The 69,160-nt window shown below is 52.2% G+C and overlaps 8 protein-coding genes across 10 annotated transcripts in view; 4 read left to right on the plus strand and 4 right to left on the minus strand.

The window, feature by feature from the left end:
* Positions 1–353, plus strand: part of LOC128272038 (ribosome-binding protein 1) — a 5,718-nt gene extending 5,365 nt beyond the window's left edge. Inside the window, exon 8 of the mRNA XM_053009750.1 lies at positions 1–353. This exon is cut by the window's left edge and continues 1,582 nt beyond it. The gene's annotated coding sequence lies outside the window, so the exon portion shown is untranslated.
* A 1,019-nt stretch (positions 354–1,372) lies between these two features.
* Positions 1,373–10,429, minus strand: LOC128274591 (ATP-dependent RNA helicase bel). 2 transcript variants are annotated; one of them, XM_053012829.1, is made up of 4 exons: positions 10,269–10,429; positions 8,981–9,509; positions 3,508–5,938; positions 1,373–3,437 (listed from the first exon to the last, which is right to left on the minus strand). In XM_053012829.1, exons 2-4 carry the CDS (start codon positions 9,023–9,025, stop codon positions 3,331–3,333), a joined length of 2,583 nt encoding a protein of 860 aa, XP_052868789.1. In that variant the 5' UTR covers positions 9,026–9,509; positions 10,269–10,429; the 3' UTR covers positions 1,373–3,330. The 2 variants fall into 2 exon arrangements, with proteins under 2 accessions (XP_052868789.1, XP_052868788.1); XM_053012828.1 differs by lacking the exon at positions 10,269–10,429 and adding an exon at positions 9,761–9,901.
* A 369-nt stretch (positions 10,430–10,798) lies between these two features.
* LOC128273175 (ribosome production factor 2 homolog) lies at positions 10,799–12,032 on the plus strand. Its single transcript, XM_053011098.1, has 3 exons — positions 10,799–10,922; positions 10,990–11,205; positions 11,270–12,032. The coding sequence occupies exons 1-3, from the start codon at positions 10,903–10,905 to the stop codon at positions 12,030–12,032; spliced, it is 999 nt and encodes a 332-aa protein (XP_052867058.1). The 5' UTR covers positions 10,799–10,902.
* A 1,332-nt stretch (positions 12,033–13,364) lies between these two features.
* On the minus strand, positions 13,365–13,825 carry LOC128269936 (zinc finger protein 491-like; the record flags this gene model as incomplete). Its single annotated transcript, XM_053007339.1, has 3 exons — positions 13,365–13,378; positions 13,423–13,501; positions 13,778–13,825. Coding segments are annotated over 3 exons (141 nt in total), but the record flags the coding sequence as incomplete, so codon positions are not given.
* A 1,947-nt stretch (positions 13,826–15,772) lies between these two features.
* Positions 15,773–16,703, plus strand: LOC128275142 (NADH-ubiquinone oxidoreductase subunit 8). 2 transcript variants are annotated; one of them, XM_053013545.1, is made up of 2 exons: positions 15,773–15,918; positions 15,991–16,703. In XM_053013545.1, exons 1-2 carry the CDS (start codon positions 15,882–15,884, stop codon positions 16,602–16,604), a joined length of 651 nt encoding a protein of 216 aa, XP_052869505.1. In that variant the 5' UTR covers positions 15,773–15,881; the 3' UTR covers positions 16,605–16,703. The 2 variants fall into 2 exon arrangements, with proteins under 2 accessions (XP_052869505.1, XP_052869506.1); XM_053013546.1 differs by having other exon boundaries at positions 15,867–15,922; positions 15,995–16,703.
* A 36-nt stretch (positions 16,704–16,739) lies between these two features.
* LOC128275143 (actin-related protein 2/3 complex subunit 3) lies at positions 16,740–17,635 on the minus strand. The gene is made up of 2 exons (XM_053013547.1): positions 17,538–17,635; positions 16,740–17,368 (listed from the first exon to the last, which is right to left on the minus strand). The coding sequence occupies exons 1-2, from the start codon at positions 17,541–17,543 to the stop codon at positions 16,838–16,840; spliced, it is 537 nt and encodes a 178-aa protein (XP_052869507.1). The 5' UTR covers positions 17,544–17,635; the 3' UTR covers positions 16,740–16,837.
* A 122-nt stretch (positions 17,636–17,757) lies between these two features.
* LOC128273006 (nucleolar protein 16) lies at positions 17,758–18,689 on the plus strand. The gene is made up of 2 exons (XM_053010908.1): positions 17,758–17,932; positions 18,013–18,689. Exons 1-2 carry the CDS (start codon positions 17,829–17,831, stop codon positions 18,527–18,529), a joined length of 621 nt encoding a protein of 206 aa, XP_052866868.1. The 5' UTR covers positions 17,758–17,828; the 3' UTR covers positions 18,530–18,689.
* Positions 18,690–18,932: 243 nt separating this feature from the next.
* Positions 18,933–41,743, minus strand: LOC128274110 (spectrin beta chain, non-erythrocytic 1). The gene is made up of 12 exons (XM_053012199.1): positions 41,624–41,743; positions 39,832–39,999; positions 34,494–34,610; positions 29,172–34,370; positions 28,958–29,103; positions 28,170–28,284; positions 22,245–28,085; positions 21,921–22,160; positions 21,587–21,827; positions 21,349–21,513; positions 20,591–20,983; positions 18,933–19,800 (listed from the first exon to the last, which is right to left on the minus strand). Exons 1-12 carry the CDS (start codon positions 41,741–41,743, stop codon positions 19,523–19,525), a joined length of 13,023 nt encoding a protein of 4,340 aa, XP_052868159.1. The 3' UTR covers positions 18,933–19,522.
* Positions 41,744–69,160: the final 27,417 nt, after the last annotated feature.

Below are 69,160 nucleotides of genomic sequence, written 5' to 3' on the forward strand. Positions count from 1 at the left end.
CCCCCAAACCAGGGACGGGACGACGGGGCATGATCGCAAGTGGTACGAACCCAGAACCCAGCAATATAAAATACTATTTTATTACTACCGATGAGTTCCACTATTAATTTTTGGGCGGTCTCTGGCTTCTTCTTTAACAAAGCGGGTAAGGTTGTTATCGGCATAGGCCCCACGCCACGCTTAACCACCTTCCTACCTTTGTTTTTCTTTTAATTTATACTAAGGCCAATGTGTAAGTGTACATTGATTGCGCAAATGCAAACGCAAATCTATCCGGTGTAAGGCAAAGAAATGTATGGCAAATCCTTCAAAAGTCTACCTAGCGTCCTCAAGTGTAATAAACTGACCTACAAATTATAACAACAAAGTATAGAATAAATGAAAAACAATATATAAAACCCCGTTAAGGTGTTTTTTTTCACTCCTCTGTGAAGCCGGCGGTTCCCTACGGTAGTGAGAAGTGAACAACACTCAAGGAATAGGCAACAGGAAGTCTAACGTTGTTTGGGTGGAACGCTGTGACAAATCTATCCTTTAGGCACTCACCAGACAGATGAGTGTTCTGTTTCGGTTGCACCAATTATCCTGCGCCGCTTCTTGGGCTGAACCATTAAGGCTACCCCGGAACCGCACCCTAGAAAGGGTATCACCAGCAGGTCACAAAGCTCCAAGCGGCACTCGTTTCGATTGAATCTTTTACTGAACCCTACACGCGAGCGGAAGAGTAGCTTCGCCGCTTAAGCTCCGTTTTCTAAGCATCACGGCATTCGACTGAGCCCTCACTCTTTGGGCTGCAGGAATATATATTTATTTTAATGCAACATAACGCACCACGAGACGCTGAAGGTTGACGTGGTCCCGATCGAACCCCTTTGTTTGATTTGTTTATTCAGCATAATCTGGCAAAAGTAGCGGTTCGATCGAGAGCGAATGTTGTGACGATAAAATGAAATGAATCGTGGAAGAATAGATGGCCACGAGGCTAAAAGGCATATCGGGAAGGAAAGCTACTTTGTGGCTACCAATAAAACCATTATCAAAGTTCGAAACATAAACAAGTCCAACACAAAACCACTTGGTGGGGGCCCAAAAGTAAGGCCTGCGGATCTATAGAAGAACGAGGGAATAACCGTAAAGACGGTGGAACATCGTCAGCGTAGTCAGCAGATTCGTTAAAATCTCATTAACAAAATAAACCCTTCGCCAATGGCCAGTAGTTCGTCCGTAAATTATCCGACGTCAGTCCGAGCGTGTAAGGTTGATGCCGACAGCCTGTAGTTGTGTTCGTGATGGGCTGACGAGGCTGACGACCTCGAGTCGGCTATCCGCTATCTTTAAGAGCAAATCGATTAACACCGAATCAGTTCCGTGTAGCCATACGCAATCTCTTTATTTGTTATCATCATTCCATACCCAACCGCCCCGTACGCCGCTACGAGTTAGATCATCCATCATCATAAGACATGACCATGCGCGCGTCCTCGCTACAGTTTTGCTGGTGTACCGGTGACCTATAGCACACGCCGTGCGGTGATCTTTGCCCTACTCCCATGCGCCGTAGCCCCCACTCTTCGTAGCTCTAACTCGTCCGTGTGGATCGTATTTTAATTTGCGCCGTGCATCATCCGCAATCGGATCCGTACGCTGTTGGATTCCCTTTCGATTCCTTCCGATTTTGTGGGTCACGAGATTTACACACAGCTACTATCTCATTGGTGCATTGGCAGATTGGATCCCCACGACGGGTCACACGACGAAAGGACAACCCTTTGAGAGAGAGATATAGAGGAGAAGGATAGCTTCCCCTGTGTGCTATGGTCATTTTTTATTTCATTTTCCTATGCTGTTGCCATCGGTGTGTGGGAGCGCCTTCGCAGTGGCGCGAGTGTCTGGGTATAGTGGGTTGTGTACGTGGGAAAACACGGTGCACCTTTATCCGCGTGACTTGATCTCTCTCTCTCTCTCTCGGCCACAACGCAAAATAATGCTAAGCCTTCGCGGTTTGAACGAGTTTTATTTACGATTTCTTCTTCGGAACTCAGATTCGATACCACCGACACACACACACACACACACTTCAGTGAACGACGATATTGGCGATTGGAGCAGTGGTGTTCGGAAATCGGCCGATTTCCGGAGCACTTGCGTTTCGCGTGCACGTTGATAGATCACACACGCGTCGGGCGATCTCTGTCGCGTTCCTACATTTTCTTCTCACACACACAGCAATTAAGTCTGATTCTCTCGATTCATTTTCAATCGGCGTTTTGATCGCTTGACGGGCCAAGCCACCAGAGTGTGGCCGATTACCGCGATCGCACATTCGCTATCACTTTGCTTGGCGCCTCTGCTGGCGTATACTATCAACGGACTGTTGTGAAACGGAGAGTCCTGCTTCCGCTCAACAAACACGTTGGTGCGTGTTGGTGGTGCTGCCCCAAACCGTTCCAAGCGGCACATTCAAACCTAGTGGCCGTTCGTCGTCGTTCGTTCTTTCAGTGTTTTTACCTCTGCTCTCTCTCATTCTTTCTCTCTTTTCGTACCCTACGAGTGAGACAGCAATAATATACTACCGGGGGGGGGGAATTAATCCAGTTTCCTTTATCCGTCGTCGTCGTCTTCCATTTTGTTGTGACAGATCCGCGCGCAGCAGTTACTACACTAAGCCCTTACTGTACTGGTTGACGGTCTTGTAAATCATGGAAATGAGGGGGGCGCACGCGCCACATTTCTCCTTTAAATCTATCTGTTTCGCCCCATCCCATCACTGCTCGGTGGCCATCGTCGGGAGATGACATTTGCATATACTGATCTCGTAGCGTAGCGCCGCGTCGTCGGGCTCTCTCTCTCTCTCTCTGTAAATGTATGATGTCACCTAGTTACACGCAAAGATCTAGTAAAAGGTGCTTCACTTCATTGATCTTGGCCCGCCGGGGCGGGTTACGTATCGCGAGCCGAGCGGTTCTGTTTTTCTCTGTTCATTTGAGAAGAGTTTAGATATTATTTTTGTCGCATTACATTCTTCTCCGACTGCTTTTTCTTTTACATCGTCGTCGACATTGGCCACCATCATTCGTCTTTGCCCGGTGTCGTCGTGGCGGATTACCCGGAGGTGCTTGAGTGGCGCGGGAAGGTGTGTCTGTGTGTCTGTGTGGATGTGTGTGTTTTGTACGTGTATTTGCGTGTATGTGGTTGCGCGCGGGTGTGGGAGGCTACAATTATTAGTACTAGAGTTTAGCATTCTGTAGTAGTTGTTACTGTTACTGCACTGTCGGTCGTTGGCTCCGGGGCGCGCACCGCGCCGGAAGCAGTGCTGCTCGCCAGGCGATTTCAGTGGCCGTCACCCCACCAATCGACACTGTTGCTGTCGTTGTTGCTGTAGCTTCCACCGTAGTTGCCGCCGCCCATGCCATTGCGTCCGTAGCCATCATCACGATCTGCGCGGAAAATAGAGGGGAACATAGAAAATAAATGACTTGACGACGGCTGCCGCTGCCGGTGACTTACCGCCATAACCGCCACCACCACCAGCACCACCGTAGCCACGCGATACGGCACCGCCGCCACCGCCACCACCACCGGCCGGACGATGATCGCGCGATCCGGCACTCGGACGCGTGGGGTTCGTCTGACGGTAATCTCGCGAGCCGAACGAGGAGCCACCGCTGCGGGCCGCTCCTCCTCCGTAGCGGCTGCCGCCACCACCGCGGCGACTTCCGCCCCCGTACCCGCGGCCCGAGGTCATGTCCTCCAGGAAGCCGGGAATGTCCTGTCCCGTTTCGGCCAGCAGCCGCACCAAGCCGTTCGCCACGTTGCGGTTTTTCTCGTTGAAGAACGAGGTGGCCGTACCGAGGTTACCCATGCGCCCGGTACGCCCGATGCGGTGCACGTACTCCTCCACCTCGGACGGCAGATCGAAGTTGATGACGTGCTTCACGTTCGGAATGTCCAGACCGCGGGCCGCCACGGCCGTCGCCACCAGAATCGGGCAGCGGCCGCACCGGAACAGCCGCAGGGCCTCCTCGCGCTCGTCCTGCGTGCGATCGCCGTGGATGCTGGTGACCGGATAGTCGTACCCGTACAGGAACTCCTCCAGCGAGTCGGCCGCCTTCTTCGTCTCGACGAAAATCAGCGTCAGGCTGTTCGCCGGGTCGGCCTCGTTCTGCACCGTGATGGTCGACAGCAGGTCGAGCAGGTGCGAGCGCTTGATGTTCTCCTCCACCCAGAAGATCGTCTGCGTGATGTTGACCGAGGTCGAACCGACGCGCCCGACCGCCAGGAAGATGTAGCGGTACAGGAAGTCACTGGCCAGTTCCTGGATCGCCTTCGGGAAGGTGGCCGAAAACATGAGCGTCTGCCGCTCGCCCGTCACCGGCATCTTGCTGTCCTCGACGATGCGCCGGATTTGCGGCTCGAAGCCCATGTCCAGCATCCGGTCGGCCTCGTCCAGCACCAGGAACCGGATGTTGTCCAGACCGACCTTGCCGCGCGTAATCATGTCCTCCAGCCGGCCGGGCGTGGCCACGATCAGGTGGCAGCCGCGGTCCAGCTCACGCATCTGCTCGTGCGTGTTGTTGCCCCCGTACAGGACGGCGGGGCGCATGCGCGAGCGGTAGCAGAACTTCTTCGACTCCTCGAAGATCTGCGTCGCGAGCTCGCGCGTCGGTGCCAGCACCAACCCGAGCGGGTACTGCTTGCGCCGGTTCACCGGCCGGTTCGGGGGCGGCTGCGAGACCCCGTGCTTGTACATCTGGTTCAGGATCGGCAGCAGGAAGGCGGCCGTCTTGCCCGACCCGGTCTGGGCGCACGCCATCAGATCGCGCCCGGCCAGAATGATCGGGATCGCGTACTTCTGCACCGGCGTCGGCTTGTCGTAGCGCGCCAGCTTCACGTTGTTGTCGATGATCTCTGTCAGCTCAATGTCGTCGAACGTGTTGATGTGGCCCGGCACATCGTCACCCGTCGCCTCCACGGGAATATCTTCGTACTTGCTGAAATTGATACCGGTGTTGCCGTGTTTGAACAGCTCCCCCTCCATCCGCTCGTCGCGCTCCGTGAGCTGTGTGTAGTCCACCTGACCGCGGCCCATTCCGCCGCCAGTGCCACCGCCGCCGCCTCCGCGTCCGTCACGTCCACCATCTCGTCGATCGGTCGTCGGCCAGCGTCCTCCACCGCCGCCAGGCGCTCCTCCGCCGCCGCCGCCACCGCCGTTCGATCCTCGGTCGTAGAATCCGCGGCCATTGCTGCCACCGCCGCCGTCCCCACCAGCGATCGGTGGCTGCGGCGATGACTGCTGTTGCTGCTGCTGCTGCTGTCCCGCCGTTTCCGGCTCGGGCCAGCGATCGTTGCCGGTGATCGGTGGGGCAGCACCGTCCATGCCCCGATCACGGCCACCGGCACCAGGTGGCCCTCCACCGGGCGCACCGCCACGACCGCCACCACCACCGTACGCCGGCCAGTTGTCCCCTCCGCGCCGATCACCTCCGTAACCGTCACCATTCTGATAGCCTCCTCCCGAGTAGCCGCCGCCGCCACCATTGTAGCCCCGGTCGCCACCGCCACGCCCATAGTTGCCGAAGTCACCGCCACGACGATCGTTCTGATAGCGACCACCGCCACCGCCGCCGCCGCCGCTGCGCCTATTGTAGTCTCCGCCCCGGTTAAAGTTGTCGCGATCGTTGTAGCGTCCGAAGTCGCCACCGCCGCGATTGCGATTCGAGTCGCCGTAACCGCGTCTGCCACCGCCGCCGCCGCCACCACCACCGCCACCTAGAGCTCCGGAGCCGGCACCGGAATCAGGTAGAAACTCGCCGCCACCATCAGAACATTCTCGCATCTGCGGCGGAATGTAGCGCGCGGCAGCAAACTTTTGGTTGCCAGATTCTTGAATGCCGCCACCACCGCCTAGCTGCTGCTGCTGCAAGTCCAGACCAGCAAACTGCGAACAAGAAGAAGAAGAAGAAGAGATAAAGAATAGAAAACTTCAGTTAATGATGTCATTGATCTAAGCGTGTCGCCCTCCAGTCTGTGTGTGTGTGTTGCGAAAGGCAGCCACCGAAAGTTCAATGATCGATGGGCCTCTATTAGAGCCTCCCTCCTGTGTGTGGGATAGAAAGCACCCCTTCCTTCCGGTCCCTCTCCTGGTCACCCCTGTGGCCCGTGTAATGGTGTTTGTGGAAGTCATTTTCTTCGTTTCCCGCTGATCGTCAGCAGCTCAACCGAGAAGTGGACCGTGCACTATAAACGCTCGGGTCGCCCTTGGCTTAGCATATACTGCCGCCCGCCCGTTGAGGAAAAAGCACGCCACCGCGGCACAAGATGGAGAGGGCAATAAACCATGAGCTTGTGAGTGTGTGCGACGCCGTGCCGCGCCGTTGTTCTCATTTCTGCGTCCCGACCTGAAACGGCGCCGGTGTGTACCGTACCAAACCGAAACCGAGATTCCCGACGGTCGTCGGACGGGCCGGAAAATAAAAAAAAACTGTTGAGGGTCCGAGGGGGGAATGAGCTTTCTTGGCAGCGCGTCGGACGGAATACATTTTTTCGGAGAATCCCACACAACACGCAACAAAGCGACGGGTCACCGTACACACTGCTACACTCACACACACAAGAAGGGTGGTGTGTATCGGGTGGATGACGCGTTTGCGAAAAAACGGAGGTCATTAAACCTTTGGCCAGACCATTCGACGACGACGACGACGACGACGGGGAACGAAAAGAAACACGCGGATAACGTGTTTTATGTTCGCCCGCTCCCCCCGTCTCGGTTGTGTCGAATTCTTGCGGAACTCGACATTAGGAAGTAAATGGCACGGTGAGGGGGAACCGTGGAGACCTGTGCTTTTTATTGATTTAAAAAAAAATGCTAGCCAATTGATCGTGTCTACTCGATAAGTCCTTCATAACCGCGCCATCGCCGTCGCAAATCGCCCAAGGCCAACTAGATTTAACAAGGTTTAAAAATAATGCTCCAACTATTACTCTCCCTCACACATTGTCACGATGGGCACATGGGCAAAAAGAGTGATGTGTTCGCTATTTAGCCGTATAAACACACACAGGTCTAAAGTTTGCAATCACGAACGATGCTCGTGCAGGCGCGATAATGATGACGCGAGCGCGGAACTGTTTCCGCCGTTGTCGCGAAGGGTGATTGGTTACGCGGCACGTGGCCGCATCAAAGAGGGCGACCACTAACTGGCATGTGTGACCTACAGACGAGCTTGAAACTGGCGCGTACAAACGAATATTCTTTCGCTTGCAGCAACTTCAATGGCGAATCGAAAGCTGCTTGCCCTAGCTCCTAGAAAAGATAGGGCAAACATGTGAGAGAGAGAAAAATGCATCATTTTAGTAGCGCGAGAGGACAACCTTTTTTATTACGTGCACTCCACAAAAAATAAAGCACTTGAAGTGTCTAGCTGAGGGGTGGTCCTCCCCTCTAGTCACACGAGCCGCGGTGTGGAATTTCATTCGACCGAGCGACGACATTTGCGCGCATCGCGACGATGCACCGCGATGCAGCGCGCAATTGCAGTTTATTCGACAGGAGCGAGAGAGAGAGAGCGAGAAAGTGAGTTGAAAATAATAATATGCGCATTACCCGCGAGACGGTACTGTGTGTTCCATTCCAGCGAAAAGAAATATTGTCGAGCAGGCGTTTCTTGTGAGACACAACCAACTCGCCACACAGCCCAATGATGATGATAAACAATCGCATCAGAGTCCAAGTAAGCTACGCTTTCCCGATCCAGGTAACGGCGACATTTATTTTTTCTCCGCACATAACTCAACGCCAATTGTGTGCGTCAACAAATATCATGCTTCGCGCTACGTCAGCAGCGCCAAGCAAACAACGCGAAAATAATGACGCCGAATTGTGAAATAGGAAGTTTCTCTGCCTCGCACCGCGCGCGTCGTGCTTGTTCGGTTTTCAGTGTTTTTCAAACACTTTCCTCACCTCTGCTAGAGACACGGTGTAGTGTACAGCCACTTCGGGAGAGAAGCGCACACGAAAAGTGGCAAGTAGTAAGCGGTGTGTGGCGCGGCGGTATTATCTAGGCCAGCGCGATTGTACCGTTACCAACACAAACTCTGTGGCAGGGAGAGAGAGTGGCGGATTATCATCGCCACCGGTAAAAAAGGGGTGGGGACAGGCCGAAGGGGGTTTTTCGGTAGAAGCCCACGCCGCTGGTAAATGAGTAATCTACAGCCGCCGCCGCGCGAGTTTGAAGTTGAAATTTTTTTAGCTGGAACTGCGCGACATGATTCATGGATGACGTTGCGACAAATCAGTCCCAAATCCTAAGGGTTGTGAATGGTCAAGACCGTGTGATCGGTGGACCGTGGAGCCATACCATTTCGCGAAAGGAACATGCTACGCTTGCTGCGATTTACTCTCTCGGCATTACGATGATCCATTTTCTTGCGCCCCTCCTGAAATGCGGTTACATTGCCTCGCACATCCAAGCATTCTGTGCCCGTCCGAATGCCTTTGTGCATTGCGCGGACCGGACAGTTGTGCAACCGCAGCAACTTTTCCTTCGCAAAACCTTTTCCCTACCTGCACCCCGTGTGTATGTGTGTGTGTGTGCATCCCAACGGAGGATTTAAAATGGCGCTGCAAATGGAGCGCTTCAGAGTGGTGGTGTTCGATCCCCGCGCGTGAATGGCGAGCACTAACTAGAGAGAGCGCGCGAACGGACAAAGGTACTTGCAAAAAGACAATGATGGGTCACTAGAGCGGGCGGACGGGCGGTGGAAAATCCCACGGCTGACACGCCACGTAATATCCTTGACACCGAACGGCGCGCTGATGATTCTAGCACAAACCTTGGAGCGCGGCACACAACCAGACCGAGAGTCCCGCTATAAGAAATGCATCACGCACAACAAACTGCAATGGCTACGATTTCAACAATGCACCATCTTACGCTATATACCCACAAGTTGGCCGAGTCGCGACCAGTGTACGTACCTGCTGCTCTAGACCTGTACCATTTTGGTTAATAGCATTACTCATATTACAATGAGCGTGCGTATGATTTTGTTGCGTTTCTTCCACCGTTGGTTTAGGGACGAAAGAAAGACCACCTTCTACAGTGGAGAGCTGGTGCTGCAAATGGTTATGCGTACACCGACGATCGAGAAAGTGGGTATAAAGTTTCTGTTTGTCCCGAAGTGACTGCGTCTTTTTCCAATTTAACTGCACACGGTTGTCTCGAAGCACAATAAGTTCACAGTAATTTTCCACGAAAGCAGGAATTTCACTCTCGCTTCTGTAATATGCCTTTTGTTCGGCCGCGAATTATGTGCGTTTCACACGATGGCTGATCTTCCTCTTGATCAGCGCGCACAGACGCGATGCGATTACAACACAGAGATACACTCACACCGACGGGCACGCACACACTGACAGACGCTGACTGCTGTGCCTGCTGCTGCTGCTGCTGCTGCCTTTTCTCCTTTTTGCCCGTGCTGTCGAAGGATACGCGATGTACTAGTCGCTGCAAAGATGCAAAGGAAAATGATCACCACCATACAGTGTGTGTTATACTCTACGTGTGGGGGGCACGAGCCGGAAAAGCCAGCCAAATATGCATCTGGCACAGGCCTAGAAGCCTACTGCGATGAGGCACAGCTGTTACGCTGCACTATCGCGCACACACGCGCCCAAACGCACGCACGCACAGTCACGGTCGCCGATCTCACTCTTTGTAGGATATTGCCTTACAAAATTGATTGACGTAATACATACACTCGATCAATTTACTTCCTGGTTTCAACTGTACGGAGCAGAGTTTGTACGAAATGACAATGTTTCGTTCACTTGTCAACGGATAATTTGCTGTTTCACGGTCGCGAACGCCTCTTCCAAGACGGGTTTCGCATGCTTTTCGACTGACTTTCAGCAGCTTTCTGCCCCCGTTCGTTCGCGTGAGACACGGTTCTTCCCAGCGCTAGCCAGCTCACACCAGTCGCCAGGGATATACGGATACGGCGCACACACGCACACAACGGCGGCGCAGCATTGGTGTGTGCCGACTAGCGGCGAGAACGCGAAGCGCTTGGTGAGAAACCGATCGTCTGGTAGAGGCAGTAGGGCGAAAAGGACCGTGGGATGTGAGGCGAGCGAGTGAGAGACCGGGCGACCGTGAGTCAGGCGATACGTGTGAGACGAGTGAAAGAGGGGGGGGCGCCGAACGGAACAGCGGCCGTCTAACAAGGAACCACCGCACATGCAATTTTCTTTCGTCAATTTTTACCCTTATCCGCACACCGACAGTCTCTGCAAACACCCCGTCGCCGTAGCGAAAACGTTGACCAGCACGTTGAAAGCACTTCCGCTGAGGCTCAGCACAGTTTAACGCACGATTTTGCTCGAACAAAACGGATACGACGTTACCGTTCTTTTCCACTGTTCGGAGTTTTCTCCAAAAGGAAGAGTGTGAGCGGCTGGCGATGCCGCCGAGCGGCACGCTGTTCGCCGCGTTTCGCCCGTCTGCGGCTCTCAACTAGGCCGCTAGTGTTGGCAGCAGTGTGCAGCTTTTACGCCGGCATGCACAGAATTGTGACAATAAATTAATTTTTCACCTACAAACCGTTCATGTATCTCGACGCCCCGAGCTGTGGGATGTAAAATCGGAGAAGAAATTGTAATTTAAGAAATTTAAAACAATTCCAAGCTCAAAGTTTGGTGCGAAAAAGGCCTTTTGATATTTGGCCTATTCGCCTGCGATTGCGTACGCTGCGGGCGTGCTCCACTGTTGACATACCGGCTACCCGGCCGTTTCGTGAGAAACAACGTGCTTCAAAAGTGTTTTGTAAACTTAAACCAGGTTTTTAAGCGGTGCAATTCTGGCGATATTCGCAAAGCGCCACTGATTAAAGCACGGCAAGATGGCATCGATGCGCATCAAGTAAGTTCGTAGTGTTTGCTCGCGAGCCGAGTGAACTGGTGTAACACGTTGCTTTCGTTGCCCACAGGAAACCCACTACCCGGAAAGGCAAGAAAGCCCTGGAGGACCGCGAGCCGAAAACGATAGAAAATGTGAAGAAAACACTCATAATGGAGGGTCGCAAGTGCTCCAACGACATTCGGCAAGCGTTGAAAGATCTGAATATGCTGAAGAAACCACACTCGCGAATGATGAGACGAAACAATGATGTCTCCCCGTTCGAAGACGCAACGCTATTGGAGCAGTAAGTTGCAGCAGACGGTGGCCCATAGGAAACAACCCTTTAAAACCCCTCATTTTCGTTTCAGTTTGTCCAAAACCAACGACTGTCATTTGTTTTTGTTTGGCTCGTCATCGAAAAAGCGACCAAACAATTTGATTATGGGACGCATTTACGAGGAACAAATTCTCGACATGGTCGAGCTTGGGATCGACAACTATAAAGCTCTCGCCGAGTTTAAAACAGAAAAGATATCCCAGTACACGAAGCCGGTCGTTGTGTTCAATGGTTACAAATGGAAGTTCACGGAGGAGCTGAGACGCATCAAAAGTTTGCTGCTGGACATGTTCCGTTTCGATCAAGTTCCAACGATCCGCCTGCAGGGTATCGAGCATGTGCTGAGCTTCACTCTGACGGACGACCTTACCATTCTAGTGCGGTCGTATCGCATCCTGCTCAAAAAGAGTGGCCAACGTACGCCACGAATTGAACTGCTGGAAATGGGACCATCGCTGGATCTGTCGATACGCCGCACAAAGATCGCGTCGGACGATCTGTACAAAACGGCCATGAAACAGCCGGCCATTCTTAAGGCTGCCAAACGGAAGAATGTTTCGCGCGATGAACTGGGTAACGTGCACGGTAGGGTGCATGTGGGCAAGCAGGACATAAACGCCCTGCAAACGCGCAAGATGAAGGGCCTGCGTAAAACGGCAGAAGAGAAGCGAGCGGAAAAGGCGAGCAAGCGGAAGCGGAGCTCTGATGATGACGGTGCCTCGGCCAATGATGACGGTGGCGCAGATAGTGACAATAACGAGGGGATGGACGTTGAGATTGGAGCAGATGAATAACGTAACGGAAGGGGTTGCAATAAATTTAAAAAAGGTGTCACATTCGTAGCTCTTTGTCGTGAATTTAGTCATTCATTGAATATTAACAGATCCTGATTCAGTGCAACGATGTCTGTATTGAACGCGAAAGAATCTGCATTTCATGCTGGGAAATCTTGAATGGGATGTTTGGTGAGAAAAGACATGTCTTGATGTCATTGTTTTAACAAAAACACACCGACCATGAGTGAGTATAATTGGATGGTTACTATATTGAATTTTACATTCACTTACTTATAATTTAAACATCAAAACCAATCTAATATAAAAGCCTTTATGGGGCCCCAGAAGAGGAAAAAAAAAGTTCAAAAATGTTCATGCCTTATATAGTAAATTTTCCTGAAGATTATGCTATTCTTGTCTCTTTCTATGCATGCAGTGATTCTCGAGACCTTTTTGGGTCTATTTTCTTGTTATTGATCTAGGTTCTATGCTGTGGCCATGTGGACCCACGCTGTGGTTTCTGCTTTGTTTGTTCAGGATTCTTAAGACTCCTCGGTCGATCGCGTTTTATGGCTTGGGCCTAACGTTCTTAGAATTCGTAGCTTATCTTTATTGCTTGTGACGCTAGGTTAAAAATCGTCGCGTTCTCAACAATTGTTTCTTGATTATCCCTGGTTTCAGTTTATTTTAATAACTTTTTTCCATATTTCACGGTTGTTATCTTTCATTACTTAAAGATTTCTTATTTTATAAGATCAAACTCAAATTTGAATGAACAACGAGGATTAATGAGGTTCATCTTTCTTGTGAATTTTGAAGTAACGTATTAGACCTTTCACCCGTGTGAGTATTTTATTCAAAATCCAGTTTCTAAGGAAAATTAATTTTATTGGGCTGATCGTTGGTGGTTGTGAACTTTTGCTAACTGCTATCGCCGAATTCATACATTTTACTATTCAAAGATACAAAATTTGAATTTATTCTAACCCAAACTTTAATGAACAACGAAATAATTAATGAGCTTAACGCTTCTTGTGAATTTTGGAGTGACGTAATAGATATTTTGAACTCCGGTACGCTTTTTCACAGATTTTACACTGATATGGCTTTTCGCCAGTGTGAGTGCGGATGTGAATCGTTAGGCTATATAAGTATGCGAACCTTGATGAACAATGAGGACACTGATGGTGTTGGTCCTTATTGTGAATTTTCGAGTGTACTGATAGTGAGGATGATGAATAGAAGGCTTTGTCACAGACTTTACACTGGAATGGTCTTTCCCCGGTGTGAGTGCGGATGTGATTCTTTAGTTGAGCTAACAGTGCGAACATTGATGAACAATGAGGACACTTATGATGTTTGTCCTTATTGTGAACTTTGGAGTGAGTTATTAGAATGGATGTTGTACTGAAAGCTTTGTCACAGATTTTACACTTGTGTGGTCTTTCGCCGGTGTGACTGCGGATATGAACCTTTAAGGCAGATGACTGTGCGAACATTGCTGAACAATGAGGACACTTATGATGCTGGTCCTTATTGTGAATTTTCGAGTGTATTGCTAGTATGTGTGATGAATGGAAGGCTTTGTCACAGACATTACACTTGAATGGCTTTTCGCCGGTGTGAGTGCGTATGTGAATCTTCAAGTCTGATGATTGGGTAAACTTTGAAGGACAATGAGGACATTGTTGCTGCAGGTCCTTATTATGAATTTTCAAATGTACTGCCAAGTTGTTTGATGAATAGAAGGCTTTGTCACAGACTTTACACTTGAATGGCCTTTCGCCTGTGTGAGTGCGGATATGAATCTTTAGGCTAAATGACTGTGCGAACATTGCTGAACAGTGAGGACACTTATGATGCTGGTCCTTATTGTGAATTTTTGAATGTGCTGTCAGTTTGTATGGTGAAAAGAAGGCTTTGTTACAGACTTTGCACTTGTATGGCTTTTCGCCAGTGTGAGTGTTGATGTGATTCTTTAGAATAGCTAACCGTACGAACGTTGATGAACAATGAGGACACTGATGCTGTTGGTCCTTATTGTGCAATTTCGAATGTTGTGCTAGTGTTTTTGATGAATGGAAGGCTTTGTCACAGACTTTGCACTTGTATGGCCTTTCGCCAGTGTGAGTGCGGATATGAATCTTTAACTTGCTTGAACATGAATATGTTGCCGAACAATGAGGGCAGTGGTGCTTTTGGTCCTTATTGTGCGTTTTCGAACGATTCTGCAGATTGCCTGGTGATCTGATCGCTTTTTCACACACTTTTTCACGTACATAGGGCCTTTCGTCGGTATGAGTGCGGATATGAATCTTTGGGCTAGATGAGGCTTTAGACTGTTGATCCTTATTGTGTATTTTCATATGTTCTGCCAGAATTCTTGATGAATAGAAGCCTTTGACACAGACTTTACACTGGTAAGGTTTTTGCCCAGTGTGACTGCGCATGTGAATCTTTAACTTGTTTAAAGCTGGATATGTTGCGGAACAATGCGGGCAGTGGTGCTTTTGGTTTTTACGATGGCTTTTGCTATGGGCTTTTCGGGTTCCGGGACTTGAGACGTTTTGAATTGATTTTGCTGCTGAATCATCAGCACACGTATGGTTTGGCACGGTCACAAGGTGATCTTTTCGATCTTGACAGATCGATTGTAAAGGATTTGTTTTGAGGTTATCCTGTTCCAGAACATCATTCGTTGTTTGCAGCTGATGCTGCTCGTCGACCTCTTCGTACTCTGATTTGATGGCAATTGGATTTTCCTCTGCCTCAAATAAATCATCAGGTATGTTGCCACAACATTCATATGTCCTGTTCGCTTCATGAACAGTAAAACACTTCTTATTCAAGTGCAAATCTTTCACTTCGGTTTTAATTGACAATTTCATGCCAACCGTTTGTTCTGCAGAGTGTTCAAGACGGTCTTGAGTGATTTGTGATTCTTTCTTCGCTTTGTTCTGCTGTTTGATAAATTTATCGACCAAATCATTGTTTCGATTGCATCGCCAACGAAACAGATACATCTTTTTCAATCGCGATTCGCACATCGTGCACAAATACGATGGAACTCCAGGTAATAATTTCATCTGTAAAAATAAGAGTATCATAGACCAGTTTTTCTTGTGGAACAAGGGAAAATGTCTGTTGTTACAATTTTACTACCTGAAGACCGGTAAAATCGAAGATTTTTTGTACTTTATATTGTCCGGAATCGTCGCGCGTTAGCGCTTTCAAAGCATCATCGGGAGTCAGACACCATCGACATATTTTAGCGCTATTGGAAAAAAATCGCTATTATACCTTTTAATCCTTATTGAACACCAACTTACGCAACGTCATCCTCTTTCTTAATCAACGCCTTGAACTTCTTAGAATTCATTTTATCGTTTATTTCAGCGATTTTGTAAAAGCGTTCACTTTCACGTGTCTCAGGTAAACAAAGGTTGTTTCAATTTCAATGGAATCTGCCTTTTGACAATCGGTCGATTTTTGACAGCTTCTGGCGCTTGTGAGAGAGCCGCGTTACGTTAGCGCGTTACGTTACGCGTTACCGAAACAAGGTTTGTAGTGAAAGCTGTGACCAAACCTCATTTACTTTACTCTGACTCCACCATCTGAATGGGGCAAAACACGTATAAACGATTATAAACTAAATTATAGATTTTATATGCAAAATATAGTGATAAACAAAGACTAATTTGGGCACGCAAGATTGTAAACAATCGAACTGGGCACCCTAACCAGTATATTTACGTAACTTGGCTACGCGAGAAACTGTCAAAAACATCTCGAGCTGCTTTTGCAATCATTTGCGAATAAAACATATTCGCCAAATTGTGCGTTAATTCAGCCCCGATAGCAGACACAATGATGACGACAAAAATCTTCTCGCTGGCCAAGCACAGTAAGTACAGTATGGTTTCCAGCCCTCAGAAGAGACCACTAAGTTTGTGTTTTGTCTTTGCACCAATTCCAGCGAGCCGTGTTCTGCGTCCGGCATCGTCGACCATCGTGACCCGAAGCTATTGCACGCCGAAGCCTGCTGCAATTAAGCCGGAAGAGTACTACTACGTGAACAACAAGGAACTGAGCATGGACATGAACGACATTACGGACCGGGCCGCGCAAACGATCTTTTGGACGGAACTTTTCCGTGGTGCCGCCGTCACACTGGGGCACATTTTCAAGGAACCGGCCACCATCAACTATCCGTTCGAGAAAGGACCACTGAGCCCTCGGTTCCGCGGTGAGCACGCTCTGCGCCGGTACCCGAGCGGCGAGGAGCGCTGCATTGCGTGCAAACTGTGCGAGGCCATTTGTCCCGCGCAGGCCATTACCATCGAGGCGGAGGAGCGGGCCGATGGCAGCCGGCGTACGACGCGATACGATATCGATATGACCAAGTGCATATACTGTGGCTTCTGCCAGGAAGCTTGCCCGGTCGACGCTATCGTCGAGGGTCCGAACTTTGAGTTTTCGACCGAAACCCACGAAGAGCTGCTGTACAACAAGGAGAAGCTGCTGAACAACGGGGACAAGTGGGAATCGGAAATTGCTTCAAACATTAACGCTGACTTCCTGTACCGCTAAGCCGGCTCGAGGTATCCCAGGGTCACGGTGCAGGTGCAGTTAACTCGTTGAAAACGATAATGTATAAAACAGCTAAATAAAAAAGAATAGTTAAAATAACTGCCCCAGCTCACTGGGCGTGTACGATCCTAAATTGGAAACAAGTAGAACTTAGAGGGAATTTATTTTGATTAAAAGAAAAAATTCTTCAAAGATTAGAGGCGCCCACAGAACGCCTGCTTTCGAATGTTATCCTACTGGCCGGGTCCGGATAGTGACTTATCCATGAACTTCTTTTTGGCAAAACAGAGCCACCACTTGTTCGGCTTGCCGTCTTCGCCGGAAAACACTCGCTCGCAAACGCGGATGCCTATCTCTTGGCGCAGTTGCTGCAAATACTGTCTCATCAGGTCGCCCTCGGTGGGCGTGCTGGGCTTGGCGTAGACAGCGTTCAGCGGAAACCCGGCCTCGCCCGGAATGTCGAAACGGGAAATAGCCAGGGTGTACATTTCCTGCAGGCCCTGGTTCTTGTTCGAGCAACGTGTCAGTTTCTTCAGACACTCCGTAATGTAGAGCGTAATGTAAATCAGCACCCGATCCACCTCGGACTTGATCTCGTACGTCCGGAAGAACACGTTCGCCTTGAAGTAGTACAGCGTTTCGTCGATTATGTCCTGTTCCAGATTGGCGTTCACCGGTGCCGGTCCGCGGGACTGGGTGCGAATCGGCAGGATGGCCATGTTGCCCACCGATTGCGAGAAATCCTTGATTTGGGAATGGTACGCCTGAAAATGGTAGGGTAGTAGGCTAGTGATTCACACTCGACAATCTCGATGAGCGATGACTCAAGATGGCTCAGGACCAGATACGCTCAGAGTCGCAAGCGTCCGTGATAACTTTATGACGAAAGCGAGATCTCCAAGGATCACCGAAAACCCGTGATGCGCCACTTACCGGCATTTTTAGGCGAGCAGAGCAGAAAATCTTAAAACCAAGATCCGCCGGAGGATTTTTGGAACGCGAATTGGGAATTGGGTGTGAAAATAAGTGACAACATCTGACACATCGAGTGTCAAATGCAATGTTTTCCCAAGGTATAGCTACCTTGTTGAACGGCGGGCGTTACGATTGGCGTTACGTCAGCGTAGATCAAAATTGGCCGTCAACACGTGCGGATCGAAACACGGTTTTTGTAAACAAATCGTGCAAAGTTTGTTCATTCGATTGGTTTTCTCCCGCTTAACAATGGTGCGCAGACTGAGAAAGACGAAGAAAAACCAAAAATACGACTACAGCCGCAATCGGAAACGACTGAACGCTAAAGATCGTCGCAATGGCAAGGTTAAATGGTAAGCTCTACACGATCAAACAACGAGGGTCCTTTACTGATCATTGATTGACTTATTTTGTCCCCTCGTTCGCTCCGCAGTCCCGAGATCCGCAAGCAGTACGAACCGAACAAAGTGCCGGCCCGGAACATTCGCGAAATGGGACTGGCGTATGACGTGAACCGAGTTTTACCGATCCCGAACGCCAAGCGGATGATGAAGCAGATGGAAGCGGCACTCAGTGAAGAAACCAGCGAAGTGGTACCAACCGAGAACGAGAAGAAAACGAAACGGCCGGCGCGGAAACAACATGTGGCCGACCAGCTGGAGGAAGATGCGAAAGAGTTTTCGGGTATCCGGTTCCGGCTTCCGCGGCCGCAAGTACGTCAGATCACGATGATGGTCGATCGGTATGGGTTCGATTACAACGCGATGGCAAAGGATCGGCGCAACTACGAGCAGGAAACGTGGCGTCAGTTTCGGGCAAAAGTGCGTCGCTTCCTCAAGATACCGGTCCAGTGCACGCCGTATCTAGAGCGGAAGGGTTGGCTCGACTGTGATATGTCCGATGCGACCGATTCACGGTGGAAGGAGTTCTGCACGGACGATGAGGCGTAGGAGCGCACTCTGTTTTGGCGTAGCGCGGAACGCCGGCCGCAGCATTTTTGTACCCTTTGGATTTTGTATATTGAAAGAAGCATTATCACGAGTGACGCAGAAAACTGTTCCATTGTTATATCGGAATTCAGTCAATGTGCACTCAAAAAAGATGAATAAAACCGAGGAAATTAACCATCAATGAGTTGTATTTTTTATTTCAGTTTGCCGTTTAGAAGGCTTTGGAGCTACCTACTGGTGGTTCCTTCGACCCTGTTACTTCGGGGCCGATTTTGGAGTCGCAAAAGCATGGGAAAAAATCGGGAATAGTTGTCGGATTTAATACGGACTGTAAATAGCTGTTTGTCGGGGATTATATTCCTCAATAATTCTTCTTTTCAAAGAAAACACAAAGAAGTACATGTACAAATGGTGGTATTTATTATCTTTCCATTACATTCTCGCCAACGTTCTACTAAACAATACATGCAAAAATAAGGACACTTAACGCTACTCAACTAAACCTAGGATTTCTTGCGTGCCACTAGAAACTATTTCGCCATCCGCGCTCGGGGGCCGGATCGTACCGAAACTACATCGAATATGTAACACTATGTTCTTGCGCGGCCTTCCACTCTGTTGAAGACGGAGAAACACGCTTTACTCTTCTTACACAATATAAAACACGCAAAAGTGAAACCAAAGCAAGGTAAAAAGTAAACGCGACGAGATTATGGAACAAAATCGTAAAAAGCTGCCTAACACGCTGCTGCTCGCATGCCTTCGGAATTTGCCCGTCCCTGCCAAAAAGGTTATCTAACCGGTGCTCGTATCAACAAAATGCGCGTACAAAAAAAACATACTTTATATAAAACGAAAGCAAAATCAGAATAACATACTATACATGTACTTATCGTAGTGTTATTATGTAAAATGTAAATTAAAAAAAAAAACAAGACCGCTCGCAGTTCGCGCACTAAAACCCCCTTTCGACGAACCTTTACTAACGTCTTATTAACTGGAATTTTTCGACTTCTTCTTTGAAAATATTCTAAACACGCCCTTCTTGTCCTTGCCGGCCGCATCCTTTCCGGTGCCGCCCTTGATGAAGCTGGCCTCGCTTTCGCTGGAGCTTTCCGCCGACTGATGGCGGCCACCGCTGCCCGATCCAGCCGTGCTGCCGGATCCGCCGAACTGGGCAAAGTCCTGACCAGCACCACCGATCGTCGAGACCGCACCCGGTGGCGGTAGGGATGTCGGTCGCGAAGCATCGAATCTCGATTGACCCCAGCCTAAAACAGACGATGGATAAGGGGGACGATTGGGGCGGGAGAGAATGAAAATTAATCACGGGAATATTTAGAACAAGAAGATGGAACCACCAAAAAGCACCTCCAATGTGAAGCACCGTGGATTAGAATCTAACAAACCAATGCTTATCCTACGACCACGGCCAATTACGATGAAAGTAAGAGTAACAACTTTACAATTTAAATGTTAACTGCCAATAAACACGTGAGTTCAAAATTACGACACAACTCCACTACTGTTTATACATAGATACAAATTGTTAACATTAAAAGTGAGCGCCAATCATTTGGGGTTAGTTGGTCTAAATGACTGACCATAAGGGGAAAAGGTAGACCCCCATTGCGATAAGTTTCATACCATCCTCCGAAGGACGTTAGACTACGACTACTGAGACCGACACTGCACCCAGTAACCATAGTAACCGCGAGCACCTGAAGCTGCGTCGTCCCAGCCACCACCGAGAGATTAGTAGACATTGCAACTAGACACAACACAGGATGGCAACGCCGGGCAAAGCAAACGAGAGAGGGTAGGGGTGGTTAAAGTGACCACCACAGGGTCGGTAGGAGGTAGGAACACAAAAGGACACACGCTAAAAGACCGCCAAACAGCCACGGAGGCGTTAACAGAAAAGGCGTTTGATGGAAAGAGCGGCTGTACCGGTGCTATAACCGTCCAGGTTGATGCTGTTGCCAAAGGTGTTACTGTTGCTGGCGGCCGGTGGCGCCTGGGCCATCGGGTTGCCATTGTTATGATAGGCGAAGTGCTCACTCTTGGCTCCGCCGTTCGCTCCACTGTTTCCGGTGGGCGCTGCTACCGCCGCCGCCGCCGCCGGTAGCTGATGGTGCCAGGTGGTCCGTGAGGTGGCCCCGTTTCCGGCATCTCGCGAACCCCCGGTGCTGCCCGCTTGCCGATGGTTTGTAGGAGCAGCAGTGGCAACATTGTTCGTTTGCTGCTCTCGCCTTATGAACTGATCGATTTGTTGCTTCTGCTGTTGGTGCTGCTGCGGATGATGGTGATGATGATGATGATGGCTGACGGGATGCTGATAGTGTTGATGTTGCTGTTGTTGCTGCTGCTGCTGCTGGTAGCCAGATGGTGGCTTGAGCGAGGTGAAGGTACTCAGAGGTGGCGACGTTGCTGGAAGCGGTGGTGGAGGATATTCTACGGGATCGTCGGAACACCGTCGGATGGGTGGGAGACACAGAACATACACAAGTTACGTTACCCAACAACATTTAAACCCCTGGCCGCGGTGAGCGTCAAAACATATAAAGGTGGTATTTGCGGGACAACAATAATCGTGTGTGTGTGTGCGACGGAACAATTAGAATAACGAGCATTGGCCGCCTCTTTCCAAAGACTCCCGCGAGAGCCACTTTCTGATGCTACGTTTAGCTAGGAACTCAGAGGAGCAAGCGCGAACACCACAACTGCACGAAGCACGAGCAGTCTGTGGCCACAGGAAGTCTACTACGCTTCGGAAGCTGCTGCGCTGCGCGGAGCCATACCCTCTCACGGCCACTTACCTGATGAGCGAATGTCACTGTGGCGTAGCCACACTTCTTCGCCACTGCCGTTACCATTCTGTGATGCCAGCTGCGACTGCGGCGGATTGGCGGACTTGCCGCTGTTAAACGTAGTGCCCGGCTGCAGCGAATATGGTCGGTTGGTGAAGTTGCCATTGTCGTAGTCTAAAGGGGAGGCAGAAAAAAAACGGCGGGTTAACGGTGCTCTCTTTCTCTCGCAAGCCAATTGCTGACTGACCACTTCCGTTTGGACTACCGGTGGCGCCCGTTTTGGAGCGCATTTGAACGGCGGCACCGTTGTTGTTCAGCACGTTCTCGGTGCTCGACTGGCGCTGCGGCACCGGCGGCGGTACACCGCGCGGTGGGATCGGTGGCTTGTCGGCCAGTCCGTACACTTCCGGCTGCATCGGACCGGGTGATGTTGGTGGCGGCGGCGGTAGCGCTTGGCTGGGTGGATGCTGCGCGGACAGGCGCTGTTGCTGCAACAGATGCCCCGTAGGCCGATTAGTTTAAAAAGCTTCAAACAAACGGCGATCGCGACGATCGCGACTAACGGACAAGATCTGACTCACCTGCACTTCCAGCTCGCGAAGCTCCTTCTGCTTCTGCAGGAAGTTGGTCTGCGGTGTGTGGTAGCTGCTGCCGGTGCTACCGGACCCCGATTTGGCACTGTTGAGCGATGTGCGCGAATCACGCCGCTGACTGTCCGGCGACGACGTTCGCGAACTGATCGACGAAGCGGCATCGCTACGCTCCGGCGTCGGTGATTGGGTCGAGCTGATCGTTTTCATATCCGGTGCACTGTTGTTTTGCTGTGAGAGAGAGAGATCGCGAGGATGAATCTATCGCGGCTCACATGGACGAGTTTTGCCCCCCACCGAGGGCCTTAAACCCACCTTGACCGACTCGTCGTAGCTCATGAGCTGCAGGTTCGGCGGTAGGGCCGCGTGGAAGGCGATTTTGTTCACCCACTCGCTGAGCGATTCCTTCGAGTGGGTCATAAACAGGAACTCGGAGCCATCGAGCAGCACCAGCCGGAAGACGTTCTTCTTCTTCGTGTAGTCCTCGGCCCGTTCGCAGCGGGCGTTCAGTATGTTGACCGGTGCGGTGGCCGCCTTCTGCATCGCAAAGTCTTCCGCGTCCTTGAAGAAGCACAGCAGCTGGCCGCACAGGACGGTGTAGAAGGGTTTCCACGAGCGCACCGGTGCCTTCTTGCCACCGGACTGGAGCTCGTGCTTACGCTCCAGCACACCCTGCACTTCGACCGGCGGCAGCAGCGAACTGTCCGCATCGGAGCCGCCCGTGCCCGCCCGCTGGTTCTTGCGGAAGCTCTGCGCTCGCCGGCGGGTCGTGAACGACGGAGCACGCTTGACGGGTTTCAGACCCATCTTCATGCTTTCCGCGCGCTTGATGTTGCTGTCCGAGCCACGGCGCAACCGTTCCTGGAGCATAGTGGCGAAGGAGTTTGATTTTTGCACCGAACTGTTCTGATCGTTCCCGGTGGCTCCGCCGCCGAGGGCCGTGCTGCTGGCCGAAGCGGCTAGCGGACTGGCGGCGCTGGACGGGTCGTTCCGAGCGACGGCCACTGGCTGGCCAGAGCTGGCCGTGGCCGAACCCGTTGACGTGTTTAGCATTCCCTCGTTGTAGCCATTGATTCCGGTGGCGGCTCCCGGTTCGCGCCGGCGCCGTTCCTCCGTGATGCGCTGCACTTCCTTCTGTTTGAGCGCCTCGTGCCGTTCCCGCTCGATGCGCTCCTTCTCGGCGATGCGGGCCGCATGTTCGGCCTCGAGCTGGCGCTTGAACTTTTGCTCCAGCAGCGTGATTCGCCTCAGGGCCAGTACCTTCTCCTCCTGGGCGGCGACCGTTTTCTCGAAATCCTCGTGCTTCCGCAGCAGATCCTCGACCTGGGCGATGGAATCGCCGAGCTTGGCCTCCTTCAGCTGCACCTGCCGGCCAATGATCCAGCCCTCCATGTCCTCGGCCTCCTTCAGGAAGCGCTGCGTGTCCAGGTTGAGCTCGTACATCTCGGCCCGCTGCCCGATGGTCGTGTCCAGCAGGCGTTTCCGCTGCTCGAGCACCGCGATCCGCTCCTGCACCTCGTTCGCGAGGAAGTGGCCATCGCGGATCAGCTTGCGGCCGGTGCGATCGAACACCTCGAACGCTTCGTTCCGTGCGTCCACCTCCGTGCGGTGCTCCTTGATCTTGCCGATTAGCACCTCGGCGCCCGCAACATCCTTCGCCAGATCGGGGGCCGTGATCTTGGCCAGCATTTCGTTGATCCACGCCATCAAATCGCGGTACTCGTCGAAGTACGCCTGCAGCTGCTCGGCCTGCACCAGCTTCTCCTTACGCTGCACCGTTTTCTCCTTCAGCTCCGACCACACCTCGATCGTTTCGTCCCGCTTCACCTCGATGTGCTCCTTGGCGTCGGGGTACGTGTCGCCGAGCTTCTGCGCCTCGTTCACCACCGACTCGAGCTGCTCCCGGATCGCGACCAGTTCCGCCTCGTACGCTTCGTGCGATCGCACCAGCGACTGGATCGTCTCGAGATCGTGCCCGTAGTCCTCGGACAGCACGGCCGAGATCTTTTCGTTGATCCACGCGATCGTCTCATCGGCGGTCCGGTCGAACACGTGCACCTGCCGTGCACCGGCCAGGGCTTCCTGGCGCGCGACGACCAGGTCCTTCAGTTCGTCCCACAGCTGGCGCGTTTCGTCCCGCTTCGCCTTGATCGTGTCCCGGTTCGGGTTGCCCTCGTTCAGCAGGGCTTCGCCGCGCGCAATGCACGCCATGACGCGCGCCTCGTTCGAGTTGAGGTTCGAAACGAACGATTCGAACTGCACCGCCAGCTGCTCGACGTGCTCCACGTCCGTGCCGTACTCCTCCGAACCGGCCGTCGTCATTTGCACCTCGATCCACTCCTGCAGATCGTCGATCTCGCGCACAAACTCGTACAGCTGCTTCATCTCGGCCAGCTTCTTCTCCCGCTCGGTCGCCAACCGGTTCAGCTCGCTGTATTGGTACAGGATCTTGTCATTCTTCGTCCGGATCTTCTCGCTATCGAAGTGACCGCGTTCCTGCAAGCCCCCGGCAAGCTTCTCGATCTTCTCCACCGTCGGCCGGAATGCACCGAGTTCGCGCTGCAGCCCGTCCAGCTTCTTCTGGAGCGAGCCCACCGAGTCCTCGTCCTTGCCGTAGTCGTGCGACGAAATGATCGGCTTCTTCTCACGCAACCAAAACTCGGCCTCGTTCGCCTCCGCGTAGAACTGCTGGCTTTCGACGGCATCGAGCAGCCGCAGCCGGCGCACGTTGCTGAGGTTGCGCAGGTTAACGAGCTTGCTCTGCAGCAGACCACACTGGCGCTCGATCTGCTCCACCGCGTAGTGGTTGTCGCGAATCATCTGCTGGCCCCGCTGCACCAGCGCCGAGATGGGTGGCTCTCGGATCAACACTTCCGCCTCGAGCGCCTGGTGCTTCTTCTGCAGGCTCTGCACCGCCGTCAGGCTGCTGCCGAGATCCTTGGAGGCCGCCTGTGGCTCCTTCTCGCTCAGCCACAGCAGCTCGTCTTCGGCGTCGCGCAAGAACTGGTGCAGCTGCAGCGAGTCTTCGAGATTGTCGCGCCGGATCGTCATCGGTTCGTGGAGCGAGTGGTAGCGCTTCACCGTCAGCATGGCGTCCTCGTGGAGCTCCTCCTTCAGGAAGTGATCGGACGCCAGCATCTTCGCGTCGGTCGCCTTCACCTGTTCGGCCGTGTCCGCGTGGTGCGCTACGTCCGCCTCGAGCATGTCGTGCTTCTTGAGCAGATTGTTTACCGAGGCCAGGTCGCGCCCATAGTCCTCCGACGAGAGCTGGCTTTCGACCTCGTCCATCCAGCTGTTGAAATCCTCCAGGCTCCGCTGGAACAGCAGCGCCTCGTAGGCCTCCGCCAGCCGTTCCTTCTTCTCGCGCGACGCGTCCCGCAGCTTGTGCCACTCGCTCTCGACGATGTCGAGCTGCTCCTGCACCAGCGCGCTGGCGTAGTGTTCGGCGTTGATTAGCGACTCGCCCCCCTCGATGATGGCGGTCACGCGGCCCGAGTTGGCGCTCAGTTCCGCATCGAACGCGGCGTGCTTCTGGATTTTGCTCTGCAGGTTGCTCGGCTCGCGGTAGTTCTCGTCCAGCGCGATCTGCAGCTTCTGGTTGATCCACTTCTCGACCTCGTACAGGGCGCGCAGGAACTGCTGCAGCTGCAGGCTTTCCTGTAGCTTCTGCTTGCGGGCCGCGGCCGAGGCGAGCAGCTTCTCCTTGCGGTTGATCACCCCGCACAGCCGCTGCTTGATCACGTCCGCCTCGAACGGGCTCTCGGCCAGTATCTCGTCCGCGAACCGCTCCAGCTCGCCGATCCGGTTCGAGTGCAGCAGCTTCTCGAACGCTTCGTGCTTCTTGATCAGCGCCTCGACGGCCGTAAACGATTCGCCCAGATCGTCGTTGTTCAGGAACGCTTCCTTGTTCGTCAGCCACTCGACGATCTGGTCCGCCTGCTCCTTGAACAGCTGCAGCTGGTGCGCTTCCTTCAGGCCCCGGTTGCGTCCCTTCCACGAGTCGTGCAGATGCTTGTTCAGGTCCTCCAGGTTGCGCAGCGCCCGCTCGACGTGCTCGTTCCTGGTGGCCCGATCCCGATGCTCACCCACCAGCCGCTCGCCGTGCTCCTGCAGGTCACGGAAAATGCGATCCCGCCCATCGATCTCGGCCTTCCGCTCGTGGTGCAGCTCGATCTGTGCCTTGCAGTCGGCAATCGTGGCCGGCGCTGCGGCCGAATCCATCTTCTTGATCATATCGTTCGCCCACAGCTCCAGCTCGCGTACGTCGGCCGTAAACTTGTGTGCCGTGTAGCCCTGGCCGAGTGTTTCCGCACGCCGTACACTCGCCCCCTGCAGCTCCTCCCAGTGCCGTTTCAGTTCGTCCAGCTTCTCCACAATGTTGATCGCATTGTCCGGATACTTGTCCGCCAGAGTGGCCGCCGCCATCTCGTGTTCACGAATCTTCTGCTCCACCGCCGTCATGTCGCGTTCGATCGCTTCCTGTTTGCGCTTCAGCGCTTCGACCGCACTCAGATCGCGCCCCGTATCCTCCGCGCTCATCGCCAGCATCTTCTCCGCGATCCGCTCCGCCGTATCGTCCACGTCGCGATTGAACACGTGGATCTCGTACGCACCGGCCAACAGCTCGCGGTACCGCGACAGTGCCCCCTGCAGCGACTTCCACTTGCTGTTAAAGTTCTCCCTGCGCTGCTGCACGTTCTTGCCCTCGACCTGATCCTGGCTCACCAGCTTATCGGCCAGCTGGTTGATGTTCTTGATGCGCTGATCGTCGACCCGCATGTCGCTGTCCACATCGTCCAGCTTGCGGCGCAGCGCGTTGCAGTGCTCGAGATCGCGGCCCGTATCGCCGGCGTGGATCATCATCTCCTTGTCGCGGATCCACGCCTCGAGCTTATCCAGGTGCGTGTTGAACTCCAGAATGTCCTGGGCCTCCTTCAGCCCGCGGCTTCTCGACGCCAACTCGTTCAACAGCACGTTCCACGATTGCATCAGCTTGACCAGCTCGTCCTGGATTTCGCCCGCACACTCGTGCTTCTTGCCAATCAGCTGCTCGCCCTTGTCGCGCACCTCCCGGATGCGCCCCTCGTTCGCGTTCACCTCCGCATCGAACGCCTGCAGCTTCTTCAGCCGTTTCACCTTATCCTCCATGTTTCCGGCCCCGGCGTAACTGTGTGCGTCCGCTTCCAGCTTCTTCTGCTTCTCGTTAATCCACGCCCCGGCCTCGGCACAGTCGCGGATGAACTGCGCGTACAGCAGCGCATTGGCCAGCTTCTGCCGGCGCCTCGCACACAGGTCCTTCACCTTTTGCCGCCGCTCGACGATCTCGCGCAACCGCCGCCGAATGTTCTCGCTGTCGTAGTGGTTCTGCTCCACCAGCTTGCGGCCGTGGTCCTGCAGGATGGCCACCTTTTCGTCCTGCGTCTGAATCAGCTTCTCGAACGCCTCGTGGCGCTTCACCTGATCCTGCACCACCTCCACGGTAATGCCAAAGTCGAGGCTCGACAGTGTCGCCTCCTGGCCGCTCGAAATGTTGTCGATCACCTTGGCGTCGCGCATGAAGCAGAACAGATCGATCTTCTGCTCGAGCAGTATCTTCTTCTTGTTGTACGCCGAGTGCAGCTTGGCCCGCTCGTCCAGCAGCGCCGAACACTTCTCTTCCACCTCCGTCGCGGCATAGTGACCGGTCTGGACCATCGAATCGCTCAGCTCGTTCAGCTCCCGGAACGTTTGCTCGCGCGCCTCGATCTCCCCGTAGATCGCATCGTGCTGAATCTTGAGCGCCGTCGCGCCGGCCGCATCGCTTACGTGCTCCTCGGCCTGCAGGGCGGCGCGCAGGTTCGTCGCCCACGACATCAGGTCGCGCACCTGCGTCAGGAAGTGCTGCAGATCGCAGCTCGCGTGCAGCTGATCGTTGCGCAGGGCCGACTTTTCCTTCAGCACGTTCCACGCCTGGATCACGTTCTCCTGCTCGGCCGCGATGGCCTTCGCATTGTCGCCCGGATACTTGGTCTGCAGACGCAACGAATCATCGACCAGCACCTGCAGCTGAGCCTCCAGCGGTACCAGTTCGTTCTCGAACGCTTCGTGCTTGCGAGCGAGTGCCAGGGCCGAGTTCAGATCCTTGCCCAGCTCGATCGATAAGGCAGCATTTTTATCCTGCTCGCGGTAGAGAGAGTGCAGAGCATTAGTAAACACCCGGCAGGATCCGAGAGGGAGAGTTCCGTGTGGCGATCCGCTTACCTGAATACGGAACAGGGCCTCTGCAGCGTCACGGTGGAAGCGATGAATTTCGCCGGCGGCATGAAGTTTCTTCTCGCGCGCACTCAACTGCTCGAGTAGCTGCTGCCAGGCGTTGCTATGGAAACCACAAGAAACTCGGTACAGTAAGGCGACAAGCTCCTCCTCATTGACTAACCACTGACACTGACATTGAAATAATAATTAAATCTCTATCTAGACAAATAATAGAGGTTATGGTGGACAATCGGCACGAACGTTTAGTGACACCACAAGTGTTAATGACTGAGAATGTAAGCAAGGTATTAAGGTACACCAAGTAGCAGTAGCATACATTGGATGAATTGGCGAATGAGAACCCGAATGTTGCGTTTATGGCCCATGAGAAAACAAGGAACCCAGTTACGTCACGTAAGAAGCACATCGAAGGATAGGAACGGGAATCGAATCATTTACCGTATGTTGTCGTACAGTTCAACGACATCCAATTGCGCCTCCGAAAAGGATCTGCCATGGCGGTTCATTGGTTTGCATTTCATTTACAAATGGGATTTTTGGAAGGTACACGCATTCAGAGAGAAAGAGAGAAAGATAGTGAAGGAACGATAGAAAACAGTTGAAAAAGAGGCATGCACATAGGTAGACATGGGTACCGTCAGAAGTACCGTTTGGAAGTACGGGGAAAGAAACGAACGTTAGAGATTTGGAGCTTTACAGCAATAGGAATCGGGTCCAATCGAGATGTTGTCAACCCGCGGCATGCGGCATCCACTGGCACTCCGGTAGCTTACCTCAGCAGCTCCTGGCGTTTCTCGATCTCCGACACGTACGGACTGTCACCGCCGATCAGCTTTTTGGCAAAGTTCTCACACTGATTGTACCGCTCCGCTCCGACCTCTATGCGGTGCTTCAGGTCATCGAACTTGTTTTGCAGGATCTAAAAAACAAAACCCCAACCGTTTACCATCAATAAGCAAGCCACCGACTAACCTCGGCCAAACCTACCAACAAATGCTCGTAGTCGTGCCCGTAGTCTTCCGAGTTGACGGCCTGTTCCTGCTCCTTGATCCACTGCTCCAGCTCGGCCGACTCGACAAAGTATTCGTGCCGATAGAGGCTCTCCATCAGCCGCAACTGCCGCTGGCCGGCAAGTTTCTGTAACGATTTCAGCATCTTCTCGATCAGCTGCTGCTTGGTGGCGATCACCTTGCTGTCCGGGTGCTTCGAAGCGATCATGGCCGACGCGGTGTGCCCCATCTCCGACACGATGCCCGAGTAGGTGTCGAGTTCCAGTTCGATCACCTTGTGCTTGGTCAGCAGCTTGGTGGCCGAGTCGCGATCGCGCCCGTAGTCCGACGAGCGGAGCACATTGTTACGCTCGCCGAGCCACGTCTCGATTTCGGCCGCCTCCGAAAGGTACTGTTGGGCTTTCAGCGATAGCTCCAGCTTCCGGGAACGTTCCGCCGTTTGGTCCTGCAGATCGGCCCAGGCCCGCTCGAGCGCACCGCACAGCTCGCGTACCCGTGCCTTCTCCGGGTGGCTCTGGTTGATGAGGTTCTCGGCCGACGTTAGCGCCTTGTTGATCATCGGCTGGTGGCCCTCGATTTCGGCCTCGAGCTTTTTGTGCTTCTTCGACAGACTCTGCGCCTGGTGCAGGTTCTGGCCGATCACCTCCGACTTGGCCGCCGGTAGGTGCTCGTTAATCCACTGCAGCTCCGTGTCGAGCTCGAACACAAACTTGTGGAACCGGAGGCTCTCGTCGAGCGCCTCCCGTCGCTGGAGGGCCGGCTTCCGGAGCCCCGCAAACTGCGCCTGCAGCTTCTTCGTCTCCTGTTCGATGTTGCTCGCATCGAAGTGGCCCTCGTGCGCCATCTCCTCGCCGGTGGTAACGAGTTCGGCCACCTTCTGCTCCCACAGTGCGATATCGTTCTCCAGCACCTGGTGCTTGTTCATCAGGTCCTTGCAGCTGCGCAGATCGGCCCCGACCTGCTTGCTCTGCAGGGCGTGATCCAGCTCGTCGAACTTGCTCTTCGAGTCCTCGATGTAGCGGTTGTGCTCGCGCTGCAACGCCGCCTGCTCCAGCCGGCGGCCCTTCTCCAGCGACATGGCCACCAGGTCCTTCCACTTCTGGTTGGTGGCCGCCAGCATGGCGCTCACCTCCGGCGCCCGGTTGTTGGTTTTGATCAGCGATTCGCCCTCCTTGTTGACCAGCCGCAGTTGGCCCTCGTTGGAGCGCAGTTCCCGCTCGAACGCCTTGTGTTTTTGCAGCTTGCGCGGCAGGTTGGTGAGATCCTTGTAGCTCTCGTCACCCGCGATTTTCGTCTTGTCGGCCAGCCACATACCGAGGTCGTCCACGTCGGCCGAGAACTTTTGAAAGTCCTTCGACGCTTGCAGCGCATTGCGACGCTTCTGTGCCAGCCCCTTGACCCGCTCGCGGCGTGCCAACACCTGCGCCCGCCGCTCGTCGATGTACGGCGCGTCGTAGTGCTTGTTGCGGATCAGCTTGTCGGCCCCGTCGGAGAAGTTCTTCAGAATCTTGTCTTGCGCCCCGAGCGAGTTTTCAAAGTCCACGTGGCGCTTCATGATGGCCTCGACGTCATCGAGCGAGCCACCGAGGTCGGCGTACTCCAGGTACGCCTCGTGGCTCTTGGTGGTCGCATCGATTTTGTCCGCCTCGCGGTTAAAGATCTGCAGCTCGATGCACTGCTGCAGCTTCTTCTCCTTCGCCAACCAGGCTCCGTTGAGCCGCTGCCGTTCGGCCTCCAGCTTGGCCAGTTTGTTGGCAATCTCCGGGTCTTCCGAGAGGGCCGGATTGCGGTCCAGCATCTGCTGGCCGAGTGTGGCCAGCTGCGAGAACTCGTCCTCGTGTGCCCGAATGTCGTCGCCCAGGTCCTTGTGTTTCTTCAGCAACTTCTCGGCCGTCTCGACGTCACGGGCCGTCTCTTCGGCGTTCAGCTGGTTGCTACTTTCGGCGATCCAGTTCAGCAGCGCCCGGGTGCTGCTGTTGAAGATCTGCTGCCCGACCGCGTTCTCGAGCCGCGAGCGGCGCTCCTTCGCCTTCTCCTGCACCTTCTTCCACAGGTCCTGTATGTCGCGCTGCTTCTCGGCGACGTTTTCGCGCTCGGACGGGTACGAGTTCTTGACCGTGTTGCCGAGCAGGTTAACGCGGCTCACCTTCTCCTTGACGGGTGCCAGTTCGCGCTCGAGGTTCTCGTGGCGCCGCTGCAGAGCCTGCACCGTCTTCAGGTCCGGACCCACCTCGGCCGTGTCGAGCTGCGTAATTTTCTCGTTCATCCAATCGATCGCTTCCTCGCACGTCCGATAGAACAGTTCCACACTGGAAGCGCCCTCGAGGTTCTTCTCCTTCTGGCCCTTCAGGTAGTTCAGGTGCTCCCACATCTGGTGTATCTGGCGCTGGCGGGCCTTCACCTTGTCGAGCTGCGAGTGACCCTGGCGCACAAAGTCCTCCACGTCCGAATCGATGGCCTCGACCCGCTTCGACGAGGCGGACAGATCGTTCACGAACGTCTCGAACTGCCGCTTGGCCGTCTCGACGCTTCCCTTGGGGTCCTCGGTGCGCAGCATCTTCTCCTTGTCCTTGATCCACTTCTCGAAATCGTCGCACTCCCGGTAGAACCGGAACAGACAGATCGAGTCCTCGAGCAGTGCCCGCCGGCGCTCGGCCAGATCCTGCAGCTGATCGTACGTGCCGTTGATGTGCTTCTGGCGCTTATCGACACTGTCGTTACTGTCCAGCCCACCGCCACCGCCGTCGGCCGCTTCGCCCTTGGTGCGTCGCTTCACCAGCGGCTTCATCTGGCTCACCTTGGCCGGCCGAACGCGCTTCACCTGGATGACCTCCTTCACCAGGATCGTCTTCTTGACCTTCTGCAGGGCCTTCACCTTTTCCGCCTTGCGCACCAGGCACGGCACCGGCCGGGGTTCGATCTCCTTCACGTAGTTCGCCGGCACGAAGCCCTCCTGACCGTCCAGCTTGCGCACGTTCCACCAGTCGGCGTTGTTTTTGTTCTGCAGGATCATCACGTCGCCCTTGGCCACCTTCATGTTTTGGCCCTCGAACCGGTACAGGGCCTGGACGTGCGGCAGCAGCTTGTTCTCCGTGACGGTGCGGTGCTCGAGCCGCTCCACCGGCTCCTCTTCCCACACCTCCTTCGGCACCAGGCGCGTCTCGTTGACCCACTCCTCCTGCTCCGTTTCCGGCACCGGTTCCGGTTCGGCGGCCGACAGCTCGAGCGTGCAGATGCCCGCCCGGATCAGCTTCTCGGCCTGCTGGTTCAGGTTCAGTATGTCGCCGGAGTACGCGTTCAGTTCGCCCTGCAGATCGCGGTGCCGCTGCAGCAGCGCCTGGGCCGACGGTTCGTCGACGCCAAAGTCGTCCGACGCGACCAGCGCCATCTTCTCGTTCAACCACGAGTCGGCCTCGTTCGCGTCGGCATAGTACTGGTACGCTTCGGCCGCGTCCTCCAGTTGGCGCTTGCGCAGCTCCACCAGGTCCTCCAGTGCCGTCCAGTGTTCCTGCAGCGACTCGATCTTACCCTGTACCTCCGGTGAGCGCGAGTGGCCGTCACCGATCAGCTTGCGGCCCGCCTCCGTGATCTGGCTGGACTTTGGTTTGCGCACCTTCATCTCGTCCTCGAGCGCCTTGTGTTTCTGCTGCAGCGACATCACCGCGCGCAGGTCCTTGGCCGTGATGCCCGCCTTGCAGATGCGCTGCTTGTCCACCAGCCAGCCCTCCTCGTTCTCGTGATCCTCCACGAACTGGTAGAAGTCGCGCGCCTCGTCCAGCCGGGCCCGCCGACCGTCGCTCATCGTCTGCAGCTCCCGGTACTGCTTGGCCAGCTCGGCCAGCTTCGCGTCCAGCAGGCTCGTGTCCTTGTAGTCGCCCCGCTTGAACGCCTCACCCTGGCGCCCGTACCGCCGCTGCGTTTCGCCCAGCGTGGTGACCTGCAGCTCCAGCAGCGAGTGCGCCTGCAGCAGTTCCTCCACCCCGAGCAGGTGCGGACCGACGTCCTCCGACGCGAACTGGCCCTGTAGCGCCCGGATCGTGGTCAGCGTGGCCTCGATTTCGCGCAGCAAATTCATCAGCGAACTCATCTGGCCCAGCTTCTGCTTGTGGTTCTCCAGCAGCTCCAGCAGCTCCTTCCACTTCGTGATGACCTCCGTCTCGCGCTCCTTGACCCGCTCCTTGCCGTGGTAGTTCTCGCCGGCCAGCTCCGTGCACATGTCGGTCAGATCGTTGAACCGATCGGCCCGCGCCAGAATGTCGGCCGAGATCGCCTCGTGCTTCTTGACCGTCGCGTCGACTTGCCGCAGCGCCGGCCCGTACCGCGGATCCGTCAGCACCTGGATCATTTCGTTCAGGTAACCCTCCCGAAGGACCGACTTCTTCTCGAACTTGAAGTTTAGCTGCTCGAGCTTCTCCTGCCGCAGCAGCTCTTCGCGCAGCGCCACCTCCCGGTTGTGCTCGGCGTTTTCCAGCCGCTGCCAGGCCTTTTCGATGTCGTTGATCATCTTGCCGTCCTGGGGCGTGTAGTGGGGCTGGTTCAGTGACTTGAGCAGCGTGTTGACGTGGAAGTAGAGCGCCTCGATCTCGCTGCGCTCCTTGTACTTGGGCGGCTTCTCGACCGTGCGGTACTCCTTGAACGCCAGCAGCTCACCCTGGATGCCCTCGACCGAGTTCGGGAAGTGGCGCTTCTCCAGCGCGACCGTCTTCGCCCGGATCCAGCTCAGCAGGTCGGTGATCAGGTGCTCGAACTGCATCTTCTTCTTGTCCGCGTCCATCAGCTTGTTGACGATGTTCGCGATCCGCTTGCCGCCCTTCTGCTCGCTCTTCATGCGCGCGAACGTGTGGTAGTACGACGCGACGTACGTCAGGATCGACTTCTCGTCCGGGCGCGCCGTGTCGATGTCCTCCGCGTCCAGCAGCTGCGGGATGCCCAGCTCCCGTTCCGCCACCTCGAACGCGTGGTTCAGGTTCTCGATGTTCCGGCCCGGCATCAGGCCGCCGTAGTCGAACAGGTCTGGCCGGTGCGAGTGGATCAGCGCGTTGAAGCCGAGCCCCGAGCGCCACGAGTTGGTGAAGTCGGAAATGTGCACGTGCTGGTACCCGTGCGTCTTTCGCTGGCACCACAGCAGCAGCGCGTCTTTGGCGGATTTCTTCTCCGACGAATCATTTTCCTCGTCCTGCAACGAATCGGACAGTGTTAATCGACCAGACCAGTTAAGGCTCATCGATTATGAGCAGCTAAGACTCATAACGGCCGCGTGTGGTCGGTACCATTATTTATGGTATCGGCTCATACGTACCACATCGATTTCGATCTCCTGAATCTGGAAGCGCAGAATGATGGTCCAAATCAGGCCGAGAATGAGGCGGGGATTATGGTCGACGATGTCTTCCGCACCGATCGATTCCAGGCGAACCTACAGTGGATGGGGCGGAAAGGGGAAAGAAAAGCAAAATAAGATGCGCCTTGTTATTCTACGTTGGCTGCTGCTGTTGATGTTGATTGAACCGCGCATTTGGACCGTGGCTTAGGACCCGCTTAATGGGACGCCATTTCTCTCCTAACGGCAAACCGCCAACCGTCGAGCGCGAATACTAATGAAAAACTAATCACTTTGGTTTGAAGTTGTTTTTTTTTTGTTTCGAATCTGTTGGCCACGGCGGCTACTGCTGCGCCACACTTGGGATCTGTGGGATCTTCCGCCGCAACACAACCTGTGTGGCTGGGGCTGATGATCGATCCAATCGTGGCCATTTGTTTCTTCACCCGACCGACATCATGTCGACCAGAGCGCTCCCGTTAGATCTCACGGCGCGGCCTCACAGAACCTCTTCGGTCTGTTCGTTCCTCGTTTCCGCTACAAGCTGCCGCGGCCACAGCCTGTTCGTTAGTTGCGCTACAGCCCCACTGCAGCCGCTGGATGTTATTCGCGCCCCGGTCTAATTGAATTAGGCTTCAATCTTCTGGAAGGCCCAGCCTCTGGACCTCCGCGGCTGGCTCCGACGTGCCGGGTGCCGGGTGCCGGGTGCCGGAGCCGGCGCCGGTTAGCTAATTTACCGCATACATCACCTGTTCGGCTTTTTAATTGAAAAGATGAGGCAGGCGGGCCCAAGAGTGGCGAGCCACGCCGCCAGCCCGTTCTGGTCTGGTCTGTGAGAAATTGCCACTTTTTGTCGAACCACAGTTTTTCGAACTCGAACACCAAATTGGGGTTTCCGAGGTGCGTTTGGTCCGCTAAGTGGGGACTCCCACTGCCGATTGCTGTGCGTTGTTGTTTGTGTAACAACTTTCAAACCCGTGGAACGTTTTTTTTTCTTCAGAAAATACATAATTATCGTTTTTCGATCATTTCACAAGCTAATCTTTTCATTACCGATTGATTCAAATGTTCGATAATCTGAAGTGTTGGAGCGCCCAATGTGAGGCTTTAAACAGTCGATCAATTGGTTAGCGGATTCTATTTTCGAATCTTAGCAGCCATAGCTAACGAGACGGTTAGAAGAGCACTCAGCCTGATGGGTTTGTGGTACATTTCAATGACCCTGTATCTGTCTTGGAACGTGAATTCTTTTAGCAAGTCCAATCCAGTACATTTGTTCCAATATTCGAAGCGGTCCTAAAAGTTCTTTTTATGGAATAGCCTTCAACATATTCTTCGTTTCGACTTCTATCTGATCTATTGACAGTAAAAGGTGTCCACGGAGCGGCCTCTTTAGTTAAGCGAATAGGCAAAGGGGCTAAGTTAGCCAAACAGGGTGATTGCGGAACGAAATGCGTCGAGTTTGTGAGTTTCGAAATGATCACGAATGTGATGCAAAAACATCAGGAGGAAGTTTAACCAAAGATGGTGTCTCCACAAGTCTCGTTCCCGTTATTTTTTAACCACAGTAGTAAGAAGAGACTTTGTGTTATGTTTGTGTCTAGAGAATTTCTTGACTCTCCCTGTATCGGACATTAGTGACACCTTTACTAGACTTTATTACACGTACCATCGTCGTAGGATTAATAGACTAAAGGGTCACTAGAGTCGCCATTTCCAAGTTGGAGGGTTTATTCCATTGCCGTAACTCGTGAAACTATACGACGGCAGATGCTTCAGCACAGAAGACAAGCACCGCGCACCGGCGTTATTTACGTTTAGATTTAGATTCCCACTATCCTTGATACAACTTGTTGTTTCAGGTCGAGCGATAACGCGAATAGACAGACGCTGAGATAAAGTTGCCATTCCGTCGGACAGGCGCCGGACTAAGTGACTCATAAATCAGGCATATTAAAAGCCATGCAGCGTAAATATCCTTGAGTTCTTTAAGTTTGGAATTTTAGTTCTTTCTTTAGGCCATATACGAGAATGTATCCACTACTGCAAAGTAGGTTTCAATTTAGCCTAACGTCATCAGAACGCCAATCAGGCCGTATAAGCGTTCCAATGTGCTGATTCAAACAAATCGAGCATTGTTACGTGGAGTTTATAGGAGTTTTACTGTGCGGCCAAATTGAGATATAAAACCCGGGCGAGAAGAGGGCTACAAAGTAAAAGTCAGGCTGGCTTCAGGTCCAACTAACCGAGGGGTGGAGGCCCGTTATTCATCGACAGGCCCGAGCTACGACGACAGCGCCGTGCCGCCATGCATATCGCACATTCATAAACGCATTTCTCGTAACGAGGTGAAATGAGGTGAACCGATGGACACGGCGCGCCAGGCACGGGAGGAATGCCACCGCGGACGGGGCCGGAGCCGCCACTGCTGAGCTGTCCCGAATTGCTAATTCAATTTGGCCGGATAAAATGCAAATCACGACGCCCGGCGAAAGCGTTTGACAATATTCGCGTGCGGACACCAAGCCTACAACAGGCCGCCGCCAGGGCTTAAATACAATCCACGAGGGCCGTTGCGAAGTTGACAAACATAAGCTACGGCAACACATTTGGGAACCGTTGGACCGGGACACCACGGAAGCCACGGAGGTTTGCTGCTGTTTGTGGTTTTGTGCCACAAACCGGTGGTCGGCGGTCGGCGACACTGGGCTTAGAAATTCAGTACGCCCGCACAATGGAGCTTTCCAGGGGAGCTTACTTAATTCCTTTCTTTGTAAAATTACTGTGCACGCGGCCCACCCCAGGTTTCGCAGCATAATTGTATTACGCCCGTCGTCGTCACGTGACCCGCGGTGTTTGCAAGACCAGGAAGTGGAATAGAGCGGGCCACAGTCTAAATGTGACCACTTGGCCACGGCCCACATCCGGTTTGCAATTTCGGCAATTGAGCCGTAACTCGTGCGACCGACCATAAGGAAGTGTCCCATCGACAATTTCCCCTTCACACGATTGCATCGGCGGCGTGGTTGAGTGAGCCAGCGAACACGTGGCCGACTTCAAACCTGAACGGCTGATCGGAAGAGCGTGAACGATGCGCTGGCGATAATCATCACCCTCTGCCCACACACTACATGTGCGGATTCCTTTGGAAACATTAGCAGCCATGATTAATGGCGCACTAGGTAACAACTCTATCCGGGGACCTGTTGCCGAGCGAAAGCGAAGTCGGCCCTCCTCATCAACTGGCGGGCAATTAGGGCGCAGGAAACCCAACATGAAGTTGCCGATGAGCCCAAGGCACCTGTGTGCTTTCGTTAACCACCGCGGAACCGCGAAGAGTCCGCCAATTGCGAACTAATGCGGTTTGTGAGGTCGAAAACTAATTCCATAACCTCGATTCGCCACCGGCCGCGCATATTAGTAGTAGCCTGTGCACTTCTGCATTCCTCGCGGCCCCAATGGGGCGATTAGAAGTATCGATACATTATTCAGGAGCGCCCTGAAGGGTTCCACCGAAGACAATAGCACCGAAGGCCGCGCGCGGAACGTGATCTATCACCCATAATCCACGTAACAGAAGCCGGAGTGAGCAGCAGCAGCGCCAAGCAAGTATGTGCTTCACACTCGAGCCCGCTTGAGTATTCATAACTGAATCATGCTAGTAACGGAGTGGCACGGCCACGAGAGAGGTGGTAACCGCACCTAGGGCATCGTGTTTCACCGTGGAATCCCCGCCGCCGGCAGGACCTGTGACCTGCCGGCGGCCTGACTCAGCGGGCTCTTCAAGGGTTAGCTATCTGGTCTAAAACGTGACCACCTTCCACAATATAAAACGGGAGCGTGTACGCTCGCCTGACTATTGGCGGCCCCGCTATCGCTTGCACTCCTGGTCCGTAACAATGTCCGAGGTCAACTCGTGGCCCCTCCCCAAACACTTCGCACCGCGCGATGCTCTGTTGTCGGGGATCGACGGGGAATTGTCACTGTTCGCTTTAGATTATGTCCACGGATAAGAACTAAACGGTTCTTCGCCGATCGATCGGAAATTTGTTATAGACTGTGGCTCATTTCTCTTTCCCAATGGGTTGAACCTTCGAAACTTCGTTGCAGAGCAAAATTTCACATCATTTGGATAATCATTTCGGATGGGAATTTACATGAACAGATGTTGTTGAATGAAGCTTAGGGGAGTTGAGTCTCAGATTGCAGTTGTCGTTGTGCTATACTTGTCGCTATTTGGGGTTAATCCGAAGGAGTTATCCGGTCTTGCATCGAATCCACTACAACAAAAGGGCTCTCGAATTAGCCACCCGAGGAGTGGATGGAGCGTTAGAATGAGCTGAGCTGAATGGGTACTCTTGATAAGGGGCAACACACTTGACCTTAGTGCGTACGACAACGCTTGACCTACATTTTCGCAAGGATCTATCTATATGGGGTCTGCTGGGAATTGTTTCCCAAGTGGTCAAAAGTAGTGCGCCAACGACGATAAGCTGGCGCCGCCCGTCTTTACATTGCGATAGGTCCAGGATAAGCATTTCACAAGCTTCCGTGGTGACAGCGACCTATGACTCATTACGGTGCAGCCGGAGTCACTCGATTGACCATTGTTATAATAAACATTGCATCGCAGTATCGTGTATCCGGTTGAGATTAAATTCCGCGCGTGCTCGCGAGTGACAACAATGTGACGTGGTGGTTCGACGAGACATGCATTGCCTAAAATTCACTTTCGGCGATGGCGCGAAATTAATCACCAGGGGTTTCGTTCGCCAACGCCGGAATCATGGTGCGCGTTAATACGCGGCGCGCAGTGTTTCATAGATCGGCCGTTCCACATGCTCATCGATTCGTAACGCACACGCGGCGTGCACAACACGCAACCCACCGGAAGAGTGCGCCGCTGGTGGTCGGCTATGAAAGCAAAAGTTTTGGGCCAAAGTCAGACCCCTGTAACGGTTCCAAAGCCTCTACTCAAGCGGCGTGCGTGAAAATATCGGAAAAGCGATCGACTAATCCCATTTCCTGAGCAGTAAAATGAAGAAAAAAATGACTTACGTACGAAGTCTGTTCAAAAGTTTTTGCGACCAAAGTGTTACAATTTTCTTCGGTTGCAGAAGCGCGTGGTGCATCATGAGTTCTTCCCACAGGATGTAACGGTAAATAAGGAATATTACTTGCAAGTTATGGGACATATGGGCTGATGGGGATTACTTTAAAGTAAGTAACTATTATTAGTAGGATTATTAAAAAAACGCGATATTTTTTTAAAAAGACCACGTATGTCAGCAGCGCCGCGAAAACATTTCGCACTTACCTTCGTGTGCAGAAAGGCCAAACTTTTGTTCACGTTCTCTATTTTATGTACACGCATGCGGCCACTGTTGGGTTTGCCCAGCTTCTCGCCGGAGATGATTTCCAGCAGCTTCAGCAGTTTGATACCGTCCGCCAGGTCGATGAACAGGTCGTCGACCTCCATCTTGGCCTGGGAATGGGGAAGAGATGGAGGAATGAATGCGGCGTTAGTAGTGCGGGGTTTCATATTTTCCAGCAAACAAACACAGCTTCTTGCAGGAGGACATCGGTGGGTCTCGTTGACAAACACAGGTCGGTTATCAATTTCGAACCATCCCAATCCGCGCGATGGGGTCGAACGAACGAGCAACCGAAGGTTGTTAATGCTAATGAGCCTACAATGGGATCATGTTTTTCTCACCAAATATTTCAAACCCTCCTCAACAACTTCACGCGCTATCGGCACATGATCTCCCAGGGGGGGGTTCCGCGGGCGAAGAACCACCAAGAGCAGCAGGGACCTTGTTTTAGGCATGATTTATGGTGGCCCAAAACACAGGTAGACCACAACACTGGAGGGGTCCGCAGGTGTCGGGGGTCTGGGCTTTTGGGGCTTTCACCTCCCTGGCGCACCGTTGTTGGGTTGTTGGTGTGATTTGTGTCTTCGCAATCGACCTCTGGTGGCGCAAGCACCCGGCCCATAGGGCGAGAGAATTGGCAGATGGAGAGATTCCTTATTCATCATTAGCAGGCAGCCGCCCGCCAGGAGACCCAGCACGCGCCGTTTGATTAGAGAGAGGTAAGAACGCCGCGCCGCGTCGTGGCCTCTATTTTGAAAACCACCTCTCGCGGGCTGTGCTTTGCGGGATTTGAACCCGAGACTTTCACGAGCGAACCACGGGCAATTGGTCCATTTTATTTCAGAGTAGTCACAGTAGAGCGTTACGAGGGGATCTCACGAAAGCGAGCGCGATATTATTTATCGCTCGAAAACCATTAAAATGCAACTCAAACACCTCGAAGCACCTCGAAGGAGTCCATAAAAACCGCGGGTGTGCCTACACCTACACCCTACAGGGGTCGGTGTTTTGATGAATGTCTAGTATTTTATTGCGCTACCGCCACACACCCAGCGCCGTCAGGCCGTTCACAGCGTAAACGGCCATGTTCGACAAGGCGGAGTAAGAGAGCCGCGCAAGTGAAGCGTGCGACCGTAGAGTAGAGTACGTACGTGCGCCTTGCCGACTCTTGGCACTAGGACGAGGCACGTTTAGCACGGCCCCCGTGTGGCCTGGCCCACTGACCCACAGGGAAGTGGGGGGTGTGTTGTCATGATGTCATGGATTCTTCTTGCTGAGTAGAACCGCGAAATCTAACGAGGCAAACAATGGCGCACACCCGGCCGGCCGACCGACCGTGTGCAGGTGATAAACGCGGTGTGGAAATGAACACATCCATTTTCACAACACCGGAGGACCGGCGGAATGCACCACCCGCCACCGGCTGTGTGCTAATTTCCCGACTTCCGAGCCACCTTCGCCACCATTGTGTGCCATCGCTAATGGATTTTTACTCGCCGGCAAAAAGCTGTCTTCGTTGGGCCTACCAAAGGACTATCATTCGCCGTCGGTGCGATTCGCAAGATAAGTTGGGTACAGAGAGGCGTGGGCTCGGCAGGGCGTTGGTCATATCGTTGAGCCCGTGCAAACCGGCGTGACATTGAAACTCGCCCAGGACAACCATTCCCCAGAAAGGGCGTGGATGGGTGTGGTGCTGTGTACGCAGCAACTCCTCGATTGGACCCCAACACTTACCTTGACCAGGAACGAGTTCATCCATTTCGTAAACGTTTTCTTCTGGATGTGCAGCCGCTCCTCCTGGAGCGTCTTGATGCGCTCATTCTCGAACTTGTGGATGCCCTCGCGTTGCGTCATGTTGGTGCGCTGCTGTACCTGTAACGCATAGCCGCCAGGTTCATAATTGGCACCTAAAACGAGAGAGAGCAAGTAACGGGCAAATTAGTACCGGTAAACCGGGGCGCGATTCGCACGTCGTTGTGGCTTAATTACTACCGAGCGTACCGTCTCGAAAAACAAACAGAACCACTAACTATTAACTGTACCCCCCGTGCGCCGAAAGCCGGGCCAGATACTGGCAAAAACAAGATGCAAAACAGTGGCAAGAAAATCGTCCAAACTAACCCGGAGACTGCACTTTAATCTGTTACGGTATCTTCGGTAAGATGAAAGACTTAAATGCGTTGCAATATTCACAGGCGGGAATTTCAACACAAATTGCAATCACACGATTGCGCCCCCGAGACGTAAAAGGATGCCGCCAGAGTCCCAACCCAACCACCGTCAGAGGCGGCATTATCTGGTGTTTAGTAAATGACTAAAATTATTGACCATTGCAGCCGGCAGGAAGGCAGCAAGATACGCTTTATTTACTGTTCGCGCGGCTGACAAACATCGCTCGTCCCTATCAGCGCGCTTTATGCGGACCACCACCGTCGAACCGGGTGGGGAGGTTGTCTGCTGGGGCCAACTAATTATTATCGCCCATCGCCGCTGATGATTACCAGCGGCCCGTAGTGTCATCACCATGACGTCGCTTCCAGCCGAGCTACCGTGCGAATAAACACTACAGCGGACCCCTACGGCGGGTCGGTCAAAAACCAAAAACTATCCCGCACCGATAAGGGAAGGTTTGGGTTCCGGTGTTATCACAACCGATCCATGCGAAATGCAGACCACACCACCGTCTACATATCCTCTGCAATGGAATTCAATTATCGGAGCGCTTTCGGAGATCAGCGAATTATTTTTAGATATGATACCGGGGCGCGCTAATCCTCGCAATCGTTGACATGGGGTGCGGAGTTCACGTTCAAGTTTCGACTGAGTTTTAGTGGACTGCGGATCGCGCTAAAGGCGCTCCGGCGTTGCCACCATATAAAATGGTCAACCGTTTTCATTTATGGCTCAGTTATGCGTGGCAGAGGCTTCCGAGGTGGTTCCACTCTATAAAACCGCGTCGTCAACGGGCGTCAACAGCTCGACGGCAGATAAATAGATAATAACAAGGCACACACACACAGGGACACACTCTTTATCTCATTCGGTCAATGTCACGCAGAGTAACGTGACCAACTCCGCGGCGGATTCTTTTATCACATTCCAGCACTTTCGAGACGACATTGAAAACTACTGAAACGGCACATTTATCGTCCTTTCTCAAGTCACGAACTCGAGAATGGTCTCGATGGCAATCTCGAACGTGGCACCTTACCGTATCGTCTTAACGGGCGGTACTGATACTGTGACATTTTGTTGCTCTCACGTCTGGTCGGTTGCACTCGAAACTCGGTATCCTCGGCCACAACTCTCTAGTCTAGTAGTTCACCTCACGAGACACACTGCGCAGTTAGGGTGCATTAGGCAACATTTAGGCAACGGATTTGCATGCTCGCGTGGTGATTCAGTGTGGTCGCTCTCGGGCGAACAGGGAAACGCGACTGACCGCGATAAAAGGCTCGCGGTTGGGTGCGAACCACCTTTAGCACTCCCGGAGAGGGTTGGCTTATCAGTAGAGCCTGAACGACGACCACCAGCGCAAGAAGATGTACCTGTGTGCGGGTAAAGCTCGAAGATAAAAATTTAGGTACATTCCATTTCACTCAGCCCACTGTGCGACTCGCTGTGCCCCCCGGACTCACGTCGGAACTCTGGATACGGTGGCCCGTTCGGTTAGGTAATTACCATTGCGACCATTGGCATCACCCGCCCCGGGTTTTATCAGACTCTCAGAGCCAGGCGATGGGATGACGTTTGAGGAAGTCAAACGGAATCAAGTGAGAGAGAAAGGCTCTAGAATCACGGACAACATGGTGACGTCCATGAAGAAATTAGATAAAATTTGTTACCAAATCTTTTGTTTATATAAAATTAAATATCTGTCTGCTTGTGTCGGACGAGATTGGAAGTTGGCGAACCCATAAGCTTTGCATACTAGGGTTTTTGGCGTCCTTAAAGGTCGTGGGGATCATCATAACCCCAAGAGGGACCGTAGAAATAAGCATACCTCAATATTTTGTTGAGGTTGACCAAGTCACTGGGGAACTTCATTAATAAAAGCAAATGGTTGTTGACAATTATATGCGATTTCGAGAGTTGCATACAACGTCCTCAGACAACAGGCTTTGGCTTTGACAGTTGGTCAAGTTAACAGAGCAATCGGGGGCTTGGCGTATGATTTAACAACATTCAATTTTGAGTTAGCTCATAATAAAGGTCGAAGGTCGATCGAAGGTCGATCGAAGGCCAGGTGTGATGCACCACCCTGTGTCGGTGCCCTTTAGCCTAACTGGGAAACGTCCGTTCATTCATCTTGATCGGTTTCGATCCGAGATACTGCATATCATGAGTAGCCAGATTTGAGACGTTTTGTGTTTACGTCATTCCAGACATCGGACCTAATGCCATAAATGCCTCGATCCGATGCGTGTTACTTTTTGCGATTCACCAGAATGCTAAACCGTCCGGAGCAATGACCCCGTGAAGCTGGGCGAGTTTTAACCGGCCCCAGCTGTGAGTAAAGCTCCAGTAAAGTGTGCACTTCGCGCTCCTCGGACAACAACATCTCCCCCCATCAGCGGACTAAACGATTATCGACGACTGTGCCCGGTTTTGTTTGTGCAACCAATAGAGTCCACTTGCCAGGTCGATGGCGTGGACTCGAAGGTGGCTTACGCAGCGCGATGATGTCATCTGGAGATGAGCTGGCCCATGCTGACCAAACACACACACACGCACGGGATGGTTGAAAACGAACGGAGCACGACTGAATTGGCCCAATTGAGTGTCGATGGATCGATCGATCGGACAGTGCACAATGCCGTTTTATTGCCCCACGTTGGACTAACACAGTCATCACAAACGAGGCGACACATTCCGCCGGCAATAATAAGCATACGGGCTTTCGCAATGAACTATCAAACATTATCGTTATCACGCTGTTTACGCAGTTTGTGTGTCGGAGAAAAGCCGACCAGCCAATCACTTGCGCAGTTTGTGTGAGATCGCTCCTCAGGCAGCTGAGTCCACGGAATCCGGAAGCAACGGTTTCCGACTTTTATTTTTACGTATCGATCAATTCGATTAGATTACTCCAAGGCGGTCCAAATGCTGATTGATTTAGAAGAGTCCAATTATGAGGATTTGTTGTAATCAACATAATTGATCAAACGTTGCCGAGAGTGTTGCAAAGAGTCCGATAGGCGGAATAGCGATAATATGGTGCAACTTTGCGTTTACAAGCGGTCTGCTAAACTTACGTTGCTGTCAACTGAACTATTTCGACCCGGCACGAACTAAAGGCGAATACGTTCATTAAGTGTACGCGTACTGCTCGGACTACTCAGTTTGCTTAGTTGGTTAAAATTGATGAACTTTAGTGTCAATTTTGACATAGATTTTTTTCCCGCTGCGAATCCATTAGTTGATGATGGCCTAAAATGGCAACACGCGGTTAGTTGGTTGTTCTGTGTAAGTCCAATTTATACCCTGGGAGAAAGAAGAACGTAGTGAAATATTTTTGAAGTTAGCTAACCGGGCTACTAGATTATTTTTTTTACTCTTTAGCTCTGGAATAAAGTCTCTGGAAATGTCAAGCATATGCGAGAAAACATTACGAACATCTGCGTTACCCGCGAGTCATATTCTAAGTGAATAACGGAACAGTTTAACTTCAAATTACGGTAGCTTTCGTTTACTACTTTTCATGTTTTTAATTTGTGAAAAATTACTTTATTTTAACAGTTGCGAAAAATTTACTTCCGATAAAAGCCACAACAAAGAGTGAAGCTAGTGCAGTTCGAATGGAGCAAACCCACTCATTATCGCACTGAAATCGATGAGTTTACTCATCAGCGATTGACCGAATTCCGAGCCCCTTACGGACCGAAGCCATCGGAGAGTGTGTCGTCAGTAATGATTTCGTTTAAGCCCCCCGGGGACCGGTTGGCTACCGCGGTCAACAAGAAAGTTACAATATTTACCACAGCGCAGGGGCTGCAATTGCGACTTGCTCCAGTGGACACACAGAAAGAGTGTTTTAAAGTTCCCCACCGAAAAAAAGTACAGCACCACGTTACCTTTTACAGCTCACCGGGTTTGTCGGAATTGTCTTCCGTCAGCGCCAGATCTCATCCGAGAGAGTGTGGGACTAGCGGCCCCTTTCACTGACCATCATTTGGACTCGATTTCAACGCCGGTTTCAAAAGCAACAAAAACCATATTCTCACCGGCCGCAGCATACCCGACCCGCGTGTAACGTACGACGATCCCCGATGGACCCGAAATGGTCTTTTTTGCGCCCCAAATGGTTCAACTCATTATTTTCGTAGTTCGGTACACGCACCAGATAATCGTCGGCGAAACCCGTCATCATCAACGCGGGAGTTCCCTTCTCCTATTTCGACCGTGGCCGGCGGCAGGTGATTTTTTGGGTTTAACCGTGACACAGACAGAGAGAGTGAGTGAGGGAGCGTTGAAGTGACCACCTATCAACAGAAGCAATAGGCGTGTGCGTCACGAGGCTGAACAATTGGTTGGTGGTAGTGGAATGTCCCAGTTCTAGTGGCCGCAACAACAACAAAAAACACACACAAAATTGTCAGTTTCAAAGGGGTCAACAATGGGAGAACAACAACAACAACAAAGCTCCACGAAAATGGACACGCGTTTCTTGTGGCTACAAAAACAGAGACGAACTGTGCGCGGTTTTTTCGAGGCCACCATTTTGTCCACCGGATGCTGCGGCCCGGATGTCGGGTTCATGAGTTTCTATTGGACCATTGTTTGCAAAAATGTTTCTCTTTTTACCAAAACGAAACCGCGCAGAACAGAAACGAGGCTATTCCTTTTCGAAAAAATAAAATGGATTAACCTAATTTCTTTTAACTGCATATTCATTCGTTTGCTAAAAGAGCATTAGAGAGCGCAAGCAAACAAAGGATGAAATGAAATATGTAAAAAGTAACTTAACAAATCATCATAAAAATCGGCTTAAGTCGCCGAAGTTCCTCCAAAAGAATGTCACCGAGGCACACCGCGCGAATCGCTCAAGGTCGTAGCCTTGTGGCCCGTGGAGAAAAGAACGATCTTCCATTTTCCATTAGCTGCTGTCCCGTAATGACCACCATTTCCTGTATACCGACCCAACCCAACCGATATGCTGCTGGCCACCCCGCCGTGCGGTGAGTAATTTCGATGGCCGGACAATTTATTTCAAACTCTGCTCACACACACACCTTGGCAAAGAGAATCACGAGAGGCACGAGCGGGCCAAATTCTTTTGGGCTCCGTTCGCTTCCAAGAAGCTTCCATCAGACCAGCAGCACGGAATTCGTTGGCTCTGATCGCACATCTGCTCGCCAGATGCTTTGCCGCGAGCCGGGATTCGGATTGACGGCTCCGTGTTTGGCACGTAGCCGCGCGGCTTGCTTGGCGTTCGTCATCGTCAAACATTAAACCGGCCCATGGACCACTCTCCAGCCCCTTGGGTGACCTTCAGAGCGGCCGCATGAACGTTTTTTTTGTTACTGTTGATTCGACGTGGCTGACTCGTTTTCGGGTGTTCCGGACGGACAGAGGGACACCACCAGCAGGCACAGCATTATTTGCATGAACGATTCCAGTTTCCGTAACTCTGTGTGTGTGTCTGACGGTCGGCCAGACTATATTTATACTTTTGTCTCGTTTCTCGAGAACGGCTCGTTATCCGGAGCCTAAAAAGTCTTTGAAAGATTTAGAACCACCGCGACCAGAAGAGGCGCCCTAGCAAACTAATAGTCGCTGGCAAGGTTTGCCAATCAAAGGTGACACCAAAAAACGAGTTCGGAACATGCCACGCGATGTGAGTCAGCAGCCCGCTAAGAAGATCGCTCGAATGGGGCTGTAATCCTGTGGCGCCAGCTAGCCAAATCTAGGAAAGACAAATCAGAAACAAGAGCAGCAGCAGCGTGGTGGCGAAATTTATAACACCCCACGAAGCCCATTAATTAAGAATAAGATTAACGCGGCAATGGGAAGCGGCGTGGGCAGCACCGCAGTTCGCCTGCGTGGAACAGTCCGTACACTTTAACGGCATGTTGCTCACTCGAATTCGAATTCACCACAAAGTTAGTAAAAAATGTGTCAACAAATGCGTTACGATCTTAAACTCCTATTTTGTGTGTATCGAACCTCGCTACGTTTTGAAATAAACGCAGTAAACACATTATGACGCTTTCCGATGTTTTCGCTGCTATTTGCATAACATCAGACCAGCTTGGAGGACACGCTTAATCCAAAATTCATCGCACTGTTAACACGGTCTTTGAGGCGGCAGTGCCGACAACGACGCATTAGGAAGGAACCATTTATTTTTTTAAACATATCCTCCAACCGGTACCAGACCAAGATCATGCATAAACATTTTGAAACAATTTCGGGGGTTTCTCTTTCTATCACTCGTTTCCATGTTACTTCCGTCGGAGTCGACCGAATCCAAACGATGCCACAAACGAAAGACTTAAACTGTCAAAAGATTTTGGATGTGTTCCGTCAGGTTTCCGAGAACGGTTAGGCATTTCTGGCTCGTAAAAATGTTTCCCTGCTGGGTGCGTCGCTTACTTAACATCAATAATGCTCCGCGTTCAGCATCCGTCGGCTAGCAAATAGATTGGCGTCCTAAAAAGCTTCCACCATCAGCCCAAGACGTTCGTTTCTCGCTGAAGAGCCAGCTGGGCACATCACAACACAGCGCGTGCGCAAAGAAATGGACCACTTTTGCTTTGACGGGCAAAATATCGGTCAAATCGAAAGTATCACTTCCCGCATTCTTCTCCGCTGCGTGCGGAAATCGGTACAACGCCGGAAGCCACTTTTCTAATGCCCTTCTTCCGACTCGGAGATATCCGGAGAATCACCGAGTGCATCGGGAACAAACACAGAAGGCGTAGCATAAATACGAACCATATTATTGAGGTGATCCGGAAATGGAATCGAACAGATGAGTGTTGCCACCGGAAACTGTCTTTGTTCACCCGGGATTATTTGATCTTGGCTGAACAAAAAAAAGGACAGTGCCATAATGTGCATTCTGGAGGACTAGAGCAAAAATCGAACAAAAATTCCAATGCAATAAGTTACACAAAAGTATTTACCCTCACCATAACCGGACTGCTATGATTGCATTCGTTGCGCGGCAACCCACGGCCTCCGCCGTTGCTGTCCTCTAACGAGGAAGCAAACAGGAAGCCCAAAAAGTCAACATTGGCTTTGTTTGCCATCATTAGCTTAAAACAAACTTCCCGTTGCATGGGGCGTAATGCATCTTTCATTCGCCAGCGCGTCAACCCAAGCAAGGTTCGGTCAGTCGTGGACACATACGGTACACCACACCCGTCAGCACACATGGTGAGTTGGATTTAGAAGAACGCTCAACGCCTGCTGCTCGACGGCAATGACACTGTCGTTGTCCACATATCCCCGAAGACATCACGACATCCCAAGTAGAACCTTAGCAACCATGTGCTTCTCGATTGAGAATCCCAACGAACACCGGTGGCAAACATGCCTTCTCCAACGTGTTCCTTCGAAAAGTCAGAAGTGCGGACCAAACGACCGGACCGGGTTTGAAGTAAACATAAAAATTTGTTCAACATCTGCACAACAAGCGCCCGCCTTGTTTGGCGGCGTTCACTACTTACAAAGACGCCGCTCGCCAGCGTACAGAGGAGGCAAGCAGAAGTGGCCGCCTCGTGTGTAGGTTGACGCGAGCGCGCGGACGCAAAACCACAAACCCAAAACCCGAAACCATTGCGCGACCGCAGATCGCCGACGGGGCGGTACTCTGTAGCCAAGGTTCCAGGCAAGATGGCCGAGTGCGTAGTCTGAGCTAGGCAGCACAGGGCAGCTGCAGAAAACGGAATCCTCTCGCAGCGTCTCAACGATCGGGAAGAGAGGGGCAAATGAATTAAAAATAAACACATTCCCGCAAGTAAAACGCAAACGGAACGGCAAACCAACGGCCCCCACGCGGACGAGAGCCTGTTTTGCGCCCCAGTCCAAGTCCTGCACCAGAAGATGGGTCCTCGAAGTTCGTCCCATTCGGTACCACTGTTTATGGGCCGGCCGCCCATCACACAATTATGGAGTAAAAACAGGAGAAGCCAGCTGTGAGGCAATCGGAATAAACAGAGAAGCCACGACCGCGTGCGTGTGTCCCACTTGGGGACATCGAAACTAGAAACTGGCCCCTAGGAGCCACGGAGGCGATGTGATGCAAAACACCGGAGTCACCGGGCCAGGGTTATAAACTACGTAATCACCGGTCGCCAATCTCTTAATGCTGGACGCGAAATCCAACAACTCGGCAGCCAATTCCACCAAGTTGGCCACGCAGCTGAATTGATACATAGATTCTGCGAAAAACAGAAACCTCGCACGGGAGCCGAGTAAGGAGCGATCTTCCCGACGACGTACGTAGGCAGGGGGCCCACGGACTCGTGGTCTTGGACAAATCGAAACCTTTCACAAGTGCGGCTCACACTCTTTGATTGGCCGCTTGATGCTCCCTGTTTTGCACCAGATGCAGAACATCCGGTGAGTGTCTCGCTTAAGATCTGCTCCGATGCTGCCAGGGCTATCCGGGTTTCATCTGCCCTGCACCAAACTAGCCACCTCAAAAAAAACCCATGGAACATAAAGCGAAAGTGCCTGTGCCTTGGTATGAAAAAAAAACATTAGAGAGTTGCACCATTAGTCGGACACTTCGTGGAACTTGACTCTGTATGCGGAAGATGCCACAACACTAATCTGCATCGATGTGGGTCAATATCTCGTTGCGGTTGGTCGGGTTGGCGTTCTCCCATCGTTCATCCCACTGGCCGACGACGAACCAGCTAAGTGGTCAATAGCCGGGCCGGGTGATTAAGTGCTATCTGCCGATGAAGATTATCATGGACCTCTAGGGGCACATCCAACCACACTCAGGAACCGGCACAGGATCCCGTCGAGACGTTCACACGGGAGGCCTCGCTTGGTACATATTTCACCATTAAGATCTTCATATCATCTGTCGGAGGAGTGTGTGGCGAATGACACTCGGCACGGCCTGCCTCGTTTCAATCAGCCGCACGCAGTGCGGAAATTAAGTTACGAACCTTCCTTTTTTCCAAACTGCCCAGGGGCAATTATTTTTCGCTGAAATCCTACCACCGTCATTATTTTATGACCCGCATATGCACCAGGGTCAGTGAAAAATTGCGTAACAGCTGCACCCGTGGTTCGAAACTCTGGCGCTAAATAGGGGTCTGAGTTTGCCAGCAAAAATACTGGACCGCCGGACACAACATTCGGATAAGCTAATTAATAGCGTGAGGTCTCGGAATTCGATTGCCACACTGTGCGGGGAGGCAATTGCCAAAGACAAAGAGGACCCCCCCATTAGGCATTCCAGCGAAAGCGGAACACTTCAACCGCAGGCAGGCCGGGAGGAGGGTTCAGGCACGCCAACTGCATCTCCAGATGAGGAACACATAAAGTGAACGCTCAAATTGCAGTGCCGTTTCCAGTTCAATGCATTCATTACACCCTCTCGGCAGACGGGGACAGGGCGCCCCTGTCCGCGTCCGCGGGAGATGCTTTCTCATCGGGCTGGTCGCGGGGTTCGCGATTGAAACAAAGGCATAAAGGGAACCGTCGCGCACACACACGCCCGATGGACGCCCGACCCGTGCCAGAGGTGACCTTGCCCTTTGCAACGCATCGCCGACCGAATGCACTCCGGTCGTCGCGTGTGCGCTCGTGCGCGAAGAAGTGCATCGTGTCCTGTCTCGCGCGGCCGAGAACGAAACAAACGCCCAAACGTGGGCTACGTGCTCCAGCAGGGCACTGTTTTCCCCGTTTTATGTTGTTTATTTGACTTTCTTCGCCTCATTGGCAATAGGCCAATGAGACGGCGGATGATGGATGCATCATCGCTGGTGCATATTCGTTGTCACTGCACAACAAGACCTTGCATTTTACAACTCTTGCCGTCACGTTTGTTTCGCGTTCACGAGCTCTTTAAACTTCAGCCAACATTTCCCGCGCTCGTAATTGAAAATTCATAACAGCCCCACGTGGGGTGACGAAGAAAATCACGACGATCGCCATACATTATTCCAAGCGGAAGCGTGGACCAGAATCACTAACTACGGAAAGTGAACGACCAACACAGAAAAGGTGCATGAAGTAAGTCAATATTTAAAATAAAAATAAATCAGGGCGGATTACATCGGGTCGACAAATTTTTGGTGTTCAGCACGAAGCAAGGCGCGTGTTCCACGCATCTGCTCTCGTTGCCTGCCTGTTGCGGTTTAGGTCAACATTTAAACAACTGCAAATCCTACGGCAATTAGCACCGTTTCGCTGTTCGGTTCCCACATTCAAAAATATATATATATCGCCCATTGTGGTCTCTCGATCTTCAGGCGACCCATGGGAAGCCCGATCGCGTGATTATTTCATTTCCATATTTTGCCACGAATTAAACGGCGCGTCTTCGAGCGGTCACACGCGGCACCAGTGAGGGAACCGCCAAGTCTTGGGGACGTGGCGCTTGGTCGCTGAATACTAAAAACCCCGACACGAGACGCCATGTGAATCAAATTAGGATTCCGAGCGCTTCAGATTATTGCCAACCTCATCGCATGACGTAAACACAGTGAGCCAATTGTGAGACACGCCAGAGAGCACGGCGTGTGGTGGTAAAAAAAGTCTCCGAAATGAAATGCAAATAGCGATAAATAAAAAACCACAACAACGAACAAGTAAATGCACGCCGTATGCTGTGTCTTCGTAAATATGGGCGCAAAAGCGTGCATTGTATGAAATGCCCTTTCTGCAGCTGCTCTGGGGGCTAAGAATCAGGTCCGGGAGTTTTGCATACCTCGTTTGGCATCGTGGCATGCTGATGGAATCAATTCACTGTCAATAAATCAACCCCCAGGTTCATGACACACGCCACGGCCAAGAAGCACGCGCCGCAAATCGATTGATCGGTGGGTCTTCCGTCTCCGTTGTAAATCATTTCCGGTTCGAACCCAAGACTCCCAAGACTGGCTGGTTTGGGTGTGGAAAATGGGTCCCTTATTTTTGGGAGCCTCTAATCGATGTTTACACGCTGATAAGAGGCCCGTGGCGAGAACTTCTCGAATACGCAGAACAAACACCGAAAAGGTGCGCGTTGCGTGAGCAACACTAACAAATAGAAGAGGTCCAATAGTTATTTGCATTTTGTTAACGGTTTTCATGCAACGTGCTCACCTAGAAAAAAAACACTCTCCCACTTCGGTGCGGACTTTCACTGTCCGGTCGGGAAGATGGACACATTTAATTGCAAGTTGCAAATGACTGCCTTCAGGCAAACCTGGTGCGGTGCCCTGACACATGACCATATCGCGGCGCGACCTAATGGCGTACTTCGACCCTTATCTGTTACTCTTAGGCCATTTGATCAGCATAGAAAAAAAAACATAAAGACCAAGCGGTAAACCATCATCAACACCGACACCGTCATTTGCAGGTTTTCCCGATCCCAAACCGAACCGCCTGGAACTCTCACATTCACCCGCTTCCGGCTCGGTTGTTTGGTGGTGGTCTCCATGCTTTTCTTTCCGCGTTCCGGAAGCCACGAAACACTGGCCGCAGTGTTTTGGGGCAGAAAAATATTCAATTTCCTACCGGAAAGGAGCGTTCGACGATGACCCATCGGTTGGGTGTGCGCGCGTCGGACGGGAAATATGACTCGGCATCAATATCTGTCAGCGGTCGGGCGTCCACGCGGGTTATGTTAATCGACAAATTTCTCTCCCCCGTTTGCTGACCCGCCTCGTCGGTGAAAATTGAGATAGTCCCGCCGGGGGGAGGCGGCGAGAGAGGCAACTTTTTCCGCCCGTGACTGGTGACGAATCCTTACGAAATCCACACACAAAAGCCGTCTTAGACACAGTGCGCGCCAGGGTGCGCCACAGAAAGGGAAAGTGGCCATCTGGTTTCCGTGTGATACTCCTGTCAACATGGCGGCGGCTCTCTACCCTCCCTATGGCTTTGCAGTGCATTAAATTACAGTTTAAATAAGGTGCGCGAAGCTTGAGCAATGACCATTGCCATTGGTGCCGCCGCAGATGGAACAGAAAAGGTCAGACGGGTGATTTGCTTAGCAGAAGTGCTGGGCTCTCGCTTCCTTAGCGGTTGCTGATTGATTGATAGGCGTCACGACACGTGCCGATAGGTGATACGCCATCGGAAATCTAATACCAGAGGCTCATTTCACTGGAACAGTTAAAAGCCTAAAGGTTAGCTTGGGTAGGTAGACGGGAAAATAACACAAAACATGTGGTCATCGCAAGCTCAGATAATCTATATGAACCACGTATTCGTTGTGGTCTCTTTGCAATGAATTGAACGTATGACATATGGAATTTAGTAAACTATTGCTGAGATCAATTTTTTATTATCTGTAGAAGTTATGTTTCATCTTGTGATAAAATTGTAAAAAATACATTCTTCAAAAATTTTATTCTATTAATTTCCAGACCAGATTTCCAGATTAATCCAGACAAACAACCGTCGCTTCTCAATTGATCCACATACGGGGCCAAATATCAATCTGACGATCTTCCTCTTTGACGCAGCCAAGAGAGTTTCGTTAGTTTTGCACTGAGTCAACGTCTTAGTACTGCGTATGTGAGTACTGGGACTATAAAGGTTCTGTACAGGCCCAAATTCGATCGTCTCGAGATGCTAGCAAAATAGTTTCTTCAGACTGTAGACTTCAAAATCGTTCAGACTTCAGACTCGTTGTTGGTGTTAACCTTTGACCCTTAGTACGTCATCTCCACGTGTGCTCTCCGGTGTTATTGGTAGGGATGCTGATGGTGTTGCCACTATACATTTGGTCTTATTCTCGTTTAATCCTCATTCATGCCCGAGCCACATCGCGGAGCCTTCGACTTATGTACTCAGCATAGGCCAGAATCTGGTTGGAATTGAAACGATAAAATATAGAAGGAAGGCCACCAGTATTAGTGCCCAAAATATGTAAATTAGTGATTGTACGACATTGTCTGCTCTTCTAACAAATCAAAATGGCCGCGTTCAGTGATTGCTTCGATTGCAGCAATAGGTTTTCAAACAAATAACAAACGGGAAAAGTGAACAACGGCCTTCAATAAGCTCACCATTTTGATTTTTTTGTACCACAAAAAAAGCCTTGAGAAATGTGGATCACAATTCCTTATGAACACAAATCGATTATTCGTGGCGAAACCAGAATTGCACTGTGGAACCTGTGCACGAGAACGTACCACGTCGTAAAGGCATTCCTCATCGCCGCCCGAAGGTATGCGCCTTCAATCGCTATCGAACCCATATTTTGACCTCTCACGACGACGCTGGCGTTATGTTGGCCTTGCCACGCGCGTGGATTCCGTTCACTGCCACCGTAGACCGACCGCGCCACGCGAGAATTATGCTAGGTTCCCCCTCTCTCTGTCGGTTCCTCCGTTCCGGCATTTGCCGTCGCCAGTTAATCCAGTTCCTGCTAATCCAATCTCCTGGGTGCGAGGCACACCACCGCCGAGAGATCATCGATGACGTCGAGGCCGGTGGTATGCCGTTTGGCACGGCCCCTCCCCTCGGCCCAAATGGACTACTTCTCTAGGGCCGGCGCTCGCAGAAGGGTGTAGTTTTGAAGTTTACCGTCCCTCCGAACCGGGTTTTAATCTAATGACGGGCGGGGGCTAGAGCGACCGGCGACTCGATTTACCCAACACAACAACCGGTCCCTGTCACCGGTTTCCGTCGGCTGGCGGGCTGGCTCCCTACACTACCGACCTTCAACACAAACGAATGCTTTGATCCACCGGAACCACCACTCGCGGTGTACGCGACCGCATACCGGTCCCGTCGACCGACCAGATCGACCTTTCATTTGCACACTCTCTCGGCACTCTTCCTAGCGGGCCGGTGTCCTCATGGCCGAAGTGGTGTAATAACTGTAAATGAATTATTAATTGCAACCCGGTTTTGATGCCCGTGGACCGCGCCGGCATTACGCAGGCTTAGGCCATGTGGCGGCGGGGTTTGGATTACCGCCACCACCACCGCAGGATGCCGACGCGCCAGTGGAGACGTCAATCTACGCGTGAGGGCTATCGAAACGCATCACGCAACGCAAGAGGAATGCTGGACGGCAGCGCAAGTGATGTCAGAGCGAAGCTATTTCGCGGCTCAGTCACGACCCAGTAACATGCATCGTGGGCCAACGGAAAAGCCTATCATCTTCCCAGCGGTCGGGCGCTCGTGCTGGTCATGAGAAACGGCGACCGGTGGCACCGCCACGGGTCGGGCTCCCCCCTCGGGTTACTTCACACGTGGTGAGCGAAAACACGAAAACTTAAGTGAAACAAAAATAAACGCGCAAGTTCACCGAACTCCGCGCGCGCTGCTTGAAGACGTCGCCATCGTTTTTTTCGTGGTTTTTTTTGGGAACCAGCAATCTGCTCAGGTCCTCTCAGGGGGTCTCTGGTGAAATACCGCGGTGTCGTCGTCGCACGACGGTCATTGACTGCCCAGAAGTGCATTCACGTAACGTAAAAACGTTGTTTACGCTGGCTGTCCATTAAACCCCGCTGGCTGGTGCTTAAAACTTGGCCACGTATATTTGAAGCTCTTGAAGGCTTGAAGGCGACATCGGACATCTTCGTTTAATTAGCGCTAATTGCTGCTGCTGGACAATGCTGGCCATGCGGGTTCCCGTCGGCACTGCGTTCAGCATATCAGCTGTTCTTAATTGGGTGGCCCCGTCGTCGACAGGACCAATTGAAACCTGACTGTGTGGTGCGCCGGCTATTAATGTCCAGCTTAAGAGAGGTGGTTACGACGACAACATCGACGCACCTCCTCGGGGCGATATGCACGGTGGCGTACACACGGTCGGTTTATGGTCACTCAATTGCCCTGCCCATCAATTGGCGGTGTTTATTGGCAGAAGCGTCTTCCGCACTGCAGCCCGATCCGGGGCACAACGTGATGACATCATGTTCCTAAAACGGCCGACGGTTGGCATTGAAAAATGTCGTAGAGAGCTTGGAACGTCAGGTGGTGACATCTGGTGACAAATCCTTGAAACCGCGCTATCGCGCAGCCCATCTGGCCAACCGACAGCAGAAAGTACTCCCGGTGTCGGTGGGCGACGTTGGCAAATTGGGCAACAACGCCGTCTCCCGTCCGTCCGCGTTACCGGGAAACTGTCGCACCACGCGGGGTGTCATCCGCGATGCCGCGATAAGACGGCGGACAACGGAGGGCAGATAGTAGCAGCACCGGCTGGAGATTCCGGACACGATGGCGGACTCTTACCTGGAAGTGGAACGACAGGAAAACAGGAAGATCAGATTGTGGTGTTTGGTGGTGGGTTGTATCAATCAAAGTGATTGACTCAAGTGCCGCACGGCTACATGACACGCAGTGTGGAAGTGGAAAAACATGGACCCCACCAGCCCCCAGGGCGATAGCGATCAAATTAGTGACAACGTTACAAGGGGCATCACTTTCGTTGCTAGGGCAAGAAGCACCCCCGAGGTCCGATTTCCTGGTCTAAAAAGTCCCCCCTTTAAGCGATACCCCAGATCCGGGCTTTCTTGAAAGAAGAAAAAAGTTCCCTCACAAAGGTCTGTAGACATCGCGCGCCCGAGGGCCAATTAATTTGCATCGATTCCACCGCGACTTGACATTGAACTGAAGGATTGACAAATCAATTCCACAGACCGCATCTGGGTGGCTGGGTTGCGCAACGGATTGTGGTGATTATAATGTAATCAGGCGGCACTGCCGGTGATTAGGCTCCATAAGCCGTCAGCCAAGTAAACCAACTTGACCCTTCGGAGGTTAATTATGGTGGTTTATCAGTGAAGTGTGCCATAATCGGCGGCGGCAGTGGTGGTAGCGGTTACAGCCTAGGCGGTTTCAAAGTGAAAGCAGCTACAAGGCGGCCGATCGACCGACTTTTCTTGACCTTCTTGAGTTCAGTGTTTTTACGCCATGTGGATAGCGTAGCAGAAGTACCACAACAGCAGGTCCCAGTTCCCGATTTGGCTTATCAGTGAGGCACGAGGCTTCCCCACATTGTATTAGTGGGGCCATGTCCCGCACTCATCCGCACGATAAAAGCTGCCCCTTGGAACCACTTGGAGCAGGTAGAGTAAAGTGCAACGCAAGTTTTTCCGCCGATAGTGACTCCGATAGTGACTAGTTGTAATACCTCGTCGTGGCTTAATGTGTCTTTGCCATTCGCTCCCTATCGCACACCATTTATCAAAACCGACCCGAGCCGGGCCGGTGGTCTGTGAAGGGATCATTAAACAACACACCACTCACTAATATAGTCAACTTCCTCGGGCGGGTAAACAACAACCACTACGACTACCGTTCTAGGGGGCACATTCCGATAGAGGACGTGTGCTCTGGTGATCGCTCAAGATCGAACGTCAGACCGGCGGCCGGACCGCGGTGAGACCAGAATACATTTTAAATTAATTGACTTCCAGTCTAATTGCCACCGGGCAAACCGGGACACCACCATCATGGCACACCACCGCACCGCAAGCAACAAATCGGTGGTGACCGACCGACCGACCACGTCAGAGGTTGAGGGAGCTTCGACAGTGGGGTCGCCTCACATACAATGTTCTGTCAATTAAGCTCCCACTACTGTTATGTTCAAAAAGTTAGTATCGACATGTTGCAGTATTTTTGCAATGGAAAATATCAAGTATTGTACAAAGGGTAGAATTATTTTTGGAATGTTTAAAAGCAAAGGAAATTTATGAACGAATATTGAAAGTTTATAAGGACTCTTCACCTTCAATGAGTACATTAAAATTAATTAAATTAAAAAGATGGTCGTACAAGCCTTAAAGACGATCCACGTCAAAGACTTCAAAAAACAGACACAACTCCTGAAATCGTAGAACAAATACAGGATATCGTATTAAAAAATCGTCGAATGACTGAAATAGATTTAGTACAAGGCTGAATAATAAAGTGTATTTCAAAACATAAAACTGTGTTTTTCTTATCGAGCCTACGAACTTATTGAACAGCCTAGTACAAAGCCCCGCGCGACCCGCTGTCGTCGGGTAGGCCCCACTCAGTAACCGCCGTCGCCGCCGCCACCACCGACAAGGTTCTCGATTTCTCGGCCTGTCCAATCTTGTGTATGTAATACCGGAGAACAACTCCAACCGATACGCGGTGCCGTGGAAAGCCTCCGCGATCGATAGAATGGCTGGGTGATCTAATTATAACCGATTCGGTCCCGTGCCACGGGCAACAAACGCCACACAATTAGCATCTTTTTATGACACCTCTTCGCCCTGAGACAGCTAAGCATCTCTGAGTGCACCGAGAGAGTTCACCCCAAGAGTGTCACGCGCCACGGCGGACGAGTCATTCGCCCGGGGGACCCACACACAGAGTTGAGCCAAACTGGCTCCCCGGATTCGCAGGCGCAGGGATCCGGTTTGACGACTGGCGAATGGGCACATCCAAACCCAGATGTCGGGCGATGTTGAGTGGAGTACGCGGCAGAGTCTAATTTTAAACGTAACCTTAATTCGCCACACAACGACATCGCCGCCTGTATCCAGGAGGCGGGTCGCTGCGCCAATGGGGAATGCGTTCAGGGAGCACCCGGCGAGAGATGCTACTACTAGGTGACGGGCGGCTGCCCGAAGAACTGACAAATTTAAGCTAATTGCTCGAGACAATTAGGAGCGATCCGAATTCTCGATTCCGCTCGACCCCGTCTGTTGTTTCGAGAAAGCTGGCGAAGAAACGAGAACGAGCTCGAGCTGGAATGTGCGTTCCCGATGGCGTACCCCGAACGACAAGAGCACATTCTAGGGGCGATGCCCTTCAATTTGTCATCGCCCGTTCCCGAGAAAGTAGCCCGCCCTTCATGTAGTGCGCAAAAGATAGTTTATTAACTTACCACCACGCTGATGACATGCCCTACCTACCGGAGCTTGGCGAGGCGAACACGTGCCAAATTACTCTAAATAACTAGGACCAAATTCGGACGAGATCCACAACACTGGTGGCTGACAAGTTGATTAACTAACTACGACGGTGATACGACACGTTTGATTAAGCGTGCCTAAGGGGTGAACTTTAACCTTTTCGCCGGCCTTACAGGGAAACGAAGGTGACCAACCTTGCTGCGTGGCCACGTAGAAATCGCAATATTGTGCAAACGCGGCGCCGAGGCACTAAAATCCGGTGGACTAGAAAAGCCAGAGCAACAGATTGCGCGTTTTATCCATGAAATAAAACCGCCACCCGTTAAATGCCCCTCGGATGGTCAGCCGGTCCGCGTAGAGCATCGCCTTCTTGTGACCCGAAAACGACCGTAAAACCAACCGAAAGGTCCGGATGGCGTGTATCTACCCCGATGGAACTACCCATCAACCCAGATGTGGAGCTGGTTGATGGTAGAAATCGCAGATTTACAGCGCATTTTACAGCCGGAGCCCCGGCCCCAGACCCCACTCTAGATCGCGACCACGGACACGGCCCTCGCAGATCTATTAAATCGTTTACTCAATCGCCACAATTAACGGTGTGCCAGTGTCACAATTAAATGTCGATTGTTTTGCCCCGGTACGCCAACGATGCGCGCGCGTGTGCGCTTTCTCCTTGATCTATCTCTCGGCGGAGGCCGAATGGATTGATTAGGCTGCGACGTCGGGAAAAAGCCGTGGAAATTGGGCACCCTTTTGGTTGCGGAGCCAAACGTCGGACGCAGTCCCGGCCATGTCCATTTGTCACACGCTGCACCACCGACCCGTCCCCCCACCCTGGTGCCGAGTGCTGGTTTCTCCCGTCATAAACAATGACGGAACAGTAAATACGTGGCGCACTTTCTACCGCCCGCCATTGCGTTTATGGGCTCCCCTCCGGCCGCCGGATGATCCGAGCGGCTCTCTAAATCGCGTCCGCCTCAGCCAGCCTCAGCCATCACCGCACAAGCAGGGGGCGCGCATATGAATCAACAATGTGATGCACCGGTGATATCGCACGCCAAGGGAACCGACGCACGCGCCGTGTGTGCGAACGAAGGAAAGCAACCACCCCTTAGCAGCAAGGGAACCATCTCGGCCCCGCCGGGCCACCCAACCGCCCAATTGATTAACGCATCCCCCAACCGCCGGCCAAGATCCGTTGGTAATGATTTTGCTAATCACACCCGCGCTCCGCAATTTTTTTACGTGGTCGCCAACCACGGGCCGGGAAACAATAGGACCCGAGAGAGAGAGAGACGCGTGTAATTGCATTCCACGGACACATAGATTGCAATCGCACGCTCGCACGTCGGCGGCGACTATCTTTCGGCCGTAGTGTGTGTTCTTCTTTCTGCTAAAAGCGTGGCACAGAAAAAATGGGGCCCTTGAGAAAGGGTGAAAAAATGCAATATGGGATACGGGAGGAGAGTGCCCCGCCCAAGGGCAGCAAGGGTTCGGTTCGCTCGTGGCAAGATCTTCTCGATAAGTGCCCCTCATCAACAGCTCGTTGCCGTTCGGTGTTCGGTGTTCTACGCGGATTCAATTAGGTCGTTTGGCTGTTCGGCGAATGTTCCGTCGGAATGTTTCGACCATCAATCAGCCTGCTGCGGGGATGTAGATTAAAGTTAAGTTAGTGTTGATGTGTGATTGGGTGCCGTAGCTTATTCGAAAAGGTGTGAAGTTGAGTGTACTCGACCCTCGAACGCTACACACACATAGGTTTACTTTTTGTTTGAATAATTTGCTAAACTATTGATCCTCTTCTCAAACAATTTGGAGCTGGTGTGACGGCGATTCGGAACAACATGGGGAAGCTTTCTCAAATTGGTTAACAACTGCCCGCGGCGAGGACAAAAAGGAAAACTCTAACGTCATTTGGTTTCAACAGGACGGCGCGGCGTACCATACAGCGACAACCAAAATCCATATTTTGCGCCCCCAAACTTCGAAATCCAAGTACTGGCCATGGTCCACCCTATATTTGGCAGAAAGTACAGTGCTTAGCCAACAAAAGAAAACAAAAGATGTTATGAAATACGAGGATGAAAACTTTTCTTTAGTCAATCGAAAACACTTTAAAAAACATCGATTAAATCGTACTAACTGGCAAGTTTCATGGTAAATATATAGATCTCTGGACCCTGGATGCCTTTGTCATATACCCGTTTAATATTGATTTAGACCCCAAAGAGCAGGAAAATTTAACTCCTCATAACTCTAGTTGAGTCACATCAACAATTCATTAGGACCATACTTAAGGCCACAATTAAGACCATTCTTTTTTACAATTTAACATTTTTTACCATTTTTCTTATGTTCGTAAACTATTCCACATCTAACTTCTACATTTGCCTGCATTCTATAGACTACGAACATAAACATCTATAGACAAACATAAAGAGTTAACGATGAAGATTTCTCACAGAAACTGTCATCTTATTTCAACCACACACTAAACTTATGAAAAGTTTGCGAAATTTAATAACATGAACCAGATGTAAAATTCCAAACTAAGAGATATGAAAATTGATTAAAAAAAATCTCATTCTTCGCCGTTTGAGCACATTTTACGGACAACAGATACAAGACTATTCATTGTTATTAAACGGTTGGTGATAGGCAATACTTTTAATGTCCAATATATGTGGCTAAACCCTTTCATTTCATTTCACCCAACAATAAACAGTGAAAGCGAACGGAATTGAATGCGAAACGATGACGCCCAACAAATTTCAATCACCACAAATCACCGCCGAAATCAGTGCGCAACAGCTCCGTGTTTAATGAATCACTGCCAATTGAGACCACAGCAATTCCGAGCACAATGCGCCCTCCAAGACGCCACAACAAAGCAGTGTGCCCTCGGCGAACATCATAAAAACGAGAGCGCAACATTGGATTCGCGCCAGGCAGTTAGTGTGCTTCAAAACGTAACACTATTTTGATAAGCTTCTAGCTACAAACAGCGCCCGTGCTAAAACGGCGAGTCGCGTACATTCCGAGCCTACAACTCCACCACCACCTCGCCGAACACGAACAACGGCCAGGCGGCCCCAACATCGAGAATCGGGCTGCGCGCGTTCCGGCGAATGGAAAACAGGTGAAAAGATGAAACCCGTTTCCACACACACATTCACACACAGAGGCGCAGTAGGGCAATGTGGCCCGGACGGACGGGCAGACGGGCGGACGGGGTTTCATCGGTGCGCTTCGCATGAATAAAACGCTGCATTTAAGCGTGGAATTAGAAATCATAATAAAAATAAAGACGCGAGCGGCACGCGGAGGACCTTGAAAGCTTGACTAGGGGGAAGGGGGGGCGAGCAGGTGCAGCGCGGTCACGGAAGGGAGACGGAAAACAAGAAAGTCTACAGATTCAGAGCCGCGAAGACCGGAGAGACCTACAAACGAACGGAGCCGGCTGGAATGTCTTCGCAGCGCGCGGATCTCCTGGATAATGCGCTGGGAACGGATCGGATCGGATCGCACCGGAGACGGAACAGCAGCACTGCCACCCTTGAATGCCCCCTTGCCCAGCACTGCCAGCCCGTGCGGTGGATGACAACACCACCCTCCGCCGGCCCGAAAAGGGTCGACGACGTGGTGGAACCGGGAGTCGGGAAACGCCGTCTTTCGTTGGCTTCCCGTGCTTTTTTCAGGTCGCGCCTCTGGGAGACAGTCTGGCGATGGGCGCTGGGAATTATGCTACTCAATGGGGACACGGGCGCGGCAGCGTGATGTATTGGCTCGTCGACTCGGTAAGCGTTTGTTGTTTCATAATGAAGCGAAGCTAAAAGAAAAACGGGATCATCGAGCTGCGCGATCGAGCTTAATGATCGTGAAAATGGTAACGAGAAATTTGTACCATTTAGGAAAAGAAGCAAACATCAAGCTGTTGGACGAGCAATAAACTCTAATCAAGCTAATTATGCTGGCTACAGTTAACAGCCACAGCACACAGGTCTGGCCGATGGCCGTGCGGAACTTTGTTCGTTATCTCAAAAGTGGTTTCTGTATTTGTATGTAAAAGGCGATTTAACATGGATTTCTCGGCACAAATCTTTATGATAACTAGTGTGCGACAAATAAGTTTCCAGGTACGAAGTGTACAAAGGAACTCTTGTGTAGTTAGAATCAGCTAAGGCCAAGAAGTGTTAAAAGACAAAATATTTTTAACTAAGACCATTTCTTAGAGTACAAACCGAAGACGTTTCGGTGCACCCTGCATGAAATCAAGAATTGCTCACTGACTGAGTGGGCCATTGGATAAACAAAGCTCACGATCGACGATCAACGATGACTGTCACGATGAAGTCACGCCCGCCATCTAGCATAGCTCTAGGCAGTGGCCATCAACTCCTGAAGTTCTCCTCACGAAAGACTGTCGTCATTTGGCATTACGCACCGCGGTCAGAAATAGCCCCGTTGACTCACATTGATCACTCACATGGTCAACAGAGCTCATTCGGAAGGCCAATTTTGGGGCTGAGCTTCTCGAAAAGTCTCGTATCAAAAGTGTTATCACCAAGTGGGCCGCGTGTCGGCCAATCGGCGCGGGGAGCCATTTGAGAAGCCCAGACCCAACTCCAGTTCGCTCCAAGATTTCACTCCACTAGAGTGAAGATCTGGGAGCTAGAGGATCTGTTAGCAGTTGCGTTGTGGTAAGTAACGGTGGCCAGCCTTCGGCCCTCGAAATTATCGCCCCAAAAAGTGTTACTTTCCTCGCACTTCGCATGGTTTCCCTTTCAAGAGGCAAAGTTTCCCATGGACGTCCGGAACCGCGTCGAGCTCTCACTCTAATCGGCTCGTCATGATGACGTTTCCAGTGTTTCCATTTCTTTTCCGTCTCGGTGGACTCTTGAAATCGTAGAAAAGCTCCCAGAAATCCCACCACTCGGATCGGGGCCATCGACTATACCGCCGACTCTGCACTTCATCCATCCATCATTCCCACCGGCAATATCTTGTCCCGGTCTCGTCCCGCCGACAAATGATATTCATTTCCCTGCGCTGAAGCCCCACCCGGGCCGGTGGAAACTTCGGGCAGCGTCACCGGCCCGAAGCTGTCATCCGGACGGTTCCGCTGGGCTGACCCAGGCGAGCCGACACACAGATCGCGGCCATCTCCGGAACGCGACATCCGGACACGAGCGCCCCCGGCGGCGACTCACCACTTTTCACCGGCTCCGATTGCAGAGGCTCAACGAGGCCACATACCTGTAACCTAACGCGCCGTGCCCGGGCTCGGATGTTACGCCCGGTGCTTCCCCAGAGAACTGCTCCTGCGCACGATGGTTCAATGGGAGAGTGACACATTCTCCTCCCCGGGTATGAAAAGTCACCATTCCGAATCCGAGTGCTGCCAGAAAGTGCTGGGCAGCAGACGCAGAGTTTAGTGACCGATCTGTCGACACCTTGTCCGTAGGACAAGAGAAAGATGAGCCGAAAACGGCGACGATCCACCCCAAACAGTATCGGGTGAGAGAAAGCGGCCACCACCGGGCCCTAGCCCTGGCCCTGATGGTGGCGGGCTGTGTCACCACAATCGTCGATTGTGGAATGGAAAATAATGATCGCACTTAGGTGGCGGCGCCCGGAAGCCATGTAACAGCCAGGTTTTGTGGTGAGCGTGGCGGACGGACTCTTTGTAGCGTCGTTCCGTCCACAGACCTTGGTTTGAAATTGAGTAGCGCTTTTACTCGACCGCCGCCGGTCACGGTTCAAAAAACGCTCTTCGCGCTTTGACGCCCTCCCCAGGTGGTGGCGGTTGGGAGTGATGTATGGCCACCAGTGACGATGGCCGGAAGGCGGTGTTAGCATCAAAATGCGTAGTGTTTAACAAGCGATTGAAATAGTCCTTCTCCGGCACATACGGTTCTCGATGCGACGAATTACAGCGCAGTTCGGGTCAAATTCGGGGGTGGTTTTTCGGTACATGTTTTCGGCCTCAACAGGAAGATCAGGCGGCCCAAGGTGACAAAAGCAAACAGGCAGTTTGGACGCGCAGTTTTTGTGAAAATGGACAAAATCGAGTATCGAGAGGTCATCAAATATTTGGTTTTCAAAGGCCAAAATAACCCTACGCAAATCAAAGCTGAGTGGAGGGTACTCTGTACTATCATTTACCACTCTGAACTGTTGGGCATTTAAACTAAAATGTGGCCGTAAAAGCTTGGAAACGGAAAACATTCGGGACGTCCAAATACTGCAACTACCGGCGAAAACATCGCCAAAGTTCACCACATTTGTTTTATAGAGGACCACCGAATTGAGTGATCATCGCTCTCACTCATTAAACCTTCGCCTTTTCGTAAAATGAAGCGGTCAACTCAGCTTCGTGAACAATTATTTCAAAGCACCCACGTAGAGCAAGATATTGAATAATTAAACTAGAATTGATAGAACAATCGGAGACATTAAAGAAACAGTTTTTCAAAAAATGGTCAAACTTTATAACATTGTTTATCATCCAAATCGGTCAGCCGCACGATGGACACGATCTCTGGTGACGTGAATTGGCCCCACCAGGATCGTAAGACCTCGTTGGATCACTCTTGAAGTAACCTACTAGAGTTCTATACTGAGGATACCCAAATTCAGTTATTATTAAGCGATTATCAAATGGGACAATCGACAATGGGATCGGACTCGGATTAATTTTACTGTGAAAAGGCTCTACGGTGGACATGTAATGCAATCGTCTTATTTTTGCAAACACCAAATGGTGTCGGAAACAGAATTCATCAACTTCCATAAGGGTAAATTCAGTCGATGAAGCAGTGAAAATGTTAAGTATTACACTGATCAATAACGTGAAATGGGTTATTTATTCACTTAAAGCCCTTCGTCGTACGTCATAAACTGAACAAACAGTCTGGCTAAATTGTCAATCAAAGTAAACATGTTGTAACGTTTGTTTTGCTTCCTTTTTTGACGTTAGTGCCCGTCCTAACAACGTTCCTCTAGCAGAAGATGAAAACTTTCAATCTGTCATTTTTTAAACCCGAACTAACATACCAAGAACCTTCCGTTTTCGCGATGACTTCCATTTGATGACGGTGTTCCGAACCGAACGAACCCTCATTTTCAGAGCATGGCGCAATCTCGTTTGAACAGCGTATCTCAGCGTCAAACTCATTTCGTATCGATTTCTAGATACGCTCACGTTGTCCACCGCCGCCGATCAAAACGCACAAAAGGCATCGTGCTCCGCGAGGTGCGACAGAGTGTTCGCACCACCCGCTGACGTATATTTCATCTTCCACTGGGCAAACACAACCGATGGAATGTAAACATGCGCTGATAAGCGCTGAGCCGTCAATCCGTGATCCGCGACGGCCGGGGGTTGCAATAAACGGATTGCCGCCGCCCAGATTGACACAGCTGGCAGCGAACTTCGCACCCGTGTCGATGATCGGCGCCGATCTGTGCGGGCTGGCAAAAAGCGCTCGCTTCTTCCCACAGCCCTCCGTGCCGCGCCGTTCGCGCCAAATTAGAAAACCTTTCGGGAAAGCCAATCCCCGGCGCACCTTTTTGCAATCGGTTTTACCACCGGCGGTTCATGAATATTAACCAGTGCATGCTAATGTTGCTGACGATAGCGCGAGCGAAAGGATGATTTCGCCCCGAAACGAGATTAACACCGAATTTCGGACCCACGAGACCCGCGGAGGAGGAAAGCAGCGCGGCACGCGATGGTTCTGGAGGAAAGTGTACACCGCGCCGCTCCGCTCCGGCTCGAGACGGCACGAAGGACTCTCCCTCGACGGGAGGCGGCCGATAGTGAAAAATGGCGAAACGCCCGAACATGTTGTGGCCTGTCTGTGGCTGTCGATCAAACGTGAAGCGACACGGACGATCGGACGGCCCGGCGGACCTAGACTGCCCATCATATCATATCTCCGTGTGGTCCGCACCAGCCACACGCGGAGCTTTCACAATAAATTTATGCAAAAATTGAGCCAGGCGAGCTTTCGGAACGGGTGGCGAGAAGCAAAAGAAATTTAAAAAAGATAACACCAAACCATTGGGTGGACCAATTCGAGGAGGAGTCTTCCGAAACCGGGAGCCCCGGGTTGACACTTTTGGCACAAGCAGAAGAATCACGATGGCCATCAGAGATTAGGACGCGGCCAAGAAAACCCAACAAACCTTCCGGCTGCCACGGTCCGGAAGCCGGCAAAACTTCGTCCACCAGCCGGGCGCCACCCGGACGGCGAGTCGCGATCGCGACCAAAAATGGTCACGAGGAAGTCGCCGGCATAATATCAGTGCGACTCCTCCTACCACCGAGGATCACCACGTGTCTCGGAGTACAGTTGCAGCGGCGGGCCCAAATGTCAAAACTTTCCCTTTTTCGGCCACCAAAGCGACAGAGGGGTGCTAGAGAGAGAGAGAGAGAGAGATGGTCAACCTGTCTGTTGTGCCCTGCCTTGACCCCGACCAGACCCACCCCTTGGCATCGCCGATAAAATGGTTGCATCGGTGGTGCTCCGGACCAACGTTGCGCGCCGTCGCCGGCCATTGATCGATGACAAATCTCTGGTAATTGTATCAGCTTTCACCGTGCCGTGCCGTGCCGTGGCAGGTTGTTGAGGGGGGAAGACACCGGTTTTCTGGGTGACTCCCGACACGTCGATCGTTTTCTTGAACAGAGAGAACACGGAGAAGACACGGCGACCGGCGGAAAGCCTTAGATACTCGGCAAGGGATAAACATTCTTCGAATTCTTAGGCTGGGCCGATAGATGCAACGCGCAACGTCTTCATCGACATCCTTCAGCTACCGTTCAGCGGGGCCACTACTCGTGTCGGAACTCGTTGGGCGGGAACTCTCGGGAGCTTGGGTGAAAAAAACATATCTCCCAGCTTAAGCCGCTTCAAAATACGATAAATTAAATTGTGTTAAGCGTTTTTTTAATGGCATGCGGGCTCGCAATTACGCGGGGTCGCCCTTTTGTCCCCCATTTGCGCCGGGTGGCGCGGTTTAGTTCGACTCCCGGCCATTGTTGGGTTGAGGAAGAAGCACCGTGACGGATTTTGGCTCCGGCTCTCCGGTTGCCGCTACACAACAAGGTGCGCAGTTAATGAGCTTCCCGCGTTCACGGTCGTCAAGCGTCCCGACCCGTGAGATGAGCCACTTTTTGAGACCTTTTGTACGGACGAAACGGACGAAGAACGGCCAGGTGGCCAGGGCT

This window comes from Anopheles cruzii, chromosome 3, assembly GCF_943734635.1.
Source record: "Anopheles cruzii chromosome 3, idAnoCruzAS_RS32_06, whole genome shotgun sequence".
In the NCBI taxonomy this organism is placed as follows: Eukaryota; Metazoa; Arthropoda; class Insecta; order Diptera; family Culicidae; genus Anopheles; species Anopheles cruzii.

Coding starts and splice junctions, on each gene's coding strand:
- LOC128273006 (XM_053010908.1), top strand. CDS start 17,829: ATGGTGCGCAGACTGAGAAAGACGAAGAAAAACCAAAAATACGACTAC. Junction 17,933..18,012: donor CGCAATGGCAAGGTTAAATG/GTAAGCTCTACA, acceptor TTCGCTCCGCAG/TCCCGAGATCCGCAAGCAGT.
- LOC128273175 (XM_053011098.1), top strand. CDS start 10,903: ATGGCATCGATGCGCATCAA. Junction 10,923..10,989: donor ATGGCATCGATGCGCATCAA/GTAAGTTCGTAG, acceptor CGTTGCCCACAG/GAAACCCACTACCCGGAAAG. Junction 11,206..11,269: donor GACGCAACGCTATTGGAGCA/GTAAGTTGCAGC, acceptor TTTTCGTTTCAG/TTTGTCCAAAACCAACGACT.
- LOC128275142 (XM_053013545.1), top strand. CDS start 15,882: ATGATGACGACAAAAATCTTCTCGCTGGCCAAGCACA. Junction 15,919..15,990: donor CTTCTCGCTGGCCAAGCACA/GTAAGTACAGTA, acceptor CACCAATTCCAG/CGAGCCGTGTTCTGCGTCCG.
- LOC128274110 (XM_053012199.1), bottom strand. CDS start 41,743: ATGACGCAACGCGAGGGCATCCACAAGTTCGAGAATGAGCGCATCAAG. Junction 34,371..34,493: donor AGGAGATCGAAATCGATGTG/GTACGTATGAGC, acceptor GATTCGTTGCAG/GACGAGGAAAATGATTCGTC. Junction 21,828..21,920: donor TTCGCGAGCTGGAAGTGCAG/GTGAGTCAGATC, acceptor CATCTGTTGCAG/CAACAGCGCCTGTCCGCGCA.
- LOC128274591 (XM_053012829.1), bottom strand. CDS start 9,025: ATGAGTAATGCTATTAACCAAAATGGTACAGGTCTAGAGCAGCAG. Junction 5,939..8,980: donor GTACAGGTCTAGAGCAGCAG/GTACGTACACTG, acceptor TCTTGTTCGCAG/TTTGCTGGTCTGGACTTGCA. Junction 3,438..3,507: donor TGGTGGTGGCGGTTATGGCG/GTAAGTCACCGG, acceptor TTTTCCGCGCAG/ATCGTGATGATGGCTACGGA.